Source organism: Larus michahellis, chromosome 1 (genome assembly GCF_964199755.1).
Source record: "Larus michahellis chromosome 1, bLarMic1.1, whole genome shotgun sequence".
NCBI lineage: Eukaryota > Metazoa > Chordata > Aves > Charadriiformes > Laridae > Larus > Larus michahellis.
In genome coordinates this window covers 95,029,203-95,099,972 of record NC_133896.1, presented here as the reverse complement: position 1 = coordinate 95,099,972, position 70,770 = coordinate 95,029,203, and the positions used below count along the sequence as shown (strand labels likewise).

General features: G+C 46.5%; 3 protein-coding genes across 5 annotated transcripts in view; 2 read left to right on the top strand and 1 right to left on the bottom strand.

Annotated features, from left to right (window-relative positions):
• The window catches only part of IGSF11 (immunoglobulin superfamily member 11), a 108,216-nt gene extending 102,402 nt beyond the window's left edge, over positions 1–5,814 (bottom strand). Inside the window, exon 1 of one of the 3 annotated variants that reach the window (XM_074594294.1) lies at positions 5,348–5,814. In XM_074594294.1, coding sequence (XP_074450395.1) covers positions 5,348–5,420 — 73 coding nt within the window. In that variant the 5' untranslated portion in view covers positions 5,421–5,814. The remainder of the gene's footprint in view (positions 1–5,347) is intronic. The other 2 variants (XM_074594304.1, XM_074594283.1) reach the window with 2 other exon arrangements.
• Positions 5,815–40,543: 34,729 nt separating this feature from the next.
• TEX55 (testis expressed 55) lies at positions 40,544–45,843 on the top strand. The gene is made up of 7 exons (XM_074572552.1): positions 40,544–40,684; positions 41,006–41,074; positions 42,041–42,081; positions 42,490–42,634; positions 43,303–43,791; positions 44,066–44,128; positions 44,826–45,843. The coding sequence occupies exons 1-7, from the start codon at positions 40,544–40,546 to the stop codon at positions 44,937–44,939; spliced, it is 1,062 nt and encodes a 353-aa protein (XP_074428653.1). The 3' UTR covers positions 44,940–45,843.
• A 15,571-nt stretch (positions 45,844–61,414) lies between these two features.
• On the top strand, positions 61,415–67,998 carry UPK1B (uroplakin 1B). The gene is made up of 7 exons (XM_074572816.1): positions 61,415–61,496; positions 62,043–62,243; positions 63,778–63,852; positions 64,594–64,716; positions 65,016–65,195; positions 65,947–66,030; positions 66,664–67,998. The coding sequence occupies exons 1-7, from the start codon at positions 61,428–61,430 to the stop codon at positions 66,712–66,714; spliced, it is 783 nt and encodes a 260-aa protein (XP_074428917.1). The 5' UTR covers positions 61,415–61,427; the 3' UTR covers positions 66,715–67,998.
• The last annotated feature ends 2,772 nt before the right edge of the window (positions 67,999–70,770 follow it).

The following is a 70,770-nucleotide window of genomic DNA, read 5'->3' as shown; positions in this document are numbered from 1 at the left end:
TTTATCCCTAACCAAGCAATCCAATCAACCTAATACTGAAATTACACTTGAAGTTAACTTCATGCAAATATGCAAATGCACAAGTACTGCTGTGGTGCCAGGGAGAGCTGTGGCTCTGCACATGCATGAGCGATAAGAGGCTGAGCTCGATCTGCTTGGTCCTGTTCCGACTTCTCCAGTGACTGCTCCAGAAGGGTAAACAAAGATTAACAAGGAGGCTGTATTTCTTAAATAGGAACTCCTCTTGTTTCATACACCATTTTCTGCTTCTTTTGGTGCGAACAGTGTTCTACAGCATGATAAATAAGGAAAGGACATGGGCAATGCCACGTGTGTGTACATGGCACTTGCATACCTGTGTCAAGGTGGCAAAAATAATGGACAGAGACTGTGCACAGATACCACCAACGGCTGCAAGTTAGTTTTTGTCACTGCTGTTTTTAAATGCCCTGTAGAAATAAAAAATAGCAAACACTAAGGCCTTTACCATGGATACTTCCACTAAACCAAACCTTATAAAACGTGGGATGTTTTGTAAAATCGTAACTGTGTTTCAAAAGAAACACAGGGGAAAACTGTGAGAAATACAGAAACATCCAACTTAAGCCTCTTTGGGATGACGAGTTTCGACTTTCAACATCAAAATATTTTTTTGTTTAGAGTATTTTTTTTGTATTATAATAATACAATTCCACAAAGAAACACAATATTGGCTGTCCTAAGATGGAATTCCTCTCAAAAATTTCCGTTCAAAACCATCAAAGCATTTAACTTCTACTTCCATCCCAGACTTCCATCCCAGGATGAAGGCCAATTCCTCAATTCTGATGAAACAGAGCATTTGTCCTTAGCCCAGATCAAGCAATGAAAAAAAAAAAAAAAAAAAGCAGAGGCCAGAACAGACACGAGTGACCTCCAAAACCAAAGAGATTAAAACATACAAGAAAAAAACAAACCAAAACACAACAGTTCACTGTGCATAATTAATAATGGTGTGCGTTCTCCTTTCTCCTTGATGCATAAGACATGAAACATTTATGAGAGAAAAGTGGGGTGGTGTACGACTAGGAGCCCCATAATTGTGAGTTCTCTGAAGGAGAGGCTGGGCAGATGTCCTGCCTGACAGCAAGAAAATCATTTCATCTCTGTACACTTCAGTTTTCCGTGCTATGAATCAAACTGACTGCCCTCACAAAGTAAGTTTGGAGAATCTCAATTAGTTAATGTTCGTAAATGACTGTGCAAACACAAGCTAGTATTAACCAGGGAACTGTCTTTGCTACACTACTGTCTGTTAAACAACCAGGAGGTAAATTTCTCTCTGAACATTTACAAAAGGGAAGGCAGCATTAATGCTCCACAAGGAGAAAACTACAAAGAACAGATTTTCAGTGCATGCACTTCTTCTTGAAATAAACTGTGTTAAAAGCACTTTACTTAAAAAGCACAATGATAGTAGCATCCTGCTAAATATAGATGACTCACCACAATTTAGTAGTGAACATCCTTAAAGAGTACCATTACAATAGTGCTTAACCTGACGCATAAATTTAAGCATTCTCCTGTGGTTACAGTTTGGACCAAGACACTCAAGACAACTACCAGCGCCCGCTGACCTTCAGTGGGTCACGAAACCTGTCTGAGCCTCACTTTCTCCATCTGTACTACCAGTATAATAATAAAAACACATCTCCCCAATGAAGGCAGGACAGTATAATAATAAAAACACATCTCCCCAATGAAGGCAGGAAAAATGATTTTTAGGTTTCTTAATTGTTGTTTTTACCATACTTTGTAGATCCATATTACGATTGAGCAGCTAAATATAGTGGTTCTCGAGGCTCTTTGAGATCTCTCAGAGAAGGGCATCTTACAAAAGAAAATCGGGTTTTAGGCAATACTGAAGAAACAGAGGTAAAGAATCAGTTTCCAAAATAAGGGAAGGATGCCCACTTCAGAGACGCAAGAAGTAGTTAATGCATCTGTGCCTACCGCTGGGGACCAAGGTCAGGTCGTGAGCAAAATGATTTATCTACACGTCACAAAACCACACAGCTTGACACAAATGGCAATCTGTTCCAAAAAAAAAAAAAAAAAAAAATATGCATAAGCATGGAAAAGCGACGGACTGCCACAGTCCTCTCTTGCTGGGGCTGAAGACCTGGTGCAGGGCTGGGGAGGAAATGTGGGCAAGCACAAGGGTGCTGCAAGGCCAAAACTTAAACGCTCAGTTTCAGCTGTGCTAACCTCACACTGGCAGGAGGGTGACTCCAGGTGAGGACTGGAAAGACCAACCTGTGTGAAACGTTGCGGACCAGCAGCTGTTGCACTGATGGCAGGCATGCACCGTACCACCCCCCACCACCCTCCTCCTTGCCCTGATCTTGCAAGATCCAGCTTCAACGGACCCTAACACGCTGACATCTCACCTGTTGCAATACTGTGTCACAGGATCCAAACACCATGCAGTTGAAGGAAAAAAAAAAAAAAAAAAAAGTTGGTTCTGCAGTTTAGCTGTACTCGATGTGTGATTTCTAACACATTTGACAACTTGCAGTGTGCTATTTGTGGCTATGCAGCAGGATTGATTTGCAATCACAAATTCGGTTTCAAAGCTCTAAACAGAATTCCCCGCTATCTTTCCTTAAACTTCTCTGGGGAGCCTGAAAAAAAATATTACGCCCACAAAAGTTATTATGCTCATAATGCTTTAGAGGGAAAAACATAGATGCTGCCCCTGCCCCAGGTGCATTAAACATGGGTATTAGAGGCCCAAAGAAAGCAGTCATCTGGCTTCAGTTAAAAAGAATCATTGCCGTTCTACAAATCCAAAACAATGTAAGAAAATGGGACTATAATACTTGATTGACATTTCACTACAAAGTCTGACTATTCTACCATAAGCATAAAGTGTGAGAATGACAAAATGACCTCCAGGGACCTTTTTCCCCACCGCTTTTCATTTGTTTGGCATTAAGTATTTCTTCCATAGATACACTCTTACAGCTTCGGACCCCTTAACTTTTAAACCTTTCACCTCTCATTTAGGTATCACTTTGCATATGACACCGTTGTTTTTATCCTCTATCCTCTAAACCAATGTAAAGCCTCTGAAAGGGAAAGAAAAAAATAATAAAAAAAAAAAAAATCACTCTTCCTAACCAGACTTGGCAACCTAGAGCAGAAACACACTTAATGATCTTCTGCAAATGTTGTTTAGAAGAAACTCTCTCAATTTTATTTCAGCTTTCCTGGGTGTCTGTCTGTTCCTTGTTGCTTATCAGGGTTTTCTTTTCAAACTCAAGAACCACCAAAAACATGGCCATACTGTGTAACCCAGAAGTAACTGTGTACTACAGCTGTTTTCATCTACCACTGTCTTCTAAAGACTTCTCCTAAGACAAAAATTAAAAAAAAAAAAAAAAACAAACTTAAGACACAGGTGGTTCATTAAGGTAATCTTTAAGCCTTAAAATGAAGTGCAAGAAAAAGTATTACACTATTGCAGAAAAACATTTCATGGAAAGGTGTGTTTTTGTTCCTAGTTGCCCCCATTGTCATTGTCCCCACATGCTCTCAACCAAAAAAAAAAGAAAACTAAACAGAGTCAATCTTTTTGCCTAAAGAGATAATTAAACGTCCCTTTAATTTTAACTTCAAATCTGGTTACTACTACATGTTTTCACAGGGATGTTACTTAACAGAAACACTTAATCACTTATACGCCTCTAACTGCTGTAGGCACAGTAACTTTGTAGACAGTTACACCTTTGCAATGTCTGCAGACAAAAAATTGTGGCATTGAGAACCTGAAAGTCACTGAACTCACTTTTCAAACAGGAAAAAGTTCAAAAAGTAAACAAATAGCATGAAGTGTGAAACAGCTGAGATTATTTCTTTCAATTAAGTGCTAATAAACTTTTTTTTTTCCCCGTAATTCATTTCTTTGAAGTCAGCAGGTGCAATTTCCATTTAATGCACGTGACTCAGACTCCCAAATGTTTTCTGAGGATGAGGCTCAGAGTGCTTTTGGGGCTGAGGCATTTGTGAAAAGTTCACCTTGACCATCACAAGACTTGTTTCTCAGCGGGCCCTGGGCAGAGAGGAATGGCCTGCTGCGTCTCGCCAGGCAGCGAAAGCCAGGCACTGCCACCCAAGCAGCAGACTCCATCCACATCCAGACTGTGAGGAAGTTTCATCCAGACCTTGCTGAGATGTCTCTTGTGGGAGAACCTGTCATTTCTTGCTGCCCCCCCCCCCACTCTCTCAGGGATCACTTGCAGCAGGTTTCCCAGTTTTCCAGCCGTGAAGGTGGCCAGCAGCAGTGCCCAGCTGGCTCAGTGGAGCTGTGCATTGCTCACTGCTGAGCAGACCTCTGCAAAAGTACTTAGTGGACCTCTGCATAAATGAGCAGGCCTTAAGAAAACTACCTTGGGGACCTCGGTAAAACATAACTGAGCAGGCCTGCTTTTAAGTTCGGCATTACTTGAAAGAAGGCACATTGCCACCTGATCAACAGATGAGTCTGAACATTTTGCACTTTGTAGTTTCTACTGTCGCCCTTACCGCAGCACCTCCCAGTGCTCTCCAGCAATGCACTAAGTGATGCCAGTAGCATCTGTCACATGCAATTCATTCCCTCTCCACACAGAGGACCAGGGTACACACCTTGTTTCGGAAGGGCTTCTGGGAGCAGGAGATGGTGGAGTGGTTTTGGGTCTTTCCACACACCCAAGGGTAGGGACTTATTTTAGAGCAGAAAGAGCCTGCCGTAAGCTTGGGAGGAGGAGGCAGAGGGAGGACCCCCGGGGGACACAGAGGGCTCCGGGCAGCCTGTCACCATCACTGCAGAAAGTTCCCTGCTGCCTCAGGGCCTGAGTTTTCCACCCAGGTGAGCTTATCAAGGGGTTAGGCCCAGACAACCCAACATGATGCGAAGCCCAGTTTTAAAGCAAGTTTTACAGCCCCGTAAGGAACAGCAGAAAAAAAAAAAAAAGAAGAAAAAGAAAAAACATATATAATAATAGGAAGAAGGATGGTGCAGGGAAGCAGCAAAAGGAGCCGAGCAGAGCAGCGCTCCTTCCCCACGCCTGCCTGCAAACAGCACTCACCAGCCGCCGCATTTCCGAGCATCACCGGTGGGACCGCAACCAGAGCAAAAAAAAAAAAAAAAAAGGGAAAAAAAAAAAAGGAACTTCCCCACCCGGCTCGGGGGACGGGGCATCGCCCTGGGGTCGGCGCCGGGGATGGGGCGGGCGGGTTCCCGCCCGCCCCATCCCCGGCGCCGACCCCAGGGCGATGCCCCGTCCGTGGGTACCGTTCCCCGCTCCACCCGTGCAGCACTCACCTCGCAGGGCCAGGAGCGCGGCCAGGGCTACCGGCACCCACCTCCCGCCGCCGCCGGGGCGCCGCCGAGTCATGCCGGGCCGGGCGAGGGGCGCAGAGCGGGCCGCCGAGCCCCCGCCTTTCCCCCGCAGGTGCCGCCGCCGCCGCTGGTGGTGGTGGTGCCGCCGCCGCCGTCCCGGGACCGCCCGCTCCCGGCGAGGCTCCGCCGTGCCCCAAGTCCCGGTAGCCCGGGGAGGGCGGCAGGCGCGGCGGCCGGCCCGAGAGCGCAGCCTGGCGGCCCCCAGCCGCCCCCGCAACCCGCCGGGCTGCGGCTGTCACCCCCAGCACGTCCCGTCCCAGTACACGGTGGCACATCCCACCCGCCTGCCTTCTCTGCGCGGGGCACACACAAATTGGGGGTTGCCCCCCCGCCCCGCGCCGCCGCCAACCCGGTGCCGCTGCATCCGTAGGGATGCTCCACGGGCCAGGGTGAGGTGCGGCGGTCCGGCACAGGCTGGAGATTGCACCGCCGCAGCTTCTCCCTGTCACTGGGGGCTTCTTCTCCCCAGGACCTGCCTATGGCTGCGTGGAAGAAGAGGGTGGCAGCACCCGGCAAACGGTTTGGGACGGGCGGCATGGGGCTGGGCACCGCTGCAGCACACAATATAAACATTCCCGGATCGTTGTTTAAAGGTATGAGCTGCCCTAACTACACCATTCAAGACAGTGGGAGACATGAACGTTCAGAACCCCTAAAAAAAAATTCAGACCAAGATATCCCTGAAGGGAGTAAGGCAGTTCTTGGATTTGGGGCCCCGCAATGCTACATAACACAAGAAACACCAAGAAGTTGTGTCATTTAGGGTCACGGGCTTAAGTCATTGCCATCCTTAAGGCTACACAGAAAAATCAATCAATCGAAATCCAGCACGCTAGACATCAAGTGTGCATGTAGAGGGTGGGAAGGGAGGAAAGGAGCTCTTTACAAATTTAGGGCGGTCATCCAGGGAAAGGATCAAAGCAGAGGGCTTGCACAGGACGACTCCTTCCACATCCCCAGCTCCCTGTCCAAGTCTGACCACGTTAGTTTTGCTTTGTGAAAATAAGTGGTTTCATTAGGAAAACCCTAAGAATTCTGCAAAACGTAGGATCACTTTGTTCCCCTACTCAAAGTTTCCTCCCCACCAAAGCACAGCCGTGCAACCTGTGCATCCTGCAGACAGCCTATCCATCTTACGACACTTTTCCCTACCTCCTTCCCAGCCCTGGGAGCATCCCCATGCCCAGTCTACCCTATTGCTCAAGGCCTATCAGGTTTCTGCCTCCTTAGCTGCCTCAAAAGCTGCATTGACCGTTTATGTGGCTGCATTCCCACTGAGAAGGGGGTTCTGCACCTGGGAGTGAGGAAGACATGGAAAAGCATCTGGGGCAGCAGAACAGAAATGTCTAAGCAACAGGAAAAAGGTAAGTTGGAGTATCTGGAAACAGCAAGTGGGAAACGCCACCATCTAACAAACTTAAGTTAAGCTCTTCCTTGCCCAGCATCAAGCTTTGTCACCCTTCTACCAGAGGACTAGGTATAAATGTCACCCCAGCGGTCCAGGTTTACTGATTTTCTTGGTTCTGGAAAAAACCCTGCTGATTCTATTTATGAGAAGCAATGGCTGACCTGCCCTTATCAGGCAGCAAAATTCCTGCTGACCCCTGTGTGGGCTGAGATGTCATTCAGTGAGCGGTGGTACAATGGAGTAAAAAAGGAACTACACAGGGATTCAGGGGACGTAGCCCCAGTCTCTTTCCAGGTCTGTCAAGTGCCCACTGCATGTCCTCAGGCATCAAACCTGACAATGTGGACAGTCTTATAGGTCTCTCTGCTCTTGTAAAACACCCCCCACTGCAGCCCTGCCACAGGCAGTCGGGCTACGAAATAGTTTTGCTCCATTAAGGAGCCAGCTCTTGGCAAAGGCTCAAGCAGCTGAAGCAGAACTCTTCAGAAGAGCACTGAAGGGAGAGTCACAGCCCAGCTGTTTCCCACATTCTCCAGCAATATGGGGACTGAATTTTTCTCAGGCTCCCTCAGCGTCTCTTTCCTTCAGCTGACCTGCTGTGTTTTTCATCTAGAAAAAGGGTAGAGGAACGTGATCTCCTTATTGATCAGCAGCAGCTCCAGGAGACCCCCTACCCTCATGGGGATGTGCAGCAACCACCTGGAGGAACGCAATGGGTATGTCCATGCTCCTAACTACAATGAAAGCCAAACATAACCTCCTTCACCAAAGTCAAGGGCAGAGAGCACAGAGCATGTTGGGCACAGTGGCCTGCCACTGCCCTTACTCCTTCAGGTAACTTCCAGGGATGAAAAGATGCAAAGACAAATCAAATGAAAACAAGAAAAACTGCATATTCTCCCTAGGACTGACGCACTGCTTTACTGATCTGCCAAGACTCGGAAGCTTTCTTGACCTAATGGAAATAAGTGTGTTTTTTTAGTATAAGGACACGCTGCATTTGGCAAATGCCATCCCAGCTCGCCTTGGACTGTTCCTTGCATCCTGCTGTGCATCAGCTGGCAGGTAAGCAGCGAAGATCAGTTTGCCCTGTACAGTGGCTGAATTAATGTGCTTCCTGAAGAGCGCAGTGAGCACAATGTGAACCAAGAGCCTGGTGGTCAGAGAAAGCATTTCTGCCCAGAACGGACCCACATGACTCCCTTCTCACCCAAGCTGGTAGGAGCAGAGAGTATTTTAATCCCCTTTAGGATCTGGTCACCACAGCAGATATACTATGTCGTACCTGCATAACACAGTGACACAGCAAGTGACCTGAGCTGCTTCTTGCAGCAATTGCAAGAACAATCTGTGGCCCCGCTCCAGAAGGATGGAGCAGCCACAGGGAATAATAATCTTCAGATGCACCAGGCAGTCCTCTCACCCTGGCTCCCTCTCCACCTTACCACCACTTCCAAAAATAGCTTGCAGAAAGGACATGGACGAGGAGGTATTGTTCCTGGAACTCTGAATTTCTGTTTGAGTTGCCCTTGAGCCTTCCCCAACATATTAGGCTTATGCCAACCATTTATTCAGCGAGTGCAGCACACGCTGGCGGGTTGGGTGCTAGAGCTACAAGCAGACATATATTTGTTGCTCCAGCAGTCTATTTTCCCATCAGTGACCTCTTCCTTGGCATTGATGGAATAGCACATCGTGGACAGAGGAGATACATTTGCAATATCCCAAGCATCAGACGCTGGCAGGTGACCACTGCAGGGCTCAGTTGTGTTACATTGCTCACAAGAAGAGACATGGGATCCTCAAGCTGAATGGCCAAGGTATTTGCCAAGACTTTACATGCTAGGCTGGGCAAGGACAGAAAGAGAAAAATTAAACCACTCCCATCTGCTTTTTCTTTTGAAAGAATTATGATAAGTAATGCAGTTCTCGTGTCTCAGGGAAAAACATCTTTCTGAATCAAATTTGAAAAGAGGGTTTTTTTCCAGGACGATGTTCTCCGCACCCCACCCCCCCCCCCATTTCCCTTAACATGGCTCTAAAAAACCAGTGGGGGTGCAGTTGGGTTCAAGAGCTGCAATAGATGCCAACTCTTACATCACCTTTGCTGTCTCCCAGCTTGTTACTGGGTTATCTATTGTCAGATGGGAATGTATTGAAGGTGACATTGCTTACAAATTGATCAAAATCAGCTTCAGTGAAGTGTCCTTCCAAGATATAAAGAGATGGATAAAATTTACTCAGTTGATCATTAATAACTTCAGTCTGTGGAATTGGTTATCTCCTTCTGACAGAGGAAATAGAGTTTGCAGATTGAACTGTTTTAATCCTATCTGAGAAGAAATATGACAGACCTTCGGAGATACACCCAATTAACTGCCTCTGTACCTTTTCAATAAGAAAAAAAAATCAAAACAAAACCCTAGATTTATTTTGCTGAACACCTGTGTATACAAAACAGGTGTCACCAACCTGAAGAAGCAGCAGCGATACTCCTGTCAACTCGTCTATCCCAGGAGATTTTTTTCTCCTGGCCACAGGAATGGTTATGTGGGAATACTGTTCCAAGTACAAAGGTTCGTGATTTTGAAAGCACACGTACTGGAATTAGCAGGAGCCTCGGGTCTGGGAAAGGTAGGTATTTACTAGTTTACTCTCATCTGCCCTCTCTGCTCAGAGTCAGGTGCGGTCCAACGCAGGAACCATGTGTCCAACACATTGCCAACGTAGGCTTTCGGGCAAGCACTCCCATGTGCCGGTCGGGATAACCTCATCCCTGCCGCAGCAATGACCTGCGCTTGCATGTCAGCCAGGTAGCGAGACCTCAGGCACATCTGAGCAAAACCAGCCCTGAAAGAACAAACAGATTTCCACACTCCTTCAGTGCCAGATGGCAGGAGCGGATGAATCCACGGAAACCCGGGTGGATTAGGAGTACTTTCAAACTTCTCAGCACTGAAGTAGGCCACCACGCTGTTTCTTTCCCCAAGGCCACTTTGACCCACACCTCGAGCAGTCTTTCTCTGCCTGTCCCTGCTTCATGGGGAAGGAGCCATACAGCCAAGCTTCGCAAGCACCCGGCAGCTGGGTTCCCCTGGACCTTTTCTGCTTCCCCTAGACCTTTTCACCCTCGTGGGTGTGCTGGTTTGTCTGGTTTCTTCATCGCAGGCACGTAGCACCTGCCACACAACAACTTTGCTTAGAGTACTGCAAGGTGCTCTTTCCCTCTGTATCACGGGGAATAAATGCGTTTCTATGCCACCCACCCCTCTGGTTTCTATCTGTCCTGCAACATTTTAGTGTGCTTTGAGCTAATCCACAATCTTTTCAAGTCTCTCCACCTTTTCTACACCTTCTGATTTTTCCCTGGCTGCTCCCACAGTAAAACCAAGCCTCCGCAGCTACAAAATCCTCTCCTTTCCCCTCCTCCTGCCCAGAGACCCCCTGCATTTCAGTGTAAGTCTACAAAATCAAAGCTTTTTATTCAACATTTTGAAATCCTTCATCTCTTTCTCACTCCACTCCCCTGAACCCAGTTCACACAGACATGTTCGGAACAAATTGCTCCCCAAGGTCTCAACTAAATCTTTTCTTTGGACACGCTGTTCTTGCTGCGGTTAACAACTGTCCATTGTACCCTGTCGGACACACGCTGCCACCCCTCTTAGGGAATGGTGGATGCTGCATCCACATAAAAGCATTTCATAATACTGCCATTTACATAATAACTTTCTAAATTGTACATCGACAGATTTCCCCAAATCGTTACAGTAGGTGAATTAAATCTTCCACTAAACACCAGCAAATGGTGGTAATGACAAGTCTTCTAAGTAGCACACCCCATAAAGCTCAGAAAATGGAAATCAATCACTCTTCCATTTTTTTCCAGAACTGCTGAAAGAATTTATTACACACAGCTGTGACAGAAAATAAATAGATGACAAAATTGAGAAGAAATACACTAAAGTTAGGACTCATGTGGACATATTCCTGCAGTTGTGATACAAAATGGGTCTTCAGGAATCTTGTTTAGTGGCAGTGTTGCTGTGATGGTCTAAAGATATGTGAGGTGCAATAACTTCTACACAGAAGCAATAACTTTTACTAGACCAGCTGATGTAGATGAAAAATATCAACACACTCTCGGGCACATTGACCTGGAGAAGGGCTTCCATGCCTGAAAACTTATGTTTTTCCCTTATTACATCCGCTGGTCTAATAAGAGATATTGCAGATTTCTGCATTTCTTAACTGTTTGATGTTCATTGGCAACTAGTAACCATACATAACATTTTTCAGCCACTGGCCTGCTTTTTCCTCTGAGGACTGAAAACAAATAAAAAGAAAAACAATAAAGAGGCTAAAATACTTATGCCAGTAGACAGGCCACTTTGCTTAATCTTGGTGATGCTAATGGTGCCTGTATCAATAATTTACTGGATTAAAAGTTATTTTTGCAAGTTATCTAGAAAGGCCAGAGATATCCCAGGAAACGATGAAAACCCCAGGGATATACAGGACAGTCTGGAGAGTGCACGGCAGACGCTTCCACGTTCAGCAAACACCAACTTTACCAAATCCCATAGAGCTTTGCAGGTATCTCTGTAGCACCCTCACCGCTGCTCCCAGTTCAGGAGGGTTGCTTGGCTCAGGGACTACAATATCGTCTATGTTACTCTGCAGCTGAGCAAAGCATCTTAGTCAGACTAAGGCAGGAGAGAGCTCAGATCTTTGGTTTCCACAGTGCAAGGTATCCATAAATGAGATAGGGGGCCCATGCAGTGATGGAGGGGGCATTATGTATTGCTGATCTAAAGGTCAGTTTGGGCAAGGTTTCCCCACCTATAAAGCGTGATGCTACTTGTTACCACCACACCGAAGTGACTGAATTTTGGAGAGCACGCACCTCACCCCTGTCTACCAGTGCTTTCATGGGACAAGTGCTCAGCATCTTCTGGGTCTGACTTGATCCTCCAATGCAAGGAACCAACCACATCCCAAGGATGACTCCTCCAAAATCTAGGCAGTCATGTGGCAACAAATGAAATCTTCTCTTTAGAAACAACGTAAGAATAAAGTAATATAAGGATAAAACAATGTAAGACAATATAAGCTTGTACTTTGACACAACTCGGTGGTTAACATTTCTAGTTGCCCATGCTCCACTCCAGACTCAAACCTCTCCTTGTAGCAGCATTTGCTGTGCTACTGGGAAGCTGCCCTGAGCCCATGCCACCTGATCTTCCTTTCACCTGTTCTGGAAGGAGACTAAACCACCCTGTAAATCACTGCTGACAGGAATGCAACTTTCCAAGCTATTACTGGCAGTATTGCCTGTCATTGCTTAGTGTTAGCCATGGGCCACACGGTATTTGTCAGAGTACACGGTGCCTGAGGAGTTAATAGTAGCTTGGATGTGCACAAACGTAGCTCTGCTGAACATACTGCTTTGGCACAATATGCCATGGCTTCCTATGCAGGGCAAGGTGTGCATAATTCACATTAGCCTGGGCCAGAAAGAGTTTGCTTTACAGCAAAGAGAGCAGAATTGTCTTTTTTTAAGACACCTTACAACAGCCATTGGGTGAGTCCATCTGGGCCAGAATTTAAGCCAGAGGAAGAAGTCATCAGGTCTGATTTAAGGTTAGTAGGAAGGATTAAACTCTGCCCTCACCAGACTCCAGAGCCAGGAGGTCCTAAGAGCCTGAATCAGCAACTACTGTTGGGGAGGAGAGGAATAGCTCCACGTATAACACAGGGCAGATTTGCATCTCCCACCACAGTCACACAACAAAAGGTGACTCTTTAAAACATGTTCCCCAATGCTCTTTCAAATGCCCATTTAGGGATTATAATTCCAGGGTCCACATCAATCCAGTAACACGGGGCAGGGTACAGCCTCTCTCTCCATTTTGCACTAGGGCTTTTAAATAATTTAGCAAGTAGGATTTGTAAGCACCCTTTTGATGCTCACATAGATAGCCCAGACACTGCAGTCCCAAGCAAAGACAATGCTAAGTGCCAGAAGGTTTTGTTGCTGAATCTACTCCCAACCAATTTTTGCTTCCCTTTATGTATATAGAAAATGTCTTGCTTCTTCCCTCCATTGCACAAAACTGTCATTATAGCTGGCAATTACAGCGCCGACACTAAAAACTCAACAGGCTCATAGGAGGTAGAATCCTCTCAGTCCAAACCACGTTTTCTCCAGGTCAACCTAGGAATGCAGCTATAGTCCTGCTATTTGCCTTTAACCGTAAATGCAGAACTTCAGTCTCCAGACCAGAGTTGTTAGCCCCGCACCTTCCCTCACCCCGCCTTCGTTTAGTGGTGCTTAAAAAATGTATGCTTAAAAAGCAAAGTTGAGTTGTCTAAGTGCAAAGGAAAGCCTCTTAATTAGCACTCAAATCAAAAGAAGGGAGGAAAATGAAGGAAAAGCGTAAAGTGATTTAACATTTTCAACTGAATTTCCTGGACCTCTTCCCACTCCTTCCACCTCCTTTTTTTTTTTCCTGAATCTACCAAGATGACAGCCCCATTGGGCCAGCTGGACTGAAGAGCACTGTCTGCAAAGCACTACGTTGGGACTGCCAGTTCATTTCACCCTGATAGCACTGATTTATACCAGTGCCTGGTCAAGGATTAAAACCTCCATCAAATTTTAACAGCCCCTTGTCCCTTTAACAGTCCGATTTTGAGCAGGAACCCTTCTTAGACCCTGAATGTCTCTATGGTAACACAACAAGATCGTTTTGTTCTCCCTCACAGCATTGTGTGCATATTGAAAAGCACAGTTAAGATATTTTGAAGTGGAGAGTCCAGATCAGCCAACTCTGAAGCCTTGCAAGAAAAATGATTATGCAAATTAAACTCCTAAAGGTGAATGGCAATGAATGCTTTCAACAACAATACGGTTACAGTATGAGAAATGAGAGCAGCGGTCTCAGCGAGGTGCCTCACTCAGCAGTACAAAACCCACTACACCAGTTGCCTTACTTTTTGCTTATCTTAGCAAAATGGCCTGGGACATAACGGGTCGCGCTGGCAAAAGCATTTCTGGGTTTTGTAGCTGTTGCTTCAGAGCAGCCGAGACCGAGCATAGCCGCTGAATGCAGAAGTCAAGTCTCCAGGAATCTTAACAGGGTCCCTCTCATGTTAAGGGAAAGGGAAAAGATGCAGCAAGTAGAGCCCCGAGTTCAGGACGTGACTAGCAGAGGCAGTCATTTAAATGTCTGCTTGCCCCAACCCTTAGAGGAAAACTGCATCTCACCTAAGTCTAAACCTTAGGGGAGGTTTGGACTGGATATTAGGAAAATTTTTTTACACTGAAAGGGTTATTAAGCATTGGAACAGGCTGCCCAGGGAAGCGGTTGAGGCACCATCCCTGGAGGTATTTAAAAGACGGGTAGACGTAGTACTTAGAGATATAGTTTAGATAAGTGATGGTTTTTGTCAGAGTTAGGCTGATGGTTGTACTAGATGATGATCTGAAAGGTCCCTTCCAACCTAGACAATTCTATGATCCTATTTCCCTAGTGCCATCTGACTTGCATTTGGCAGCAATCAGTGCTCTCTCACTCACGGGTTTCTCCAGATAGAGCTTGGTCTCATGGAGTACTGCAAGTTGGGATGGCAGGAGAACATTTCATGCCAGAGGGCACAAAGCTGAGCCTGAGGAATTTATTACCTCTTCTGGTCCTTATTTCTTTTTTACTTTTTCATGGCTATCACTCACCTGCAGAGTGCCACTTTTGCACTTAAATTCTTGCTATAGACAATACAGAAACAGACCTTACATGCAAACCCAAGAATTTAGTCAGTGTAATTGAAATCTTAACAGTCTAATCCAAGAAATGTTAATTGCCTTGATGTAATTATTGGAGGAAAAAATAAAGAAAGAATATTAACTGGAAAAAAAAATCTGAGTGATACTACAGTTTAAATTGTTTCACACACTTCCTGGCAAACATCCCACCTTTCTCTTCACAGGGAGGAGCACGATGCTGATGTATTCTTCCTCCTCCATCTAAGGTCCATATGGAGTCGGGTTTATACATTTTCTAGCAGCATTTTACATCTTACTCCTCCTTCCTTGATCTGCAAGTCCACACAACATCCAGATTTACTACATATGGAGAACTTTTGGATTTTGTTCTTTTTTCTCCTTAATGCTGGTTCTGACCGGCTCTCACGTCCACATTTCTTTATCTGATCACTGGCAAGATGTTTATAGACTTGGTGCATACAGTGGTATCCTGCATCTCTATTGTCATCACCTCATGCCTGTTCTCCTCTGCACTGCAACCTCTGTTACCACACCATGCCTGCATTCCCCTATACTGTATCAGTATGAGGAGAAGGGAGTGTGACCTCCACTGAGGCTGTCCTTTCAAAACAGGTTGCTCCCAAAAAGATATGAGGTAGTAGCAGCTGGGTGTTGGTCAGCCAGAGGGAGCATGTTCTGCTGGGGGAACACGTAGTACTTTAAACCCATCTGGAGAACTACGGAGGATCAGACTTCTAGGAAACCAATTGGAGTTTTCAGTTTGGTAGCACAGATTCAACTCAATTTATCTAAATTAAGCCCTTAATAATAAATTCACTTTTTTCTTCATCTGCATGTTCTTCAAAGGGATATGCTGGACCAACCTATGGGGGGCTTCATTACCAGCGGGCCCTTGGGTGCAACTGCAATATGAATATGAAATAACTCTGAGAAGTCCTAGTTACCACCGCCAGTGTTATTCGCTCTGTCTAGACACATCAAAAACTGAGCATAGACCAGGTCCAAGTTTTCTGACTGAATTTTTACCACAAGTGTTTTTCTTCACATCTTTTCATGGAGAGATTCCAGTCTTAGTGCTTCTCAGATACAGAAAGGGTTCGAAAGATTTTTTTCTTAAAGCTTTGAACTAAAAATGTTGCTGTGAGGCAACTAAGTTGAGGAAAAAAAGTAATGGAAAAAAAACCCATTTTTTACTTCAAAAAAACCTAGCAAATTAACAATTTCAGCAAGGTCAACATTCAATTCAGACTAGGTTGCTTGAGGCTTTGACCAGTCAGTTCTTCACAACCTCCAAGGACATAGACTCCACAACCTCTCTGAGCTACCTATTCCAGTGATTAATTATCCTCAGTAACGAGCATGCCTACATCTCCTTGATGGCCTCCACCTATGCATTGGAAGACAGGTGCTTGCTCCCCTGACCCTGCTCTTCTCCAGGCTGAAGAAGCCCAGCTCCCTCTGCTTCTCCCTGATTTCATATGTGGTAGTGAATCAAAGCCTCTACATCACCACAACAGTACTTAACCTCAATCCAATTTAACCAGTAGAAAATCATAGCAAGCTCATACTGATACGGGGCATGCTAACCAACTCAGTTTTTCTCAGACTGGTATTACTTTGGTAACAATTTAAAATGTATATGGGACAGGTGAGGTCTAAGTGACCTCCCTGGACATGCTATGTTTGAAAGGTGATGTGGGTACTACAGAATTTGGGACTGGGTTCACACTTGTGTATAAGGTTACATTTGGACACCTCGCATGGACTCCCGATCCTACCTCCGGTGTCTCAGAGCAGCTTTTTCTGAAATTATCCTCCTCCACTCATTCAACTCTCAGTTTAACATGGCACAGATTTCTTCTGAGTATAGAAATATCAGCTCCAGTTACCAGGGATACTATGTTCTATAATGGTTTCCAGGAGGTGTCATCTCCAAGGATAAATCCTTCTCCCACTAGGGAAGAAATCAGCTGCCTTTCTATAGGAATGCAAAGGCAAGCAGCTACAAACCAGATTTTTCAGAAGAGTCTCACAAAATGGGTCTTGATGTTGTGAAAAGACAAGAGCACAGTACTTATCTTACCTCTACCACAAGGAGTCCAGAGCCACAGAGCAGATCTTGACCCTCCTCAGATAAAACAACACTGTTGATCATTTCCTCCTTAGCCCCCATTTCTCATTACTCACATGTTGCTAGTAAGAAAATCAAAGGACTGTGCAATGGTGCATTTGTGCTGTTGGATTGAAAATTTAAAGCCTTCCCTGTTGGATTAACTAAATGCAGTGAGTAACATGCAATCAAGGGCCAGAATATGCATTGGCCTGCAGCCCAATAAATGAATCCTTAAGGAGCTGTCGTCTCACTTCCACACAAATATAGCTCTCTGCTCATTACCGATCCAGTCTGAAACACTGGGGAAGACTACAGGAAAACAGACACCTGGCAGAGACACTAAGTTATTTCCCTGCATACTGATTTATACAGCAATACTTCCTAAATCACTAGCAAGGGGAGCACAAGCTGTGCAAGGAACAGTAGCCCCGAGGTGTGTCGCGGAGGCGCACAGCAGAGCTCCTACAACAGCCTTGCAAGTCCTACAGGTAGAGGCATAACAGCAAAGTCTTCAGCGCAGTGCCACTAACGAGGGGTTTTGACTGACAGCCACTTTGCACTGGGGGGAAGGACCCCCTGCCAAATGATTGCAAAGGGGCAGCAGTTCAGTTTGAGCCTGCTTTCCCTAGGCTGCTTGGCATTGAGAGATGGGCCCACAGCAAGGGTAGCTAATGCCCTTACAGGAACCAGGAGCTCCAGCCTAGCTAGCTGTCCTCATCACCTTGGTCACGCCTATAATGAGGCACGGCGACCTGCTTCTGCCTGGGACAGACCACTTCCTTTACAGGCAAATTCCCCTTCTTTTCTGTAGCCCTGTGTTATAGTTTCAGAAGGCAGGAACCGACACATCCCTCATGAGCAAAACTTCAACCTCTGGTGACCGTGGCACCCAAAACCCACATCATCTACAGCATTACCAGACATCCACGTCTCTGCAATGCTTCTCCCGCCCCCTTAAGTAGCCTTCCTCGGCTTATTTCTCCTTGGAATCAAACTTGGCCTCCGCAAGAGAACGGCTGCAAAGGCAGAAACTGGGACATTTATGGAAATAGTCAGGAATTCATTAAGCATGAAAGCTTCAATAGTCTAATATGTCACTAGTGAGCAGCACTGCCTTCCAAAATAGTCTCAATATTTTTCAGGTGCGCTCTCTCTCTCTCAGATTGTATTTTTATTTCTGTTTGTACAGCACCAAGCACGCTAAGGCTGACATTCAGGTATGGTATTCCTAGACTCTACAGCTGTAGAAATAAAGAATGTGATATGCCTAATTGGAGGTGTGATCCAGGCTATAAGTTATGCAGTCCTGTCAAAACTGAATTAATCATGTACCTTTCACCAGCTCAGCTATACTCTACCCATTAATCCATCTTCAGAAAGATGTATTCTAGTGCTACAAATAACTCATCAGTTTCAAAGGCATTTCTCCCCAAACTATCCCCACTCAGGGCAGACAAGATTCAGATTCAGCCTTAGGCAAGTGATGCTTTTCTAGGCATAAAAACCCTGTACAACAAAAACCCTCTCATCTTTAATGCCTGATGGTTGTGAAGGGATAGAAATGGGAGCTTCATGCTATTAGGGAAGGGCAATTCCCAGCTGCACAAAGGGGACATATGTCCTGAAAAGACTTGAAATTTTAATGCTATGACTTTTTGTACTTAGAAATGCATTTGAGTCATTTTTAAATGGTTGCACAGCTAATTCCCTTTGAGTTCTGCACAGTTGGATTCATTGAAATTGAGGCAACTTTGTTCACAGTAGTAGCATTGTTGTAGTCGTGAAGGCTTTAGGCTGTAGCTGAGACAAAGTTTGTAGGGAAAGAAATTAATTTTTATTAGATCAACTAAGAGATGGGAAAAAAATATCACACAATCTCTTAGGAACGCAAAGCCTTCAAGATTAAAAAAAAAAAAAAATCTTTGGATCTGAACACTAGGGAGCCAAGGAGGAGACAATTCTTCCAATAAACATTTTAAGCTCACTAAATTATTTGAGACAATTTTTTTTGCTTAAAAGTTATCGGGGCTCCTTCAGCATGAGCCACCTAAACAAGTTATGCTTCAGGACGCATGAGGAACAACTCCATCCCCACCTCATTCCAAAAAAGCTTCTCTAGGACACCCCTTGCTTTCATCCACACGTCACACTACAGCAAAGACCTTCCCTCTCCAGCTGACAGCAGAAACCTGCAGGTCACTTCTTAGCTGAGAGAACAAATGGTCATACCCAAAGAAAACCTCTTCTGCTGGAGTTTAGTTAATTTATTTGGTTTCTTTTGAGTTTTTTTCCTATCTGTTTCTAAAAAAAATAAAAAATAAAAAAATGCAACAAGTACTGACACAAAGGGAAGTATTATGTACTGACGAAGTTAGAAAAGAAGCTAAAGTAGCAGAATAACACAGATTCAGCTGGGCATAAGCCAGGATTGCCAGCCCTAAATTTTACAGCACTTGGAAAGTACATAACATAACACAGTTTAATGTTTCTCCAAAAGAGGGCAAGCTCAGCACTCCCTAACCCTTTGCAAGAAGCAAAAGGGATTGCTTCTTGGGGTCAGTACTGGCAGGAAGAACACTGCTTGTTGCAGAAATAATATGCCTTTAAGAGGAGAAAGCAGGAGGAGTTAACTCAGGAAGATCATGTATTAAGCATACCCATTGTCAACCTGAGACAGAAGTGTTTTGGTCTCTTCCAAATGTAAGATATTAGCATTCCCTGCTAACTTTGCATCCCTTGGGATCTATAGGCAATTACACCACAAAGAGGGGAGGAAAATCTTTCATTCAAGATCACTTTTGAGTTGAATTAAGCTCTAAGGGGCCCACTGGAAGCAGACAAAGGTAGTGGCAAAACGTCACCTCCCTCAGTGGTCTAGACACCACAAAACTTTTTCAGGCTGACTGGGAAAGCAGTGCTCCAACTTGGGGCTCAGACAGGTCTGTAACAGGCTGGTCACCAACGAGCGCCAAATACGTACAGTGAAACGAGGCAGAGCAGAGTCCTCACCAACTAACCCAGACAGAAAACACTTACCTGCCCTTTCCAGAAGCAGATGATTCAATGAAGCTTATCTGGGACGAAGCAACATCAAAACCTCATCAAAAGAGCCAAACTAAGGCTTTTTTTTTTTTTTTTTCTGCTATTTAAGCAGGCCCACTGATACCAGGGGATGACCCAACCCAACTTCACAGTTGGCCCTCTTTATATAATAACGACATCTGCAAGACTGCAAAGGAAGACTTTTGAGGCCCTGATGCTTGCCTCTATTAACAGCATTTCCTCATTTAGCTCTCACAAGTTTCCTAGCAACATTCTTGCATGCACATTAACACGTATATTAGATCTTGCATAGGCACCTGTAGAACAGTCAGGGCTGAAAACCTTTGCTTTCATGTTGACTCTGAGGGGAAATCAATTTGCTTCAAGAAGGAAGACCCTTCAAGGCAGCAAAGGCTACCAACACGCTCACGTATACGTTCGTAAAACCATGGAGCTCTTAGTGAAGGGAGAACTCACTGCATCCAATTTCATTATTGGCATTTTCCACGTAAGAAAACAGTGGTTTATCCTCTCCCTGCAGCTTTCAAAGAAGACAAATGTCAATACACAGAATAAAGTTCTGAATATCACATAAAGTAGTCCGAGTAGCCAGACAGGCAGACGCTGGACAAAGGGTCAAAAGGAGCAATAATTCACTTCTACACAACCTGTGTCAAACCCTCCGTGTCTCTAATATCTGCCTGTTCTGGCAGCTGGATCCTACCCTTATTTGTCACTGCCTGAGACAGCGGTCTTCCTGCCCAAACCAGCTAGCAGATGGGTTCACCTTCCCCAGTACTGTCTTAGTGAATCCATCATGGGGGAAGGACTTGTCCCAGTCTGCCGGCTGGGTTCAAACTTCACGCTTCATGCACCAACAGTGTCTGCACACCAGGGAGAGGAGGATTCACCAAGTGCCCAGAGCAAAATCTCAGTAACTATCAGGAATGAGAAACTCTTCTTTGTTAAATCTCACTTGCAGCAGTGACACGGGGATAAATAACACCCCGGGCTGGGGCAGGGCAGAAATTGTGCCAAGTTCCTCATACCATTAATGTGTACCAGCACCTCCCAGGAGTAGCAGATCAGCAGCATTTACCTACCACATTTGCTGTGCGAATAACACAGAGCTGCATACTGGCTTGGACTGAAATCACTTGGAGGCTCCTAGACAAACAGGGGGCTTTTGGGACACCCCTCAAGGTGATCGAGACAGTCTTGAGGGCTTGGAGGTCACAAGACTCCCAGTCCTCCTCACCCTGTGCTCCATTTCCCTTCTCTGCAGGAGTAATTTGAACCGCAATTTTTCATTTGGCTGCAAAGTGACTCGGAGCATGCTTTGAAGCCCAAACGTACCCCGCATCTTGTCCTACCTAAGCTTCATGCAGTAGAGACCTGCAAGGTGCAAGAAAATTGTCTTGAGCTGAAATGCATGCTTTAGGGAGAGTGCTTTTCTTTTGAGGCAAAGACAGCCTTGTCTTGCCTGTTGCCTAAAAAAGGGGGTCACGAGAAACATCCCGATTTTCTGCTGCCTTTCAAATGGGGTTTCCATCCCCGGGAAAGGCTCGTGCTGGTGTGCAGAGCTCCTCCAGGCCTGGGGGGAAGCCGGTGCTTCGCAGAGCCGTGCCCAGCAGCGGGGAACTGGAGCGAAGGCACTGCCATGAAGCTTGCGTCTCTGATTAATGCTCTCAGGCTGCCTGTTGACAAAAGCAGCAAGAGGATTTGTAATGCCTAAGCTTATCATCATCACGCTTTGAGAAAATCCCTCTCCAAGAAACAGTGTAAATAAGTAAAGTTTTACAAGTTAGCAGACTCTCCTAATTGAGTAACCCTTGTAAATTAATAACATTGAAGTAAATGTGCAAAGACTCTGCTGACTTTCTGGAAGACGTCTAATAAGGTTCAGGTTTACTAAAGTGCCCAGAGGAGCTGGTCCCCAAACCTTATCGTAATTTGTTGAGACACTAATGATAGCTAACTTCCAGAGGTTTATGCAGGAGCATGGGTATAAAGACAGGAGAACCATCAGTAGGTCTTCCTTCCCAACCCAGCCAGGTGCTAGTCCTTCCATTCCTACTACCTTGCAGTCAACTGACTAGTGAATGGAGAGGGGTGGGGTGTCTCTCCTTCCTTCAAGAAGGTCCTGTGATACAACCGTGAAAAACTATCCTTGGAGCATCTTTCAGAGCGTATGTAGAAAGTCTCAGGGGTGTCTCTGCGTGTTGCTGCTCCTGCCTGAGGGCTCCACAACCTCCCACCCTGAGCAAACACATTTAATAGTTTAGCACCAATAGGCGAAACGTGAGAAAATGCTTGGTTTATATTGCCATTTTTGTTGCACCTTTTGCTTTGCCTTCGCCCATTCCAGCCATTACCAGCATGGTCTCCCTGAGGAGAAGCTGCGGTTGGGTGAATAATGCAGAGTGAATATACTTTTTTTTTCTTTGGATGAACTCCGTATTTCTTTGCTCATGGACACTGACAGCAGTTCCTGCTACAGCATTCACTGTTTGAATCTATTAGGCCACCCGCACTGTATTTATTTTGACTTTAATGGCTGTGAATATTCACATGCCTTCAGTCACGTTGCTCAGAGCTTGCCCACCCAGAAAATTGTGCTGGTGTTACGTGCATTTAGTTGAAGGCCCCCCTCTTCGCTCGCACTCTATAGGATTGAAAACAGCTTATGATGATCCAAGTTAAGTCTGTAAGGAAATTATGAATTAAAAAGCGGATGTAAGCCACTTTTATACTGACATGAGAGAGCTCAGGGAGGAGTCTGTGCTGCTTTAACTAACCCCGGGCAGGGCTGTGAGTGAGAAAGGCCTCAGGCAATGGAGAGGAGCCTTTGCCTCAGGTTCAGCCATGCCAGTGGAAGAGCAGATGTACCCCAGCTTGCTTTTGCTGCCCTTGCAAAGATGGAGGGGCCTACACCGCACTGCTGAGAGACCAGTTCACAGGAGCCTTCCCAAATCCAAGCCATGGAAAAAACAAACAGATTAGTTGAAGCCATCGAAACGATTGACGTGAGCTAAGCTTGAGGATTTTGCACAACTCGGATGAGGGAATGAAACTTGCACAGCTTCCCCAGCAGATTGGTCAGGGCTGGCAACTACCAACCAGGCAGCAGCAACTGCAAGCTGGGGCAGCCACCTTTTCCATCACTACAGCTATCTCTGCTCACCTGTGGAGGCTTGGGGTAAAGGCAACTGGCATCACCCTCAGACCAAAACCTGTTCAGATGTCAACGCAACAACCCACACCATTTGCGGCAGTGACCTGCTGTGCCCAGCTCAACAGCAGTGAAGGGAAGGAGGAGGGCTTCCATCAGCTGCTGCACCCAGCTGTTGAGACAAGTAGCCTAGACCAAGGGGTGCAAAGTATGGGACAACGACCCCACTACCTGCTTCACCTAAGCCAAAACATTGAGCCAGGCTGGCGTCTGCTGTGTTCAAGCAGATAGAGGACTTGTAGGACATGGACTTGTAGACATGAAGGACACAAGAAGAGGAATGCTTCCAATGGCAGCTCCTCCCAAAAGGCCTGACCTAGCCTCAGTCCTTCAGCCCTGAAGCAGTCAATATTGCTGCTGACATGGATGACAAGGCCTGACATAGCTCTGAGTGCACAGAAGGGGTCCAGAGCTCCCAGAATTTCTGCATCTCAGCTGCTTGGATGGAAAACACTCCAATACATAAGATGGAGCAAAATTTGAGAGCATCAAGGGGCTCTCTGTGTGCTTGTGTCAAAATGCCTTAAACTGTCAGCTCTAGCGCAGCTCCTTTCTAAGTCATGGGCAGTTTTGGTCACTGAAACACACCTGATTTGTGAAAAAAAAAAAAACAAAACAGAAACCAAAAACAAACAACCCAGTAAAGCAGCCATGCTGTGTGGCAGCCCTGATGTGTGCAGCTCTCAGGCGGAGCAGCAGAAGACAGCCCCGGCTCAGGCAGTGGCCTGATGCGAACAGAGGTGCATTCCCACCTCATGCAGTGTGATCAGCACCACACAAACACACCCCCCCCTTCACGGGCAGCTATGAGGCTGCTCCCCATGGTCACAGCTCCTGAGGCTCTCCCAGCAAGGAAATGGACATTAGGATCAAGGGAGCAGTGATGCTTACCAGGTACAGGTCTCCTTCTACAGATTCATTGGAAACTCATCACCCAGAGGACGGGCAGACCTGCTGTGACCACAGACAGCGAGTGTTTTGTGCAGCCCGGTGACATTCAACCTAGCAGAGCTGCACCTCTGGTAAAGAGTAGAGTGAAGAGGGAAATGAATGGATGTGGGATCAGTGACTGGTATCTGAGACACACTTCACATAGTCCCCATATCCCATTCCCTTCGCCCTCTTACACCTTGGATGTGTGCAGTAAGGTTCAGACCAAGCCCAAAGTGAGAGAGGAGGGCTTGTCCTCACGAATTAGGTCTTCTACAGCACAACAGAGAATGCCTTTTTGCCCTGACCAAAACAGAGGGAGAATAAACAATGCTGTGATCTTTTGAGGAACATAGAACAGGATGGGGATGAGGGACACAATGCATAAGACCACGGGACTGCTCTCACAGGGGTGAGCTGAGCCTTTGGCTGACACAGGATGCACTGATTGCTGCAGATTAGAGGGGCCATCACCAGCCAGCAATAGCTCGGTTTTCATCTGCACACACAGGTATAGTGGGCAAGAGACCATGACTGTCTTGCTGCCTCCTATAACCTCCTGCCCTGGGTAACCCTGTGCCTAGACCAACCCGCTGAGCAGCCCCTGGGCCTGGAGCTCACTGGTGCAGAGAAAGAGGCCTGACAGGGCAGAGTAGCTACTGCCATCACAGCTGCCAAAGCCAGCACCTCTGCTGCAGGCAGGCCTTTGTCCCCTGTGGAGCGGCACAGCCCTCACAAAACCATCCTTTTTTTGCATCCTTTCTATGTTCCCCTCTGAGTGCCTGGTGTCTTCTCTGCTTCTTGGTGCAATGCAGCTCATGGTCCACTCCCTTGAGGTGTCACAGAGAAGCACGCCTGCACTGAGCCCAGGGCAGACAGCAGGAGCAAGACCTCCAATGCCTGCAACAGGACGTGCAGTCTGTGGGTTCAAAAGGAGAGGAATATATTCCTTCTGCACTACTAGAAGACAAACTTACTTCTGAGCTTGGCAAGCCAGAGATACCATGCCATGGCACGGTCTTGTTCTTAATATTTAAATATGAGTAACATCCCTTTGGCAAGTAGGTGCCTGTCTGTGGTAGAACAAAGAAACTTTTTTGCCAATGCATCAAGCAGAGCGAAATTTTATGTGCTTGCATCCCCAAGACGCACTGCACAAAATACGTTCCTGAACTTTGGGCAATATTTAAGTGTCAAAGCTAGTTCTCCGTAAGTGCAATCTATTCCAGGCTTGTGGCATCTGCAGACTTACAAGTTACATGTCCCACAGGAGAGCACAGTGGAGGAGATGTTCTTATAGAGGCAAATATGTATTACAATGCATACACGTTGTGCAGCTGCACTGTGTATTATTACACCACCTTCTCATTTCTTTAAATCAGATCATTGCAGAAAGGAAAGAGCTCAAATGCGATGGTCTAATGGAACATCAAAATACGAAGGTTGTTTGCTTTAAGAAAAAAAGCATGAAAGCTGTTGATAAATCCAGCAAAATTGATCGGTGTATGAAATCATTCAAGTCAATAGATATAAAGGTGAAGGAAGTGGTGAGAAACAGCAGCTGAAGGTGCTCATAGATAGAATAAAAGAAGATAAAGAAGGAACTCAGCAGTGCTTCTCTCCTCCCCAAGGGGCTCAACTAAGCCCTACACTTCAGCGATCCTGGACCCTCAGCCAAGTTGAATCCCAGGGCTGTCCTGGCTCTCACGAAAGCCCAGCCGGACCAGTTGCTGATGGCTAGATCTCCTGCTGGGCTTGTTTGGAGAACAGTTCCTCACTGTCCCCTCAGTGGATCTCGGTGCAAGGGGACTGTACCAAGAGTGGGTGACACAGGTCAGCCTCCTCTGCTCACAGCCATCCAGTTCCCCACCACCCTTGTCAGGAAAGCAAATCAAACTTCTCCAGGAAAGTGAGGCACCGCACAGTCCTGACTTCCCTGGTTCTCATGCTACCCGCTGGTCTAATTTCTCTTGACATTTCTCCCGTAACAGCAACTGCATCGTGTCAGGATTAATTAAGCCAAACAGTAGGCGAGTCTCAAAGGAGAGCACACATCTGCTGTGATCTGCCCCCACCTAAAAGCCAAGGAGCCCTTCCTGTCATGGGGAGGGGAAAAAGGAGAAGGAAGCAGGAATGGTGGGGAATCTTTCAGCAGAAGGAGCACAGTGAGCAGCCTTGAGCTGGCAGGGTTCAGACGAACACCAGCACAGCTACGACACTCCAGCCTGACAGCAAGCGCCTTGCGCCTTGTTATTTAGCCCTTCAGATAGACTCCAGTAGTTTTTGGAAGGTGTGTATTAGAGGTCTAAGCAGGCAAATAAGGCCACTTCTCCCCACATCTGACCATGGAACAGTGTTTGTTGGAAGATTCGCAGTGAGAGGGTAAGAGATCGATGCATGTCTGTCCTCTGGAGACAGGGTTGACCCTCCTTTCACAGCCCAAACGGTGGCCCAGCGCTGAGTGGTGACAACACAAGATGTTAAGCGCATAGCAACTGCTTTCTGTGAAGCCACCTTTCCCCTTCCTGACTGTGGCCAGGGGAGGGTTTTGCACAAGAACATGTGCAGCAGTAACAGATGCTCATACCTCCTGATAGTTGCAATCGCCAACTGGTGGCACAATATCCAGCCATTTCCCCAGGGTCCCCATCCCAGCTAGAAGGTGAGACGTAGATCAGCCCCCTCAGCTTAGCAGATCTTGGTGGCCCTCAGTGCAGAGGTGTCTGCAGAAACACGGGTTGAAACAGGAGAAAGGGCATTCAGTGATCTCACAGTATTTGGTCACTAACACAAGAAGATGACCATTAGAAATTCCTGGGATGTCCTCACTTCCCTTTCTCTTTTTAGTTGCCTCTCTCAGTTCCAGCCCTGCTGCCAAACCTTTCATCCTTCCACCAGTCGTACGAGGAGCCATGGACAGTCTCCTCTGTGCTTCCAGTTCAGCATTAATTCACACAAGTTGAGCCCTGTCGGTTTCACCAAGGCGGCATGTGGCTCAGTAATAAGAGAAGTTCCCACAATTGTTGTAATGTTTCAAGGCAGGAAAGGTATATTTTAGTAATAAAACGAAGCTGTCTCGGTAACTGGCAATACATGTAGGATAGATATGTCATAACATCCTTTACAGACATAATTACCTAAATACTAGTGTTGGTTGATTATCAAAAAGCCTTCTGCTTGACTCACTCTGCATGATGTCGTTGTATATGTCAGTATCTGGATAACCACAGAAATGCTGGGCTGAATGTCTTCTAATTTTAGCAAAGATTTACATTTGCCCAAAAGACTTCACCAAAAGTACATTTATTATCATGCTCTTAAAATTAATCCTCGCATCAGAGATCAGAGAGAGAGATCACTGCATAATCAAGGAGGCCAGCTACAGACAGAACGACAAAAAATTCACTGCAGAACCTGTAACTTATTAGTCAAAACTGTTTATTAATAACTTTGGAGAAAACCTACTGGGAGAAAAACAGGATTGAGACACAATTCACATACAGAATAAAAGAGCGTTACATAAGCATCGAACGACTGAGCCCACTTTACTAGGTAGTAATACTAGAACAACAATCTCTAAGCTGTGATGTACAGATGTTACAATACAGGGCGTTAAAGAGTTTGACCTTATTTGCCATGCTTTGCATTCTTCATGCGCTAAGACAAAATCTCAGATGAGATACCCAGCCATATATCTGCTCCCTATCAAAATAAGCGTAGCTATTTGGCAGAAGGTACACCAACCAAACCAAGCTGGGTATGGAAGAGAATGGAGGATGCTCACAGGTCTGTATTTTTTTCTACACTTGACATCCTTGCAAACACCCATAGCTGTGGATTCTCTCTCTGGCCAATCCTGATGTATATTGGTCTATGTATTATGCATAGAGGTATTATAATGGTGTATACAGCCAATTCCACTAAATCTCTGTGCTCAGACATCTCTAGATATACCTGAATCACAAAATTCAAGCCTGACTCCAAACCCAAGTCCTTCCTTGCCCCACCACTGATGAAGAGCTCCATCTCTGTCAGGGTCCATAATGAAGAGGCACTATGTCTCCAGAGGCACGGCATACAATTCTCAAGGTCACAGTATGTCCTTAGGCATACTCCATCTGCATCCACATCCCACAGCTTATTGCACTTTAAGCCTGTCCACATGGTAAGTGGTTTTCTAATACCAGCCATAATTTTGCACCCAGTTGGCATGTGGAAGGCTATATTAAGCCCAGACGATTAATGCTGTCTTTGCTGAGAAGCAAGAAAATAGTCTCTGTGCTATTATACTCTGTCAGCTTTCCCAAACACTTCAGGCAACTAATTCTGAGGACTTTTTGACTGAATTGACATAAAATGCATCCTTCCCCTCTTGTTGCTTTTTAAATGCTTTAGGTTATTTTTATACTGCAGTCTCAGAGGTCGTTGGCAAGAGCACGTTCTGCCTCCCACGAGGCACTCGAGGAAATTTATGAAGATAGTCAGGTCCCATTTGTTCTGGTCATCCTCAGTGGGTTTACATGTCAGTATAACGCGAATGAGCATCAAAGTGTTGTTTGTCATCAGAAGCCCCTGGGCCTGCCCATGAGGAGGTGTTTTGGAACAGATACAGTGGTTACTGCTTTCAATAGATACAGGAAGAAAATGTGGTCATTGGCAGATGTGAAACTGGAGAGAGACCACCTGGAAAGAATTAAGAAAACTCCAGGAAATCCATCAGAGCAAAACCAGGAGTAGTAGTCATTTATAAGATAGGCAAGGTGGGTGAAAGATTTGAGAGAAATACATATTTACATATTCTTGACTTCTGGGACTGAATGTTTTGTGAACACACCATTCAGAAGACGGTCCAGCTCAGGACTCAGTTTCCAGATACTTTTTACATCCTCACGGCGTGAAATGAAGTGGAAAGACTGGTTTTCAATATGAAGCTGATATTCCCAGGGAATTGGAGATTATGCTTTGACAACCACTTTTTAACGAAACTTGCTATTGTTATTGACTGACAAGGGACACACCAAGGTGACGTTTGAAGCTCAGGAGTGAGTTCAACTACGTGCACTTACAGCCAGTGTGAGATATAGGTGCCTGGACTGCAGGTACCTACACGTGAACTAGGGGCCAAACACCTGCTTACAGTCAAGAAAAATGAGTCAATGCAGGCTGCAGAGTCTGGAGAGCCATTCAGCCAACCAACGGTGTCTACTTCAGCGAGAGCAGCGTAGCTCTCCAAACTGCACCGCCTGCATTGACTGGATCTCTGCTGACTGCAAGGTCACAGCTTCCCATACACCCACATCCATTGCTTAATGGGGTGGCAGCCAAATCCTGCCGTCAGTAAGAAATTTTGGAAATCCACTCCCTGCGAGAGGCCCAGGTGAAACGCGCTTCATGCACTGCGTTGTCCAGCTGGCCTTGACTTACCGTTGTGTCCTGGTTTTTTTGTAGGTTGCTCTGGCCTATGTGGTATCTGCCTTCAAAATGTCAATTGCAAACACATCAAATACATAGGTTATTCTTTTGCAGACTCGGGCTGCTTTATAACATCATAATCAGTGAGACTTTAATTTCTCTGACTCATGTCATTCAGGTAACGGGGCTTCAGCAATTTTGAACAAAAATCAGTCTGAGGGCAATCAATCAGACCATTGATTTGTATGCACAAAATGAGATGTTGCTCAACTGCAACATTTTGACATCCACTAAAAAGGAGATACAGCAGTATGGAAGGGAGAACTGGATATTTAAACTCTCCGCTGTAGATAAATTGTCTCAGTAACTTTTCTCCTGTCCACAGAGTTGCCATCTCTTAACCAATAAGCACTTCCCGTATGGATGCTGTATTCTGCTGTCTGTCTTCCCATGAGCTTTGTGAATAGGCAGCTCCAGTGGTGCAAGCTCCTCATTCGGAACAGAGAGGGTGTTGATGAAAGCTGCTTTCAAGTCAGTTCAATCCCTCTTGGATCAAATGATGTTTGGGAGACAGAGGACCTTCTGTTGCAGCAGTTAGAACAAAGTTACTTGTTTTACTGTGGTTTACATCGTCAGCGCAGTCAACATCAAGAACACAGCCAATAAAAGGGCCTGTACTACCGCTGTTATGCACCACCATTTCGGCGGGAATCCTAGAATCTGGGTTAGTTCCTTGGTTCCTGACCTTCAAAAAGGCCAAAGAATAGGCCGTTTAAATCTGATATCTCTGCATCTGCTCCTAAGAATATTTTTCTTAAGGAGAGAACTAGCAGCATATTTTCTACAGCATCCAAGTGGCTAAATTTTCCAGTCTTGGACAATATAATTTCTGATAAGGCTAGGTTGCCCATGCAGAAAACAAGCAAAGTGTAGCAAAGATACTATTCTCTTGCCATCTGAGATGTTCTAACATCAGAAGTAATCATGTTTTCATTCCTGACAAATTCTGAACTGGCAAAGAAGTCCAGGGCCCCATTCTCCACTCTTGCTGAATTGCAAGGCCATCTTCTCACCTCAGGAGCTGCTGTACCAGTGGAAGCTCCCAGGGGATCAGGAATTTTATGTCTGAAGACTGTTGCCGTTACCATTCTCAGAAAAAAACACAATAGAAACTTCAATATGACAGATTGCATCTTATTTTTTCAGGCAGAAGTTCACACCCAGTTTCATGATTTATACAAATGCAGAGTGGCCATTTGCCTTGTAAAACAGATGAACATCGTGGAGATCTTTTCTTGCATGTTGTTGGAAAGCTGAAAGGCAGTCTATTACAAAATCAATACTAAGGCTTCGGCAAAGAGGGAGGAAATAATCTGTACTCCATAACCTGGCTGGACAGAACAACATACTGACAAGGTGGATAATGACAATGAAACACCGGAACAGTTGCTCATTTTGGGGGGTGCAGAGCCTCTACCAATTGGATGCTCTGAGCACAGGTTACGTAGCTGGCAGGAAGAACAACAGTGTAACTGCTCCTGCCTTTTGGAGGGGGATTGATTGATTAGGATAACTTCTCAAAGTCTGTTAAGGCCTACAGTTCAGTAAAAACTACAGGATCTGGTCAGGATCAAAGCCCCACAAGCGAGCACTGATAACCCAGACCAGACACAGTGGTGGGTGCATTAGTATGACACCCGCAGCCCGCGTTGCACTGACTCCTGCATTCCAAAACATCTGCTGGAGACAGCAGGAGTTCGGATGTGCGGGAAAGCAGGACTGGTCCTCAATATTCAAGCAGCGAGAAGCTCCTAGGATTTGGGCTGAAAAGAGCTCTCCGCCTCATGCAAAAACATTGCAAAACTCTTCACTTGAGTTACTTGATGCAAAATATCACTGCTCATTGGTGCTGGAGCTGCTAAATTAAGTGTGTTACTTTCTATAAATCCTTCCTGTTGTCAGTGGGTTGCCTCTTACTTATGGCCATTGTCCCTTTTGTTGCTACCAAGGAAAGAAACGTAGCAGAGAGCTTTTGTTTAATGAGCCATCACATTTAAACATCATTTGTCTCAGTTGTTTTCCTTTTCTCATCTACCTTTGCTCATTAAACTCCACCCTGCTTGGCTGTTAACAGCATAATCATGGGGAGCAATAGCATCACGAGATTCCTTGTACCAGCGTGATGCTCCTCCCCTGCTGCTTTCCCCCTGTTCACCAGCTCTGATGGGTCTCTGCTTGCCTAGCATTAAAGCCAGGGTAGCAGCAGCTTCAGAGCCAGCTTACTCCAAAAGCCCAACAGCTGTAACTGTGCTCCCCCATATGGAGCAGGGTTTCGGATGGATTTTCTTGGTGCTGTCTGTGACGTTCACCTTTTCCTTTTGCACGTCTGTCGCAGGCAATGGCCAGCCCCCTGCCTCCGCAGAGGGTGTGGGGCGAGGGAAGGAGAGGTCAGTCTGTTCTGTACAGATGGCACAGCAGCTGTGGCAACACATAATGGGGACAGGGGACAAAAACAGAAGTGGTGAGGTAGGGGAGTGGTGTTTGCGCCCCTCTGCAGAGATGCTGCAGGGGATTCACCAGCGATTCACACAGGGTTCTCCTGTGTTTCCTTCCCTGGCCAGGAACTGCAGCAATCCTAAACCAAGCAACCAGCGGAAGCAGCAGCCTCACTAACAGGGCAAGGTTTTGGGATAAGGGAGCCGCTCACTCCCACCACTCTAAGGCTGCAGATCCCAACCAGAGCTACAGAGAGCAAAGGCAGTTGTGATCTCCACAGTTCTCACCTTCATGTGTGTGCTTGGATCTGAGCCAAAAATTTACCCTTGCATCCCCAAACCTCTTGCTGAGTCAGTTTTGGAGGGGAAGGGTACACCCATTAACTCTGAACCATGACTCATTTTTAGCATGAAGAACTATAATGAAAACTCACGAGTCAGTGTCTGTTATCTATCTCCGTGTCTTAGGCTGCCCACCTCTTCGCAGCTGTCCAGCAAGGGGACATTCAGATCCTGATGGATGGCACTTTTCACCTGTGAGGGCAGTGTCCAGACCAGGAAGCAGCAGCAGTACCCAGCAGTACCTGTTGCTTCCCATGCTGCCTGAGTGAAGGAACACATGTGATGAGTTTAGTCTGCAGTTCACAGCAGCTGAGTAAGTCACGGCCACAGCGATGGGAGATGCCAATTGTGGAGCTGTTACTCCTCGGGCTCACGGGCAAAAAACTGAGTGGTAGCCATGAGTGGACCAGTGACCCTACAGTGCTAACAGAAGACCTTGTTAACTCTGTTAGAAAGGCAGGTCCTCAAAGGAAGCGGCCATGTCCTCCTATCTGCACCACCATTAGCTGGCTCTGTGTATTTCTCGCCTATACCAGTCAGACTGAGTATTTGTGAGGGATCTCATCAGAGGACAAATCACAGACCCTAAGCTCAATAAAACAGGGAAGACCGGCTATGAGGAAGACATTTCTGAGAACATATTGTAGCCCCAAATCCCTGTAGAGATGGTCAAACTTGAGGCATGTTCCTAGACCGCTAGGAATACCCGGCAGGCACTGTGACCTCCCACCTGTGGAGAGGTTAACATCAACCTCAAATAAAGTCCATCTGACATTTCTCCAGTCATTCAACCTTCCTGTGAGCTGAAGGCAGCCAGGTCAGAAGAAAGGAACATGTTTGGTGTGTGAATATACCTTCTCTTTGCCAACCCACTCTATGGCAACCCTGCCTTGACTCATAGATAACCCTGAGCATCTTTTTGGGGGCTTAATTGGCCATCAAAACTACAAGGCTCACAAGCAAAAGTGTCATTCTGGCAGAATGAGGAGCCAAGAAGCAGTACTCTTCTCATGGGTGGCAAGTGTGCTTCTTTGTCAGCACCTATACTGTCCCCTACACATCTCTGAGACGATCTTTGCCAAGGCAGACAGGCTGTAGCTACTTTCTGCAGACAGCTCAGCCTCAGAAAGTCAGTGCTGCACATCTACTTCTCCAAGGCTTAACCCAGCAAGCTCTATGAGTGAGGTTCAACCTCTTCCGTAGTGCAACCCTACTCCAGTCTTACTGAGGGGTAGAAGACTTGCAGCTCCCCAATACTCATTAGATGTTCCTGATCTTCATCTTCTCTTTCTCCACCCACCTAGGTTGGAAAACCCTCTTCCAGCCTTGTTAATTATGCTGTGTACCTTTCTTTCACAGGGAAAAAAAGCACTTTCATAATATCATGTCCAACACTGGCACAGCAGAGCTGATTCCTCTTTTATGAAGGACTTGATCCAGAGCCAGGGAAGTCTCTCTTGCTCCTCTTTGATTCTTGTTGTCCACATCCAACATTCTTTTAAAGCTAGACTCTTTATTCAGCAATACCCTCTAGATTTTGTCAGTATAGGGAAATTTTACAAGTGTAAAACTAGGTTATGAGACTGAAAACTAAGTAGTTTTACTGGTGAATATGTGGATAGAAATTCCTTTCCCCCTTTGTTTTAATGGTGTTTTGGAAGAGGCTTAAATTAAACCAAAAAGTCATTTATTCTAAAAGAATGCCTTCAGGGGACATAAACCAATAGCGCCTTAATTATGCTTGTATGCTCATTTTGATTGCTTTAATGTTTCTAATTACAGTGGTAACACTTCTCCCGTTTGACAAGCCAGGAAGACAATTTGGCTCAACCAAGGAAGTTGGAGCACGGGTTATGTGAGATTTACATCACCTTCCAAAATGGCTTGCTCCTGCCAGCTTGGAAAGAAAGGATGCTCTCATTGGCATTCTGTTATTTCAGCCTGTTTTTCCTTTGGAGCACTGATGGCATAGCATTTTCGATGACAACGCAGTGGCAATGAAAATGCTGCTATTGCCACTTTTGGCAAGAAACTTTGCGGGCATATGCAGAACCATAGAAAATAAAGTGAAAGAAATGACAAAGAACCATCTCTGCATTTCTTCTGGGAGAAGACAAGACCATTTTAGTGTGTTGACCCAAACTTCTCTACAGGCAGAAGGCCCCCAGAGATTTATTCCTGTGCTTTATTACTGTACCATTAATGAAGACTTCTTAATGTCTAACCAGATCGTCCTTCTGTTTAAGCCAATTACATATTGCCCTATCCCCCAGGAGACATAACACTGATCATTACTTCAAAGCATGTTAAGGCCGATACAAATTTAACAGTAAACACTGGACTGTGAGTGAGGTATCTAAAGACTGATACTTATGTACATCTGGATGGAAGCCACAGCCTGGATAATTTTTAAGGGGTCTCCATAGACGGTTTATACTGTCTACTGTGCTAAAAAACTTCACTGTGGAAAATTTTAATCCAATTTGCTTAGATGGAAGAGAAGGATGGGAGCTTTTTTCCTAATGCCTGCAAAGATGTGTTTCGCACATCCAGAAGAATGTTAATTCAGATCCCTTAATAACACAGTCTGAACTATAATTTAATTGGTAAGCAATAGATGGTATTTATATCTTAGTAAATGTAATCCTAAGTATCTGACTGCATTTTGATGCTAGAAAGCTCTGAGTTCAGTGCTACCTAGCGTACTCTAGAGATACCCTGAGTAGCAGAATGACCTCTATTGGTGGTCTTTTCCAGCAGATCCTATGAAATGGTACCTCCAGTCTCCAAAGAAAAGGTCAGTGGGAAAACATTACTCCCCAAGCTAATAGCACACCAAGCTAAAATCTGCTCCTAATTCAAGAGCTGGGTTGGGGCTAACGAACTAGAGCGTTCCACTTCATACCATTCGTGGTGAAGCAGAAGAGATCTTCCAAACAGTGTCCCACTTCCAAAAGTCAGTCTCTGAAAAGCCAGCGTCTCCTCCAGCTGACAATCCTATTTCTCCCTCTCTGTCTTCTATGCCACAGATACCGCTCCCATGTATTTAAAGTTGTGTATTACATATGTCCCCACACACATTCCTCCCCATTACGTTAACTCTACAGGGAATACTTTGTTGTTCTGTCTTAACTTGTTAACCACCACACCTTTCAGGAACACATCTTCGGTGAAGGGCAGAATATGGCTGTACTTGCCTGCTATGCCGTCCCAGCCTCCATCAACTTGTGTGAAAAAGCTTGAATCAGAGCTAGCACCTTCATATTTAAAAAGACCTCAGTGGATTGTCTTTCAGGAATTGGATGTGGGAAGAGTTTCTAGTCTCTCAGCTCCAAGAGAGCAGTGCCTGAGATTTAGGCATGTGCTCATGGCCGGAGGAGAGTTTTGTCACCATGTTATTCACTGCTGAGCCGAGACAGTCCATTTAAAACAGCCACAAGAGCAAGAGAAGGGAAAAAAAATACCAAGGTTAACGGAGTAATGCTTCGGATAAGTGTATCAGTCTCTTTGTAATCAGTTCAACCCCATTTTTAGTCTTAGACCCTGACCCTGTATGGGCTCAAGTCCAAACACAGAAACCTCTTTATTTCCTTCCAGAAAGACTAAACCCATGTCTTTAAAGGTCAGTGGGCAAACTCCTCTGGAGACAGTGGAGTCTGAACCTTTCCTGGTTCATTCACTAATGGACCCTTTGATCACATCCCAAGAAACTTGCCAGTGTCCATCCTGACCCTTCCACCTACCATCTTGGAAGATCCCCCCTTCCTAGGAAAGTACATCAGGTCTGACTTCTGAAGGCACAAGACCACTCCTGGTTCTGCAGAGAAAAGTAGTTATTCCCAATCAGGCAGAACACACACTTGTCCAAGCCCTGCAGATTAGGACATTCATGAAAGTTAAGGTAAATTAACCAAAGATGTGAAATGAATGCACATGAATTAAAGCATACCAAGACCCACATGGACATTTGGGAATAAAGTGACCTTGCTTTGCTTTTGTTTAATTGTCACCATAGTGAGCTGAGGCCATTTTCCTTCTGTATCACAGCACCCATGCGAAGGTTTAATGCACTTCGACTTCTGCGCATTAACTCACACCTCACACTAATTTGTCTTAACTCCCCATGTAAACAAGCCCTCAGAGGACTGGTTTTTTTCCTCTCTCATGTGACAGTTCACTTTATCACAAAGTGAAATGTGTTGGAGAAAACTATTTGCAGCGAATTTTCCCTCAGTTGTGCCTGCAGTGACATCTTTGTTGTGAATTGCTACAGAACTTCTCCCTCTGCCTAAGCTTCTCTGTTTTTTTCCTCTTTAAAACAGCTATATCGGAACAGCTTATAATTAGCAAAGCAGCATCCCTCTACCAGGCAGATAGGGAATCGTTGGCCTGGTCTACAGGGGAGGTATGGAGGTGATCCAGGGAGATAAACTGCTGGGCTCTGGGTGACATAGGATATCTGCAGCTGAGCATAGAAATTATCTAAACCCAGGCCTCTTTTGCCACTGGAAATCTCTTTTCTCCTTCCCTCAGTGGATTTTTCCTCATTAGAAACAGTCAGCGAGCTTCTTCAAACCTCAGGATCATGCCAGTTGCGTGGGAAAGAAAAAGAGAAAAATTACTGCTATCTGCATGACTCCCATGCAGGGACAAATCTTTCCTTCTCCCTCTCCCTCTTTTCCTCCATCCCCCCTTTTTACTTAAGAGCAGTAGGAGACCTTCACATTAAGACACTGAACCCATCACAGTTGGAACAGACAAAGCCAGAGCGAGGAGGGAGGTGATGGAGGCTGAGACAATGTATTTTTAGTCATTTCGATGAATTATGGAGACGTGAAGTTGATAATTTATTGAAGAAGGGAAACGGGGGACTCTATGTAAATGTTTTCAGATGAATAATTAATGTGGCTTTCTAGCATCAGGGGGTCTTTAATTAAAGCCTCTGTTAAACAAGGCAAGGCAGACGAGCCCAGCTCCTTGCAGCAGCTAATTGCACCTTTCCCATGTACAGCTACGATTCAGAGACGAAGCATCATTTGCATCAATAAAGAAGGACAGAGCCTACCTAGGGTGAGTGGCAGGAGGCTGTGGAGAACAGCTCAGTGACCCCAGGGCTGAGGTGGTTTGCGTCCCATTTTAAATTAGCTTGGTGTACAGGCCAAATGACGGGGTGTGGGGAAGCAAGGATGGAGGGGGCGCTCCGGCCACAAGGCTTTGAGGAATACGGAAAGCCACTCACAATTGCCTGTGGACTACAACCTCTTCAAGAGGGACCTACTGACAGGGTTATCCAGGGCCTTGCTGTCACTGCGCGATACATTTGCCTTCCAAAAGCCTGTCCCGTACCATGCCTGCCTCTCTCTCCCATGGCGAAAGATGGGTTCACAGCAGAGGGGACCACAGCAATAAGGCAGCGTTTGCAGGGTGGATGAAGATGCAAACCTGTGCCTTCCCACCACCTAGCTGCTATCCTCATCCCCAGCATCCTCCACAGGCACCACTCTCTCAGGTGAACGTGACGCCTGGGCTCTTCCTTCAGGGTTCTCACAGCTGATGTGGAGAGGATGCGATGTAGGTTCACTGTGGACTTCAGACAGAACCAAGCATCCCCTGCCTCTCGTGCCATGTGATGGTGAGATCAAACTGAAGACTTCTCCCTCACAAGGATTGGGCCTCCCAGGTCTATGGTTATTTCCCAAGGGAATGTATAAAACCATAACAGTTTCAGGAATTAGAATGGGACAATTAAGGAATGACAGAAGCCAACACAGGTAATATCTCTGTGAAGCTTCCAGTATAATCCCAAATTTGGCTTATTTAGACTCCCAGGGAACAGCAGGTAAGTTTCCAAGAAGGGGAAAAAGCCTTGTTTTTCTGGAAAATGTTGTCTAAATTAGACACAGTTTAATTAGTTTTTACACCTTGGCAAAGAAGTATCTCACATTTTCCATTCATCTGTACCGCCAGTAACATTCGTGGTAACACTATAAAATGAGGGAACAAGAAAGAGGCAGCTGAAACTTTATTTTTAATAGCAAGGGTTAAAGCTAAAGTAGGCTTAAAAAGTTCCCAAAGCAAATATTTCCGAACACAGAAGCTAATAACATGTTTCTTTCCTGCTTTGCCAAAGATGGAGCTGAAGGATACCTCAAGGGGTTACCTAGTCCATGCCAGTCATCTGTGAAAGACATTTGCTTAACCTGCCACAGGTATTCCCCACTTTCTGAAGCCATACATAAGGTGCTCCCTTTTGGCACTGAGCACAAAGACAACCTGAAGGCCACCCCCTCAAGAAAGGTCTCTCTGATTTCCGCCAGCACCTTGTTTTTCAGGAAAGCACTGAATCTTCGGGATTGCGAGCACGTGTTTTCTGTTTGCCCACACCAATGCTCTCGACAGGTCTGACATGTGCCTGCGCGCTCAGCGAAGGTTTACTGCTGCGTTTTGTGGAGGCAAGCGCTGCAAGGTCTTGGAGGATACACTCGGAGCCCCTGCGAGCAGCTACGAGGCTCTGCTGCTCTCTGCTGGGAAACGCGGGCAGAGCCCTAGCAAGAGGCCACGCTGGGAAAAGAGCTGGATTTGCCAGCATGCTCTGGTTTGGTCTCTGCACACGAACACTCAGAGCCGCCTGCACCAAAGCAGAGACCTGGGCGCAGTCTCCTCCTCAATGTCGCAGCGGGAAGTGAGCCCACATCAAAGGCTGCTGATGTAGGAGCACTCTGGGTGCAATTCAGGAGCCCCAGCCCCTCGCCTCTCAGCCCGCTCTACTTCATGCAGGAGCTGGCTTTCTCCACATCACTCTGTTGCACTTATGCCCGCTCTCCTCCCGGCCTCTAATGCAGTTACTTTCTTGAAAACCCTCTGGGTAGAGGGCAGAGCAATCACCCCACCATACGTCAGAGCAGTCATCCCCACCAACACTTGGATCGACCACATGACCCTCCCAGAGTCACAGGTCGTCACGTGGATGAGCAGCGATATCTCTCCAAATACCCCCTTCCTCTTCCTCCTGTTTTTTTGATCATTGCTCCATGCCGCAAAGCTGTTCTTTGCTCTCCAGACCTCCCAAAGGTCTTAACTACATCTGGCTGCAACTGTGCGAATCCACAGGTCAGAGAGTCTCGGAGCCACAGCATGCAGGGAAGCACGAAGCCACGTCCTTGGGTATCACTGTAGCAGGTGAGCTCGCCACCTCAGCCTGGGAGAAAGCCCAAGCCCTGACAGCAGCTCCGGCACGAAGGAGGGAGATGAATTCCCCAGCCTGGTGCTGACTGGGGCCCTCTGCCCCTTTAAGCGATGATGTTTAATTTTCTGATGTGTTTCATCTCAGGCATCTCATTCTGATTTTCAAGTACCGGATGAGGTGACAGGAGTTTAAGACAGGTATTTTCAGGATTTGGCTATTATATATAAATATTTACAGCTCAATAAAATAAGAAGAAATATTCAAAGTGAACAGACCGTGGAAAGTGAATTGTTCCAAGTCTTCACTGAAGACTTGCAAGAAACCAATCAAAGAGGCTCAGAAGTGGTTTGAGCGTAATTTATTAACCCAAAAGGGGCCGCATTGTTAACCAACATTATTTATAGTGAACAGCTCAACCATGTCTACTGAACAACTGTGATACTGCAGGGACAAATGCAATGAGTTACTACACAGAGAGGACAAAACCAGCAGCAGATCTTTGTTACAGCTGTTAGAAAAAGTGTCCCCAGGAGACAGACACTGAATGTCTAATGGCTATCTTATTTCTCTGACAATTTATTTAAGTTTTAACTTAACAGCAGGAATGATAGCCACAGTTACATAGTGACTCCCAATAAAGGAGCGTATTGCTGATCTACAGCTGGTGTTTTCTTATTTATTTCAAAGTCTTTAAGTTCCAGACTTAGCATATGGTGCCATATAAATAATGATATAATAATACGTTTTTGCTTTCCATGTGCCTGGATAGAAAAAAAGCCGTGTGATTTATGTTACATGAGCATTGTGTTTAAGGCATTATTTTGCCCAGAATTTTTAATGCATTTAAAATGCATCTTCTGCTTTTTGTAATCTGTTCTTTTGAAAGAATAAACAGAGCAGTGATGTTTATTTAATGGAGTCATTCATCTTACTTCCTTCTACAAAATCCTAGCTTTCCAGCCTCAGCAGCCAGATCCCTGCAGTAGGCAGTGGGGTTGGAAATGGAGAGATCTGCTGTTTACCAATGAGGCACAGATGAAAGGAAGACATGGGGCTTGAGATTTACCCACAGCAGGATGCTATTTGAAGCCAGCAGGCAGCTGAGAACTGCTTAGACTTGTCCAGTAAAGGATGGAGAGGAGAAACCCATGGGAGAAGTTCTGCGCGGAGTCATGCTGTGCAGAAAACAGCACTGGGATGGCTCAGCGCACGACTTCTCGCACACACACAACCGAACGCAGACACATACTTCAGTTAAAACTGTAACTGCAGTCACTAGAGCCAACACCGCGCCCCTGAAGTATGACAGGGATGTAACAGTTTACAGCTTTCCTTTCAGACCCTCGATAAACTAGCTCTGTGAGCATTACAGCTGTGCAGAAATACCTAACTGCAAGGCAGGGAAGATCTACTAACTCACACCTCAACTGTTCCTGGACATTGCTGTCTTAGTTTCCAGACTGACTGGCAGCAAGACCTCATCGAGCAAAAACTTCTTCACAGCTACAAGGGTTGCAAATGTGAGTTTAAACACGCACCAATCACTGCAGAACAAACAGTATTTCTAAGGAGTGTACAAAAGAAACCAGTGGATATTCTACCTACAAACTTAAGCCTGCTCCATTGGTCCACAGCTCCTAGAGGAAATATCAAAGACTGACAATCCTGAGCACCAGGCAGTATACTCTATCCTGTCCCATCATGTGAGGACAGGATAACCAGCGGAGGCTGAGAAGTCAGATCCTGAAATCTCCTGAGAGTTCACCCAACCGACTGCCTAAGACCCTTCAACAATTTTACAGATTTTACCCAGCATCCTTCAAGATCTTTCCAAGTGAACACAGACCAAATAAACCCCCACGCTCAAAAAGCCAGCAGTCGCATGCTGTCCAGAACCATCGCAGTCCCATGGGAAAGCAGGAGAGGCAAGATGGGCTTAGAGGAGTTCAGTAATGACCTGGCGTCCCATGAGTGCAAACAGCTGTGCTCCAGTGCAAGATGATCTGAGCGGTCAGCGTGGCTGAGGATATGGACAACACTGTCATGAACCTAGGACTGGAGCAGTGGGGAAGCTGTTTCTCTTAAAAGGCCAACAGTGTAACCTGAAAAACACACACAAACTGCGCTGCTCTGAATGGAAATGACATCTGTTAGTTTAGCACGGGCTTTGAAGTTCCTATATCTCCCTCCCTCTCACCCCCCATCAACCCCCATGGAAGTTTCAGACACTCATGTTTCAATCCCAGCTCTTGTCACACTGGAGCATGAACCAGAGTATTTCAGAAGCTTGTTACTGTGGTAACCCAGCACAGCTTTTATCTTTATTCCCTTCATCTCCTCTTTAGGGAAAACTGGCAATCTGTTTATTTGCTTTTTCTGACGAAGTTCATCACGCAGCACACCAACTGTCAGGATCTGTGTAAAACTGAGGAGAGGAGAAAGTATCCCTCACATGAATGCACATGTAAATATTTTTCTCAGCACTTTACTACCCTTCCTCTTGTTTCCCTGCTTCTCTTTACAAGTTATTTGACATGTCCTTTGCCATCTGACCCTCCAGACATGGTTTGTCTCTGCCCTCCTCCTCCAGGCCTCCTCCCTACCATAGTACTTAAGAGCAGGTCCAAAAAGAGCAAATGGCTATCCTGGTCTTCTTTCGTCCTTTATAGGAGCATGCTAAGGCCGAAAGGCCACTGGAATTCACGGTGAAGTGACACAGCTCCCTGCAAAAGGAAAGGCAGGTGGCAGGTTGGGCTATGGCCAACCCCCACACCCCTCCTCTGCCCTTGCTTCCACCAGGCCACAGGCAGCCGGAGGCCCCCGCAGAGGCTGACTGATAACACGCACCTAGAGACCTCTCTGGCTGCTGCAGGGGGAAGAATAATGCAGGCAAGGGGGCAGCCACCAGGACCAGGATGAGGACCAGGCCCAGGACAGGCCCAGGACCAGGACCAGGACCAACCCCAAGACCAACCCCAGGACCAGAACCGGGGCCACGCACAGAACCGGGGCCAGGGCCGAGCGCCGCCTCAGCCCCTCGCGCGGCCCTTCCGCCCTCACCCATGATGGCGGCGCGGCACTCGCTGCCCAGCTGACCCCGGCGGCACCGCCTACCGAGGCCGGGGGGCGGTGGTTTCCCCGGCAACCGCTCCGGCGTCTTCCGCCTCCTCTGCCGCCTACGGGCAGCGACGAGCGGCAGAAGAGGCCCGGCGCCGGCGGAAGGCGAAGCGCAACCCTGCCCTGCCATGGAGAGTCGGGGGCTGGTGAGGGCGGGCGGTGGCGGCCCCGGGCCCGGAGACCTCATCCCCCCGGCACACCCAGCCCCGGGGCTCGCCCCTACGCCCTCTCTGTCTGCGTCCAGCGCTGCCCCCAGGCCCCTTGTCGCGGCCTCCTATGCCCCCAAGCCCCCAGACACCCGCGGCCTACTGCCATCCCCCCCTCCCCCTGAAGCGTCCTGTCCCCCCTCGTCCCCAGGCGTAACACCCTCCTTCCCAATTACAGGGGAGGGCGCTGGTCGTTCTCCCCCTCCGGCCTCCCCCCGGAACCCTGCTTCAGGTGACACAGCTGCAACCAGGAACCCCCAAACCAGCGAGTGGCCAACATGGCTCCTGCCCCCTCTGCCTCAGGGAGCGTACAACATACACTTAGAGTCCCCCTAAAATAAACCAGCCAATGGGCGAGGATCAGGCACCGGTTCACCCACTGCGTAGATCAGACCAGGTCTGAAGGCTTGGGCCTGAGCTTAAATGGAGTTCCTGGACTCATGGGCAGAGGGTGTGGGTGAGACCGGTCACAGAAATTAAAGCCTATTAGTGCTTGCTCCAAGAGGGGCTGCAACATTTTTAGAGAAGGATGCAGTAATGTGATGTGTGTGGTCTGTGAGGCTACATGTTTAAAACATATTTTGCTCTTTATTTGTTAAATATTTTAGCAAGAGCCCAATAATAATTCAGAATATGAAGCAGATGAACCTGGCATACCACCAGCTGCTGAACCGTCTGAGGACCAGACACATATAGTTGAATCCCCACCGTCACTGGATGACTTACCTGGGGTTAAAACACCAGCATCTGCAGACCAGCCATCTGTAGTGGAATTGCCAGTGTCTGCAGACCAGTTGGTTGTTGAGAAACCACCAGGTTCTGATGACCAGTTACCTGTCGTTGAATTTCTCACATCCGGGGAAAACTCTGATGAGATCGGATCACCTGTGGGTGAAGAGCCAGGTTTCAAAGTCAAGATGTCCGTGTCTGACTCTGCACAGGCTGGCAGTAAAACGCCTGGGGCTCAGTCATCAGCAGCTGTAATCAAGCCAACAGAGACTACGTGTGAAATATCGGAGCAGCCAATGGTGTACGAAGACCCCTTTGAAGTCTCCATTAGGTACATGGAGAAACACAATATTCTGCAGATATTTCAGGTGAAATTTCTCTTTACCTTCTCCCTCCAGAGGCTTGCTTGCAAAGCTTGGCCTAAAGTTAGCTTGGACTAAATTATCCCTTCCCCAGATCCCTCCTTGTCCTGTGCTTTCTTAAGCATAAACTTAAGAAAAGCAGTAGAAATGGACCTTTGATCATCTTTGGAGATTGAAAGAGATGCTTGCTTTTTAAAATGCAGCTAGTGTTGGAGCAGAAAGTGCAGCCACCGATCTGTCCAAGGATCAATACTTCTTTCCTTCTGTCTGTCTGTCTCAGGACATCACAGAAAAACTGGTGTACCACAAGCCTGATGACCCCTTGCAGTTCATATTGCTGCAGGTATGGTGTCTTGCTGGGGCTCTGCGGGGACTGTCTGTTAGCGCCACAGCAGAAAGCTAGCTTTGCTGAGCGCTCCGGAAATATGGTCAACCCATGACTATTTTTCTCACTGTGTGTCTGCTCACTTGGGAGGAGGAGAAGCATGGGGCAGGAGCAGAGTGCCCAGGGTGCACGGAACCACATGTGCTCTGAGAGGAGGAGGGAGGAGTGGGAGTGGGTGTGTGGAAGAGATGGATGTGGGGGGAGAATGGGGTAGATGTGCCCTGAAGGACTGTTATCTGAGAGGTGAGAGAAGCTTGGGGACAGAGATAGGGCCACTGTGTGTCCCTGTGGCCCTTCTCCAGCTCCCTCTGTCCCACACTGGGATCCTATTCAGGAGAGCTGTCTCTGTTGATCCTGTGGGATATTAAAACGCAGGAAATTCAAAGTCAGTGGAGTGAGGCGATAGTTTGGGAGTGAGTTAGAAGTGTGGGGAGCTCCTTGGGAAAAGGAGGAGGTTAGAGGAAAGAGAGCAAACAGAGAAAGAGAATCTTTGCTGCCCTCTGGTCAGTCAGGGGAAGAACCACCTTCGTGATTTGCTGCTGGGTTCATGCTATACTGAAAGCAGATCCTGCAGAGGAATGGCAAGGTCAGTTCTGAGCACCAGTGCTAAGGAAACAGGCTCCCAAATGACCCTTTTCCTTTTCCTTTTGCCCAGGTGCAGTCTATGATAAATGCCAGGCAGACAGAAATGGAGGGAATATTGGAGGAGAACGAAGATGCAGAGGCTTTTCTGGAAGAGATCCTGTACCCTCCTTTTGACCCCTACTGACCTTGCTATTGTGGTATTGCATGGGGCCTTCACAGCACCATGCTTTTGTAGTCGTTGACAGTAACTTGGAACATGTCTGCTTGTATCTCTGTTTCCTGATTTTTCTATTCTGTATGCTTGTGCTTCCCCTTGGGTTTAAATCCTGTGACCAAATATTGGGTTTGATGCACAAACTCAAATCTTAAAGTGTGCGTGGACCTGCATCCATGTATGGCGCACCTTGAAGAGGCAGGTCTGTTGAACTCCCACATTTAGGCCACCCCTAAGACTTTGCTTTTCCATGCAGAGAAACCTCACAGCCCAGACAATGCAAGCACAAAACCAAGTAGAATTATAAAGCAGTCCTGGACAACCCGCAGTCCTCTGTTTTTTCAGGCTCCGTTGGTGGCTTACTTTCTCCAGCTATGCAGCCGCGCCTATCCCCATCTAATACTTTGAGAAGCTGGGTTTGTGGCTTTCCCACTGTCCCCAGAGCTCCTCTGATGCAAGCTGTCTCTTTGCCTCTTCCACACACTGGGTGCGGCTGCCTCACCCTTAACCATCCCTGCTAGGTTCTGATCATGCTGCTTTTTGGGGTTGCCCTGATTGTATTATTGCAAGTACAGTGTATATTTTGATAAGTAGAACAGTAAAGCAACAGTTGCACCCACCCTCTGTGGCTTCAGAAGACATTGTCGCTCAGGAATGTGGGAGGTGAATAAAACTAAACAAACCAAAACCAAGCACCAGTATCCCAGGAAATTCAGTCAAGGTACACTTTGCAAACATGCCATTCGAACTGCTTTTGATTCTCAAAACACTTACAATCCTCGTTTTCATACTACCCAAGTGTTTGTTTCCACCCTGTAAAGAAACTTTGTATTTCTTTTTCTTGTCTCTTGCCTGAAGATTATTGAAAATGTGCAACAGAGCATGCTGTTATTTTGGCTTCATTTAAGTGTATGTGCAGGAGATGCCAGAAAGTTTTTTGTCACAACAGACTTTTCTCTTTTTTAGGCAAGTGCTCTAATTTCATGATGGATGGTAGTGTATTCCCAAATGACTGTCTCTATGGCTATGAAGAGAGCACCATAGAAACTTATCTTCCATCTATCTATTTTCAGCTAAAAGTCTGATGATTAGGTTGTGTGATACTCCACAGCAGAGCTTGGGCCCCAAAAATTTGGGAATAACAGAGGCAAGTATTTGGCATACAAATTCTGGGTCTGAGAAGAGTTGCCTTTCTATGTACAGTTCCCAAAAAAGATCAGTTAACTCATGTCTTTCCAGGTTAAAGGCAGGTAAGCACCCCTGTCATTCATAGGGCAGGAAGATTTTCAAGGTTATTGTGAGCCTAAATATGGCTCAAGATTCAGATAAAACCTTCATGGGTTTTGTAAGAGTTTTGATGTAGACTTAGGCATCTAGGTCCCATTGAAGCAGTGAGATGCTTTTGAAAGCCCAGCTTATGGAAGAATTGGGCACTTAATGAAACAGAAAGACTGACTGGCTTTCAGCTTGATGTATTTTTGATCAAGAATTTATAAGCAGCCCTGTGCATAGGTGCCCTGTGAATGCAAGAGAAGTGCTAATGCAGCTCTGTGAAATAGGAAATGCATGGAAGATGAAGATAGTGGCTGAAGCCTTTTCCTCTCTATCGTCACTTGTCAGCATGTTTTCCCAAGAGATGGAGGAGTTGGCATTTTGTTGTAGAACGGGATTAGGGTGCTTTTGAGTACAGCCTTAGCTGCGAATTTCCTGCTTCTGTCATTTGTGTATTGTATTTTGTTGTTCTCTTTTACTCACAAAAAACTTTTGACTTGTAATATGTTCTTGGATTACAGGTGTATGCCCTCAGCTTCATGTCAGCATTAAGGGAGTTATGCAAGGAAAGATCCTTCATTTCTCTTTCAGATAAGTTGAAGTGAGCTGGAAAGTAGTCTTCTTACAGGTGACAGTAGTGTTGCAAGGAAGGCCCTACCCAGTGTTCCTCAGCAATCTCAGGGCCTTTGGTGGCCTGGCCATCTTATCTCATGCTAACAAAGTTGCAGTGTGGTAGCAAAAAGTCCTCCCCAGTGGATGTAAAAAAGAGCAGCTGTCTTCTCTGTTTCTCAGGAATGAGGTTCCTCACCTTTGAGGAGCAGTAGTTGTATAGAAATGAATGAGGCTGTACACAGGACAACCATGTGGGTCTGGAGTTGGCATGTGTAGATGGCAAGAGGAGGGCAGTGGAGGGCAGTAGGCCAAGGAAAACCCTTCAGCTTTCACAGACTTAGGGGGGAGTTGGTGAGCTCTGAGCAAGGGCTTTGACCGGAAATCTCGGGGAACTCATAATGAACTGAGTAGAAATTTCACTTCTCCTCAAGCCTCTCAGATAGAATCATAGAATCACCTGGGCTGGAAGGGACCTTTCAGATCATCGAGTCCAACCATCAACCTAACGCTGACAAAACCCATCACTAAACCATATCACTAAGCACTACATCTACCTGTCTTTTAAATACCTCCAGGGATGACGTTTCCACCATTTCTCTGGGCAGCCTGTTCCAATGCTTGATAACCCTTTCAGTGTAAAAACTTTTCCTAATATCTAATCTAAATCTTCCCCGGCACAACTTGAGGCCATTTCCTCTTGTCCTATTGCCTGTTACTTGGGAGAAGACACCAACTCCCACCTCTCTACAACCTCCTTTCAGATGATTGGGCTGTATTTTGAACTGCATTTCTTCAAGGAAAAAAGTCCAGGAACTTAGTTTTATTAAAATGAAAAAGCATCATCCAGAAGGTATGCAGATTATTGTGTTTAAGATAGTGCCACACAACTATCATTTTTTATTCGCTTCAGAGTTATGCTGAAAAATACACCTTGGCTCTAGAAAAATTTTACCTCACATTAAGGCACTAATGCACCACTGCGGTTTGTGTGTATGAAAGCCTTTCTATGGTGAAGAAAAGGAGAAAAGTTAGATTTAAAATGGAGAAATTTATTGTAGTCTTAATTCCGGAGTGACTGTCCCTGTCCCATATTTCTTTCCCAAACCATTGGATCCGTGTTTCTTCATCACAAGTGGACATTTATCAACATGACATTAAACTGTCATTAAATGTCTTGCCTTGGATGCTCTGAAGGAATTAACAGTTCATTGTGTGTAACCGAAACTATTCCATATAAGTCCTTATAGCACGCTAGTCACAGTATATTTGAATGCCCTCCAGTAGTGTGCTAAGCAACGTGACTAACATCTGTTGTTTGTTCTTTCTCCTCTCCACGAGGGAGATGTCTGTGCACTGAAGTGCATTCTTTCTAAAAGGGTATTTTGTTTCTTTACCCACACCTGTGTATTGCTCTGTGCTTCTAGTGAATAGGGATAGGTCATGGAGTGGAAGGTAGGGAGGTTGGCAGTAGTTTGTCATTCCCAAGGGTGTTTCCTCTGTAGTTTGAGCTGGGCACTGAGAAAGCGCAGAGTTTTCACAGATGAGATTTTTTTGTTGATCCATGGACTGGCACAGGAGCATGACATCCAGTTCAGCTGCCAAATAGCATGACCTTATGGTGCACAGACCATTTCTGTTGTGAACCTTGTACTCCCCCAGAAGCAGGATGCACAAGGGCCAACCAGAAGCAAAGTGCACTCACCATTAAATAGGTGTCTTGAATCAAAACATCAGTTCCTTTTTCTGCCATCTCGGTATGGAACTTAAAATGACTCAGATGCCCCAAGCAATACTAAAGTTGCCTGTGTACTGCTTCTAACCAATGAAAAAAAAAAAAGTTGTAACTGCTGGTTAAAGATCCTTTGAAAAGTTCACACAGACTCTGCTCTGCTTCTTAGTTAGGCACAGGGCACAAGCAGAATAGCTCTTCAAATGGCCAGCTACTTATAGCATGAGACATTTCATTGTGACTCACTGGATATGAATCATTGCTACATAACACCAATTTTAAACTAGTTTAATGCCATTGATTTCAAAGTTTCACAATCATGTGAAACTCGAGGTAGGCAGCAACTTGCATTCAGGGCTTGCATGTCTGAAATGGAAGAAATTAACCCCTGCGTAAAGTCTGACAAAGAGCTTAGCTCGAGAGAGAGCTCAAGCTAAAGAGTGGAGAATGTGGGAGTGCTTAGAAAGGGTATTGCTTAGAAAAGGGTAATTGATCAAACCCTGTCTGACATACCTTCAGGTTGTATTCAAGGGAAACCTTCTCTTGACCATTCTTTCAGTCAGATGAAATGCAGAAGAAAAAGAAGAAACCTTAAGGTCAGGCATCAATATCCATGGCTGCATTCCTTTTTTGGGACTGCCTTCATGGACAACATTGGTGTAGCAGCAGTATCAAAAGTTCGTGGCCATGCCTCAACATACACAACTGAAAAAGAGAACTTTGAGTTGTTGAGGTGGCATGGGTTGGTTGAACAGTCACTTGCCATCTTCTCCTGGGGAAAGGTGGTGGCCTGAAATGTCACTGCAGAACAGCTGAAATTAGGCAAAGCAATCCCAAGAGATTTCTATACACATAATTCAAGACTGGAGACTGACTGCAGACACTGCAGTAGTTGGTCTGTAACAGAAATGCCTAGTTTGAATGAATGGAGTGGCTCTTCCTTTCTCCCTCAAGGCTATCATTACAAATCCCCATGCAACTCCTCTCACAGGTGGGAAGAGCTCACCCTCCCAGGCAATGTAGCTAAGGGAGTGCAACACCCAGTTTACACTGGACGTGAAAACTTCACTACAAACTTACAAGCCTTTAAGGCAAATGTCTTATTTGGAATCACCTGGTCCAACACTTAAAAAGTCTTCTTATAAACTAGGAGGCAGGATCCATATTAGGGTTAGTGAGTTTGTAAGAACAGGAGGTGACCTCTGTCCTTCCTCCTTCCCATCCCTCATCTTATCTTCTAGTATAAAACAGGAAACGGAGGTGAATAAAGACATGTGGAATAGCACAATTGTTTGTTAATGGGAAAAATGCATGTCATACCAGCCCTGGAAGAAAAACAGTTTCCACCTCAAGGAGCTTTTGGTATTTGGACAGACTAGTAGACATTAGGGGAAAGGCTATATTAAATGCAGGGAAGTGGTCAGAGAGATAAATTTACAGTGACTCCAAGTGGCATAAACACCACGAACACCACAGGAGTCCTTTTGAAGAGTAAAGCTATGCCTGCTCTGTCCCACTATTGTTTAAGCACCCCCTTGGCTCTAGCAGAATATCCTGCCTCTTTGGAAGGAGATTCAGGGAAGGGCAGTGATGCCAGCCTGCTGAAACCCCACAGTACGGAAAGCAAGTACTGCCCGTTGGAGAACCCAGCTTTTGGCCCTGTTGTTTGAATCCTTGGTAGCATAGCAGGGCTATCTTGAGGGACTCCTTGACCATGGTATGATGCCATGACTCTTGTGTGTTTGACATGGCAGATGGGAGTGCATATGGGAGAAGCTCAGCCTGTTGTTGGGAGCAACAGCTCCCTACTTTTTGCACTGTTAGATGTCTAAATGTTTCCAAATGAAGTGCAAAGCTCTTTAAAAAGGTACGAGCTGGGCAGGGTACACCACAACTATAGACAGAATTACTTTTCGTAGTTACCTTTCATAGACCTCTTAGAATTTGTTCATAAACTTTCCTGGCTTTTCAGAAATTATGTGTTGAAAAACGGAGCTTGAGGAGGAGGTTAAAAAGCATCTTGAAGAAGGGTGAAACTTAACCTTTCCTGTGTGTGCCCATGAGAGGGCAGCACAGACCGGCTGAGCCTTCGCTAAAGGCTATTAAGAGGCAGGGAGACCAACTCGAGAGTTGTGTCCCTCCGTGGAGTAGCTACAAGTAGAGAAGAAAAGGCCCACGTAAAAGAGCTGGATAGCCCAAAGCACAGCTCCATCCATCGCCCACCTGAAACTAAAACACAGTTACAGCTGGCTACAGGATTGACTGGGTGAAACCCCAGGCGCATGACAGGGTCTGAGTCTCACAGATTTCTCAGGGAAGTTTCCAATTAATTACTGAAACCTTAACAGAGAGTTTCAGAGGAAGAATATTGGACAGTGCCAACAGTTCTGTCAAAGCAATGAGTCGGCGTAAGACATCAACCGCACCCTTGCCAAGGCAGAGGCTGTCACCCCAGGAGCACTATAAATTCGCCCAAGGCATACGTGCTATTTATTTCCATCCCAGTGCTTCTAAGCACCAAACCAGCCAACACCCCTTGGCTGTTCCCCCTCCTTCCTGCTGCCGAGACTCTTGCAATCCAGCTTTAACTTGACTGTGCTCCCTCTTTCTCTTGCGTGCTCCAGCCCTCTGGCAAGGTGGAGATGCTGAGATAAATCAGACAAATGCTTGCAGCACTTGGCTTACAGCAAGTGTTGGAAACTGGATAGTGACAGGCAACCGTATGTAGATGGCAGTGCTCCACTGCCAGTCCGTTACAGCCTCCCAGATCAGAAGCAGCTAATGCAGAGGAGGCAAGCAGGACGGATTTGGGAGGAATGAGGTATCCCCAAAGAGCTGGAACAATTAAAGTGAACAAATTTCTTTGGCCCCTTGCAAACAAGCAGTGAAGCAAACAAGACCTCTTCTTTCTACCATGTTGTGGCTCATGACTGACACATGGGATTTTGGAGGAGAGGTTTTTAACCATCAGCAAGAGCGATGCAGTCACTAGGTCCAGACAGAACAGCTTGTTCCCAGTCTGTTAGATAAAACTCAGCTGAACCACCAGCACCAGAGGACCGTCACAGTGCCAAGGCCGTTCGGGAGCTGGGACCTCATGCTAATAGATAGATCGACACTGAGATATGCAGTCTTTCAAAGGCCAGAAAGCCCTCAAACTCACAACAAAGAGCACAACCAAGAGCAATATAGAGACAATTTCTAGCAGAAATTCCTTGGACGTTGTCAGCCTTTTAAAGAAGCTATCTAAAACACAAGCAGAAATTTTCTGTTTTCTCAAAAGTCTTTTCTCCTGCTATGTATTTTTCAAGATCCCAAGCACGGTGAGATTTCTAGCCTCCCATGAGCCTTCCCTGTCGTCACGTTCCTGTTCAGAGTGAGCTGGCCTGCCCACGTCAGAAGATGAGATTCAAGAGCAAGCCACATCCCATTTGCTGACCCTTTTACTCCATCAAGGGTGTTGGCTGGGGAACGCCACTCTTGCAGGGCTTGGCTCCCCTTCCCTGCCAGAAGAAATTGCTGCTGGTGGGAGGGGAGCCAGGGCAGGGCTTGACCTCAGGGCTCCCCCAGGCTCCTCCGTGCTTGTTTTATCTTATGGTCTCTGTGTGTACAAAAATGTGACCTGTAGGTTGCTGGAAGACCTAGGTGAGATCAGCAGCTCCAAGATGCAGATATTTTGGCCTGGATTTTCCTTTGCAGAAATTAGCCTCAGGCCTGTGATGAGGCTCTCCTACGAGTTTCCTTCATAGTGAGCAGAGTAAAAGAGGCATCCTTAGGGGGAGATTTAGACCACAAATCTCTCTGAATGTGTGCAAGAAGGCACCCTGAGGGTTGTCTTTATTAACAGTAGTGGCAGCCAATAGAGATTAGCCCTTACAAACATCCACAATTTCTCTAAGCTTTTGGGTTAAGACCACTGAGGAAGGGAGCCACAGCAGCTGGCCTAATTGTTAGCAGTGGGGTACCGAGATTTAATTTGTTACTGCCTTTACCCACATGTGCAAATTTCACTATGAGCACTAGCCCAAAACTCCCTGGGGAAGCAGTTCCCTGCCTGAACCCAGTTCTTTACCAGACAGAGCAGTTTCCTACAAGTTGTTTGTCCTTTCTGCTTGCTTGCTTGTCAGGAGAAGAAACGATTTCTTCTAATAGACTAAAAGTACAGGTTTTCATGCAATCACATGATTCCAGTAGCTTGAGCTCTATGCAAAAAGCCAAAATTACAAATCTTAACGCCACCAAAATACAGCCTTGGTTATAAGCTCATGAATAAAACTACCCTACAAAATTAGAAAAATAAGGTGTATCCCTCTCCTTCCCCAAAATATTAAGAAACCCCAATCCTTGAGAGTGTGCTTTATAGCACTCCTCTTAGGAATGAAGCGTGCAATGCCATATTCATGGGTGGATTATGCATTGCCAAATGCAAAATACCAGGATTACCAGCATCACAAAGATGCCTGTATTTGGGTTTTCTGTAACACTCTTCACCAAGGTATCTGAGGTTTTAGAAAGAAGTTACTTACTGCATTCCACATTATACTAAATATATACATACAGTTCTGCTTTTCAGTCTATATGTTTGCCGGCTTAGCTGGAGTGGCTACCCAGTGGTTTATCCTAACCCACTATAATTAGCCCGTAGTTGTTGCTAACGGTATGCCATTTGTCTCCCCACACTCAGCACTGTTTGGTAAACAATTTCAGGGACAGAGTTGCTCTCCCCTGATCTCCCTAGGTGGTGTTCACTTATTTATTCTCCGCACCCCGCAGTTATCCCTCTCTCTTGAGGTTGAGAGGTACAGAAGTGGCAAAAAAAAAGAAAAAAGGGCAAAAACCTTGCAGAAAGGGGGAGGCAGCTGTAGCAAAAGCCACGGGATGGCTGGGGAGGCAGGAGGGAAGGCTGGCGTGAGGCCAGGCCAGCTGCAAACCCAAGGGGCGCAGCGGACATCTGTCCCCCCACGGCCTGCATCCTCACCCCCCGTGCGGATGCACGGAGACGGGAGAGGAGGCGGCCATGAGGAATTCCCTTCTCCTCCGGGGAGAAGCTGGCTCCCGGCCACCACACGTGGAGGCCTTGGGCAGCAGGCGCGAGCCTCAAACCCAAATCTGGCCAAGGGAAGGAAGGTCGAACTGCGGACCGGGATGCAGCTGTTTGCAGCCCTCCCGGGAATGCAGGAGCAAAGCCAGGTGGCAGGAATTGGGGCTGGGGCCACTGGTGGCGGTGCCCACAGGGGGAGGTCGCTGACCCAGACAGTGAGGGGAACCCTGCTGGGAAAGGTGGCAGCCCCTCTGCCCATGGGCAACGTCTTTGCAGCACGCTGCGTCAGAGATGCTCGGCCTCACCTCCGGCAGGGACGATCACCAAAAAAGTCCCCATCCCTAGGACAAACAGACGATGTGTGTCAAGCTGAACCTCTGCAAGGGGACAGGGGCACGGCCGACACTGCAGCCACACTGCTAGGGATGTGGTGTGGGATTTCCTGAGCCCTCTCCCTTAACTGCGAGATCTGATCTTCCTGTTCAACATCACAAATGCAGTTAGGAGCCTCCTGTTCATGGGTGGGAGTGGTTCCTTCACAATGCTGGCATGAGGTGGTCACAGAAATGAGTCCTGGGACCCTGCTCCTTTGGCCATAACTTCTTCGTCCTCCCAGTGTGCTCCCTCCCTCACTCCCTCCCTAACTCCTCCCTCTCACACTCTCTGTCTTAATTCACTATTTCCATGCTATGAAGAAAGGAAATTCAAATGACGCAGGAATGTGAAAGAGTATTCTCAGAAGTTAGGAGCAGAGACAGCCAATTGGAATTACCTACAGCATCTAACCACTCCTTTTCAGCATCTTTGTTCTCTCTTTGAGCATCCTCAGCATCCATCCCATGCCAATTTTGAAAAGCTACAGCAGACTTAGTGACAGGCATGTTCTCACATCCTCCTGTCACCCATAGAGCACAGTGCCGTAGTCAAGTGATAGATCGCTGGAGAAATTTAATTTTCCACTTCCATCTGAAAATGGGCCAGGCTGTGGCCTCAGCATCTGACCATGCCTCCAGATGAAACCCCAAATTGCAGCGTTTCTTCACTCCCAAGTCAACACTTTGCCTTCAACCCACACGCAGTAGAGATGCTCATATGTGTACCTATGTCTGGATACATGTGAGGAAAGCACATGCATGTGTGGATTTGTACATGTACATATACATGCATGCGTACCTATGGCTCTGTGGCGGGGTGTGTGCACTCGTGAGTCTATAGCTTTCACAATTGCAAGAGCTTGCACAAATGTCTCTGGCTATATAGAGGTGTTGGTACATTCTCATCTAAAGCATGCCAGCGCAGACGCAGACCTACAGGGGAGGTTAAGCATCTGCAGGCACCCCACTGGAAGTACCCACGGTGGCGCCTGGACTCCCCACCGCATGTTTTGTCATCCCCACTACATTCCCGTGCTCAGGCAAGGTCTCCGACCCTCTGCTCTGCACGCAAATTCATGCCAACTCATAGTCTGCCCTTAAAAACACACATCAAAAAAAAAGTGTAAACAAAACCCCCGTCCCAACTGTCTCCTTCACAATACCAAGGAAATGCAACAACTTCCCCACTTTTCATGTTATCCACAGTGTCTTACAGAGTAGCCAACACTTACACTTCTGTTTCCAAAAAAAATGCCAAGCTAAATAAAATGAAAATGGATCCAACCCAAACCACCGGATTTTCACCGTGCAACATAATTAAATGAAAACATTAAAATTCATTTACTCTCTTCTTTTAGTCAGTACATTCTTCTTATACTCAAACAGCAGCCCAGCAATCCCAATATTTATACTTATATCCTTCCAACTTGCCCATCCTCTTTAAAGTTCAAGTACCTCACATGAGTGAGTCATTCGTCCACTCTTTCGAGAGTGTAATAATAGAAATTCTTCAAAGCTTTGTGTTTTCGGCACAACGGCATTCCGATACGATCTAAGAATCACAGAGACACCCTCCAGTCCCATGGAGGACCGGGGAACAGGTTTGGCTAGAAAAAAAAGTTGTCCTCATGTGATGGGCACCCTACCAATCACACAGCACTTTTCTCGAGCAACCTGGGCTTTTTAAAGCCCAGCGGAGTTGGGAGAAAGGGGCTCTTTCGGCTTTGCAGGTGGGTCAGGATTTGCGCCGGGAAGCACCACGAGAAGGGAGAGGTGAGTGCCTTGCTTCGGTCATCGTCTTACCCTTAATGAGGCACGTGAGCAATAAGTGTCTGTTAGGAGAAAAGGAAGCTTTTATGTTTAATGGTTTTTATTTCAGTCCCTGGGCTGTGTTTAGTATGGGGGAGTCTGGTACCTGGATAAGGTTAACTGCAGAAGATTATTAAGTATTTCATTTTTCTTACCTCAGGCTGTATCTTCTCTATGGCTGTTCTAATTTGTTTCATATTTTTTCTCCTAAAGACTGGGGAGGAGGGAATGGGAAAATTAAATCTGTTGCAAATATATCTGAGTGTAAAAAAAAAAAGAAAAATTGTTGCAGAGAAAGATGAATCCTGTAATTCCCCCTCACTTGTGAAAATAGGAAAGGCAAAATAAAAAAATCCTCTTGTTTTGGCTGTGCTGAACTAATGAGGGAGAGAGGAAAAACCTACCTCCCAGCTCTATTTCTGAGGTAATTATGCCTGATGATGATTTACCAGCCACTCCACTCTTCACAGAGGCTTCATTTCATAGCAATCTCTCTCAAAAGGAAACTTAATTAGTCTCTGACCCCTGCTCGATGCTGAGATTTGTTTTTGCTTTATTTTTTCTCCCCTGGTAGCACAAAATAACTGGCTGGGTTTTCCTTTTCTGAGTGTGGTTGAGTCCTGGCGCACAAGCTGTTCTCTGTCAGAGGCGGCTGCATTTCAGGGCAGGTGGAGCGATGGAGAAAGTCCAGCAGGGCAGGAGGAGTGTGTGGTTTTGTGTGCACTGGAGGTGTTTGCTTTAAAATAAGTAAAAGAATAATGAATTGACACTTGTAAAGCATTTGGGTTCTTACAGCAGAGTCACAGAATCATAGAATCGTAGAATGGTTTAAGTTGGCAGGGACCTTGAAGATCATCTAGTTCCAACCCCCCTGCCATGGGCAGGGGCACCTTGCACCGGACCAGGTTGCTCAAAGCCCCATCCAGCCTGGCCTTGAACACTTCCAAGGATGGGGCATCCACAGCTTCCCTGAGCAACCAGGTCCAGTGCCTCACCACCCTCAGGGTGAAAAATTTCTTCCTGATATCCAGTCCAAGCAATTCATCAATAGCATATTTAATCGCATCCTCTTAAAAGCCCTATAACTCTGAAGATCTCCCAGGCACTTAGAAACTACTTTCTTTTTAAGACCCTTAGGGGCTCAATTTTCCACTAAATCCAAATGAAAAACAACTACAAAAAAAAGTACGTTTATTGCTGTCTGGCCCCTCAACTCTTGATGCATCAGAGCCTCAGCAGGTCAGGCTGTGGGCAGGTCTGTGGCTCATGGGGGCTTCCCGCGGCACCGGCTCTGGCACGGCACCTCCGGCAGCAGTTCCACCCCGCTGGCTTCCCTCCATCAGCGCCCCGGCCCCAGCCCAGGCATCTCTCTCCTGCCTGTAGAGACATGCTCTCTAGCTGGGGCTGAGGGAGCGCGAGGGGCGGGAAGTGCCTGGGATTCTGCGCTGGAGGGGGTAGCGGCAAGGACCAGGTTTCTGCTGTTGAACGTCTGGGTTTGTTTAGTTGCGCTCGAGCGGCGTGGCACCCTTCGGCCAAGGCATGTGGAGCCCATGAGTAATAAAACAAATGCATCTCTTGTCTCTGCCTCCTTACACCAGGGGATGAGGAGGCAATGCCCTGCACAGGGACACTGAAGCAAAGTGGGTAGCAAGGGGTGAGGTGAAGCCCCTGTTAAACCCTGCCGCCACCCTGAGAGACCTCCAGGAGTAGGGTGTAGAAACAAATGATGCTCGCAGGGGTGTTTTGGACATCCCTTGGTCACAGTGCTGTGACTCCACCATGACAACTGGCACAAAATGCGAGGCAATCAAAATGCGACCTGCTTCTGCGTGGGGCAATGCCAAACCAATTCTCACCCCATTGGCTTTTTTGTCTAGAGGTGGAGCAGGGGGCATTCATCTGTAATGCTACTGAAATCCTGTCCCAATCTATAGAAAGAGTGTGCGGAGGCTTCAGAAGATCAACCAGCCCAATGTGTGTGAGGGATGCACAAAAGAGACTGAATCCTGCTTAAATCCAGGACCTGCTGCGAGCAGAACTTACTTGGAAAGCCTGCATGGGGTTGCCACCTAAAATCCAAGGGCAGAAGTCAGCTTTTGCAGAAAGGAGCTTCCTTTTCGGCTCTCTCAGTTGTGGTGCAAGTCTTGCAGAGACACTGTGAGTGGAGGAAGGGAAGAGAGGTCAAGAAAGCTCCAAGGGCATGGAAATAACTGATATGTCTGCAACTTGTGGAGGAACAGGGGAAGGCAGGCCTAACATTGCTCTTGGGCTCTGCCAGGTTCACCTGAACCCCCATGGGTGTCAGGAGCATTTCATGAGAGTGAGGGTAGAGGGGAGAAGTTGCAGTCTGGCTTGTGACCAGAGTGTAAGGAAGAGGAATAAGGATGTGCTTCAGGAGGGATGTAGGTTTTTGCGGTACAATGGGAGCAACAGACACCTTTCCAAAGCTGCTTGGAGCATGGACCAAAGTCTGTGGTAGTGGTAACTGAATACGTAGGACCTAGACAAGTCACGGATAAACTGCAAGGTGCCTGGGATGTGCTGAGGAACACCAGGTCCATGCAAGCTCAAGGCTGAAATCCCAGGACCTGGCCACCTTCTTGTGTGGAGATTTTGGATAATGGTTGCAGCTGAAGCTCTGATTTCCTCAGGAGTTTCCCTGAAGCCCCAGAGAACTGTGTTTGGGTCGTAAAAATAACCTTAACCAGCCCACGAAGAAGGCTTCTCTACCTCCAAACTGATTTATGTCCGCAGGCAGGAGCTGCTGGCGCCTGTCTCTCTGGGGGACTGGGAGGAGGACTGCCAACCGGTGTCACACCCCATGGGTGAGTCACACCTGCAGGCAGCTCGCCTCCGGCAAGCCAGCCAAAGTTTGCCTCATGCCTCTGTAGTCATGAACCTGCGCCAAGTGCTGTGCAAGCTGCTCTTGCTTAACCTGGCTTACCCCTGAGGCGTGAGGAGCAGGCAGCAGGTGGAAGGCCCTGGATCTCACGTGGCTTCTCCTCTGGAGCATGCTGGATCGTTGAATCTCCAGCTGCTCAGCTGTTGTCATGGCCTTGGAGTACCTCCCCAGTCTCTCATCTGTGACGCTGATACTGGACCTTCTACAATGGAGAAGGGGACAGACAAGGGGTTGCCACTTGTGGCACAGGGGAATGACACCAAGAAATGGACTCCTTCAGTGACAAGCACTTGGAGGCAGAGGGAGAATTCATACTAATATGGCAACATCATTACAGTGTTTATTTTTAGGTCTACAGTAAAGGCTGTTCCTTCCCTTTTCCTCATCTCTCCCAGTCTCTCTGCTTCCCCCCACCCTGCAATCCCATTGGACTTAGGTAAGGTACTGGAGAGCCTTAGGTTGCCTAGAAGCTTGCCACGCCCCAGCTGATATCTGTGTGGTGGTGACCGTGTCCAGCTTTCCTCCCAGCTACAGTAGCCTAGGAGATGGGCTTGCCCCAGGAGAAGAGGCTTGCTTTCTCTGGATGGCATGCCTGCAGTAATACCTGCCCAAGGAGAGGCACGAGTGAGCCAGGGTCCTGCCTGCCAGGGAGGAGGAGGAGAAAGCCAGCTTGTGGGAAGGCAAGCGCATGGGCCGGGTGGCAGCCCACCTACAAGGTGTGAGTGCTGTCATTACACTGCAAGGGCACCTGTAGGAGAGAAAGGGAGGGCAAAAGATGTTCCTGCAATGTTAAGGTAAGGGCTGTGACTTTGTTAATCTCACTTGGTGTGAACTGTTGAGCTAGCCACATGGAACGCTCAATCCTGCTATCCAAATGGCAGCTGGAGCAGACCTGCTTTTCCATCTAGTAGTCAGAGTTCACATGCCTGCATTCGAGCAGGGAAGGTTTCCTTGCTTTTTGGACTGCCCCCTGACTTGTAATGTCTCTTAGACAGCAATAACTAAAAACTTTTCAAAAATCTCTGGAGTTTGCAGTACAAAGATCCATGAGCCAGGCAGTGGTCTCTCCAGCTTTCAGATGAGTAGAGGACCAGTGTCCGCCTCAGGTTTGGCAGACTCTGCAGTGTTGTACTGCAGACCACATGTGGCCAAACATTGCCCAAACCCAGATTTCACCTGCAAGGCAGTTTGATGTGGCCCCCTGGACATGCTGACTGGTCAACAAATTTGGCAAGGGACAGAGCTTCAGGCTGACCTCCTGAGCCTGATATTTTCAAATACAGAGCCGTACAGCTTCAGGTGTATTGGGCTGGCCTCCAAACACCTGGCTGGGAATAAAAATGTCTTCTCGCTTTGGAAATAATGGCCATCCTCACTCACACTATCATGGGGAAATACTTATGTGCTCTGCTGCTGGTATAATGGTGAGAGCACTGGAGATGTCTCCATGCCTAACCCTCAAACCACTGCAGAAAGGGTGTTAGGAAATTCTGGTTTACCCACTGTCACTGTTGGAAGTCCTGCCTGGTAGGCAGCTAAAAGGGCAGCTGCTGAGGAGGCTGAAGGTGGCATTGTTAGAGAGGTCCCATGATGCTGTGTTCCTCAAGAAACTCCTCTTCATTGACAGCTGTCTGTTCTTATTTTCCAACAGCTTCTTTGAAGAATCCCGGAGTCAGTAACCCCAGCAAGAGAAGGCACTAGTGCAGGTACTCTGGCAGAAGAGGGCTGTTCAAGGTGCTTTTCCTGTTGTCTATTCAAGTTGGGCCCTCTTCAGCCTTTCTTTCACAGCTTATGTTTTCTTAACCACCCAGCAAACGCAGCTGTCTCAGGGTTGGTTTTTTTTCCCCTCCCCCTCTCCATGCACACCTGCGCTCTGTCCCTTTGAAAGAAGGACTTGGTTGGGGCTGGTATCTGGGCTTATTTCTCAAAAAAGTCTCACACCTCTGACTAGTGCCTTTATGCTACTCTCTCTGGAAGAGGATGAATTCGATGCGGGTCGCCTGGCCCCAGCCTGCAGGATATAGCGCTCTCAGGAATTTGGTGGGAATGCTACTTGGCCCGGCTCCCGTGCGCCAGCTGCAGCCTGAGCTGCTCCCTCCCTCCCTCGCACCTGACCGGGAATGGGGGGCCCAGCTCCAGTTCCCGGCATAGGTGGGAGATGGGGCTACCCTTAGCAAGGTGCTGCCAAGCCGCGCACCGTAGGTATGTGTGTGGGATACAGCTGAAGTGCCATGGTTACCAGTTCAGTCCCATGGTAGTGCTGGCCAAAATGAAACAACCAGCAGGGTGGATAGCATACCCTGGGGTAATCCTGGCTCCTTTGGAAGAGGAGTGAGGCGAGGGCCCTGAACTTGTCCCCTGTCCGTCTGGGTATAGATGGTGTTTCTAGCCAGGTAGAAGTGCAACACCGTGAGTGAGGTTTTCATGGGTTGAGATGATGAAAACCCTACCCAAAAGGGAGCAGAAGACACTGGCTGCCCCCAGAGTGGTCCCAATCTTCTTTAGCTCAAGTATTAGGGAGAGTTTGAGTTACCAGGTTCACATGGGGAAGTTTCTCCTTTGAAACTACTATGAAGCAAGGGGTGAGAGCTGTACAGACATGCTGGCAGGTTCTGTCTATCCGTCTCCTCAGGGATAATTTCTATTTCTGAGTGAAGCCTGTTGTACTGGTCTAACTGAAGACTCTTTGGTTTTTCCCAGGTTGCATGAAGAATTAAAGATGGCAAAAAGTGATGATGGCATACGCATCTTACAGGGTCTATTAGTCTTTGGGAATGTAGTCATTGGGGTAAGTGAACTGGGACCAATGTGGGTGGAGGCTTCCTTTCAGTATGACATTTCTTAAAGCAGCAGTTCCCAGCCATGAAATCTCCCTTCACATGTGAATTCCACACATAAATCGACCAGTAAAGTGTGAGAGAAGAAGAAAAGGAGAGCTGTTTTAGATGATCAGTTGGGTGGGGAGGGGACAGCAGGGGACAGCAGGGGCTGATCCACAAGACCAACATGAGTTCTAAGGGAAGAGCCCTTGCTGTTGACCAACGTCTTTGCAGCCACCTCCCTCCATATCGTGAGGGGAAAGGTTCTGTTAATTCTTTCTTAACATCCTCAAGCCCTAGGCCTGACCTCTCAGGTCTAGGCAGGGTGAGTTTTGCCTGCAATTCTTCTGTGAAGGCACAACTCAAGGGATTGTAGAGTTGGGCAGAGGAGCAGTTGAGTAGCTCCTGTTTGGCAGGAAGTTAAATGAAAGGAAAGCAGTCTCCATCTTTTTCTGTCTCTGCTATTTCTTTGGGGAAGCTTGATCTAATGGATTTCCCGAACTTGCACTTCTCAGATGTGCGGCATTGCCCTGACAGCAGAGTGCATCTTCTTTGTGTCTGATCCCCATGGTCTCTACCCTCTATTGGAAGCCACAGAAAATGATGACATCTATGCTGCTGCCTGGATTGGCATCTTTGTTGGCTTTGCACTCTTTGCTCTGTCTATCCTCGGTATTGTTGCAGTCATTAAGTCCAACAGGACCTTGCTGCTGGTGGTAAGTGTAGCAAAGTTTGCCTACCTATTGCTGCCAATCTGAAAAAGTGTCGCTCTAGTTTCCCTGCTCACCTTGGTAATCCGCCACTAAGCAAAGGCAGCTTTTGTTAGTCATAAGGAGACAAAGGTTCTTCTTGATGATGGCTGTGGTGTCCCACAAGGTGACTCCTGCGAGGACACGTGCAGGAGAAGCTCCCGGACCAGGTTGAGGGAATTAATAGTGAGAGCCACAATGGAGGTTTAAGCTGACAGGCTTGACCCTGACTTTGCCCTGAAGCAATGCAGAAGCACTTGTGCAATCAGATGTAGCTGGGATGTGGTTTAGATCCTTGTTTCTCCCCACCCCTTACTGCCTTTCAGCTGTCATGCACCATTCAGTTTAGGAGCTGATAAGTAATGACTTCTGTACAAGGCATTAGTACGTATTAGTATACCAAATATGGGTGCAACTGAGAACATTAGACATCAGCAGGCAGGCAGAAATTACAGGGGTGGGGACAGAGAGCTTTGGATAAGCCAAGGACAATGTTAACATGTGAACAAATCTCTGTACCATTTCTTACTTAGTCCTTTAGGTTGTCAGTGGCGAAATTAAATCAGTGCTTGCATTAACAAACAGTAGAGCCGAAACTCTGGAATTGGAACTCTCTTGGATTAATGTGGGATGGCAGGGTGTCTATTTTAAACAAGAAACACATACAGATCTTAACTCTTGTGCCAGGGAATTTGCCAGCAAACAGCTGAGGGAAGAAAATTCCCTTAACTCTGAATTTTGGTGTCTTGGCTGAAACCCAAGACTGTGGTATAAGAGATAAGAGACGGTACAAGGAGCAGAAGCTGGAGTAAGAAAGAAACAAATGTCTTGAATCTGAGAAGAACATTAAAAAGTGTGGGAGAAGAGATAGAGACACAAGAACTCCAAAGCGAATATGGGAAAGGCTAAAGGGATTGTGCTGAGAAGGGAAGAGAAATAGTGAAATAGACTATGAGACGTGATGCTCAGGATCTGTTTTCATGAAGGATCTTTGCTGACAAAACAGGAATGCTGAGGAGATTTGATGATGCAAAATCAGGAGGACCTGAAAAACACCCTAAATTGCACCTTCTGTTTCTCCAAAGCTCTACCACTAGGAGTGAAAAGCTTCTTGCTGAAAAGCTTATAGCTGGCAAGTGGAAGTGGAAGGACGCATGGCATAGGCATCAGTTGCAAATGAAATGCAACAAAGAAAAGGGCAAATGTTATTCTACGACATATCAGGCAAAGTATTTTCCATAGAGGCAGGGTGGTATTAACGCCATGAGGTTCTGAAGAAAACTCATCTGTGAGATGGAGAACAATTCCAGTCATACAGCTTCAAGAAAGCAGATTGCAAACTGCAACAGGCACAGGGAAGGGCTGCGTGAATGTTCGGAGGCATGGAGAGGACTGGGGAGACTAGGATGGCCTGCCCTCCTTTGCCTTGAGCAGGGTTTCAGGCTTAATCTTGAAAAAAATGGTTTCTCCAAAAGCTAACTCTGCTGCCTGTCTCCCACAGTATATTATTCTGATGCTGATCACTTATGCATTTGAAATGGCTTCTTGCATCACGGCAGCGACTCAGCGAGACTTTGTGAGTATTTTTTCCTCATGTATTCTTGCAACCGTGCTGGGAAACATTGCAGTTCTAGGGCACGCAGTGGTCCTGTTCAGTGTAGTAAATGGCCTGTGTGGTGGTACAGGGTAAACTCAAAGGACCACCGCTGAGTTAGAACAAGACCCCACAAGGAAAGTCTCCAGTGTCACTATTCTAATCAAGGAAATAACTTCGTTCTTTTTAACATAGTTTTGTTATTTTTAACATTTTAAAATGTTCACAACCTTGTAGTTAAGGAAATAAGAGCGTGGGTTAGCTGAATCATCAATACAGTGTTTAGTCTTTCAGCTACAGACTGATTAATCTATCATACAGGCAGAAGACAAATCTTCAGCATTGCCCCAGGCAGTGTTACTGTGAGGGAAAGATTACTTGGGTTATGGGAGTTATTAGGAGGGAGAGAAATGGCTTGTGGTGCTTTAATTCCAAGCAACATATCAAATGTAACCCATAGTTTCTGTATCTCCTGTGATCTGACATCTGGAAGAGCCTGCTTAAGAGTCTTGCTCAAGATCTACATCTTTGTTGCTTCTGCTCCTCAAATCTTGCTCTTTTTTCTCCTGTGTGTAAAACTAGGGGAGAAGCAGCGTTCCTGTTCTCCATCAGGACACTGAAATAAGCAAACAAACCCACCCCAAATAACCCTATATTTGCTTTACACGGCCACTTATTTACATAGTTCCTGCATTTGTCTCTGGTTGTTTTTTTTTTCTTTAGCTCACTCCAAATCTCTTCCTGAAGCAAATGCTGGAGAGGTATAACAAGTCAGAGGCAGACAATAACAATGACAAATGGATGACTGAAGGGGTCACAAAGACATGGGATAAACTCATGCTTCAGGTAATAATAACACTGGAACCCCTCACTAATTACCAAGTGCTCTGTAGCCCTGGAATTTCAAGTCCTCCTTGGGGCCGCTCAGTAATAAAGAGGACGGCATCTGCCTTGGACCTTAGAGAAAGTCCTGCCACACTCCCTGTTTTGCTTGTTCATCAGATAGCAGACTGTCAAAAGCAGGCACTTCAAAAACCTCTCCCATAAATCTGTGGTTAATGCCTAACCAGCCAAGTGCAGGGTCTGGCCGTGTGCAGGGCTGTGACCTGGGCCCATAAAAACCGTTCTCTTCTCTTGCCTTGCAGAACCAGTGCTGTGGGGTGCACGGCGCCTCCGACTGGCAGGACTACACGTCTGCCTTCCGCAGGACACACAGTGACGCTGACTACCCTTGGCCACGCAATTGCTGTATCATGAATGCCCAAGGGTCTCCCATCAACCTTGACGGCTGCAAGCTTGGAGTCCCTGGCTACTATAACAGCAACGTAAGATCCTCTCTGCTTTTTCCACTTAGCATATGTTGGTCAAAAGCACCTTGCTGGAAGGGAAGGAAACAGTGAATAGCCTTCCTCCTCCACTGTGAGCTACAGGTGCTCAAATGCTTTCTGGAGGAGAAGCAATTCCTGTAAGGTCCTGGCCATGTTGCTGAAGAGAGGACAGGTTGTATTGTGATGGAGCGAGAACTATTAAGAACACTCTCCCAATGCCACCAATAAGAAGGGACATCTCCAACACGTAGATGGACAGTAGCTAAATCAAACTTACTTCAAAGATGTGTGCATACAATATGAATGAGCAAGTCAGAAGTTCTCCTCCTCAAGGTAGAACTTTTCAGTAGACCAGCTTGTCCTATTCAAACAGATTGCTGGGTCTTGAACAAGCAACTTCTGCACTAGCAAGCACTTCTAGAAGGTATTCCAATTTGCCTGCAGCTTCTTGATTCTGGATGTCAACTCTGTGTTGGCTGTGTCTGGTTATATAAGTATACTTGGCAAGTGGGTGACACATGAAGTTGTCCTTGAAATGTCTAAGATGGGTCTACTTTGTATTTGGAACTAGAAATAGGTAGGCTATCTGCAAGCTGTCAATAAGCTTTTCTTCTTGAGACCCTGTGAGCTACCCAAATTGCAATAGGCAAGGAGCATGCTACCTCAGTCTCTCTCAGAGTTGGATAAGCTTGTCGCCCTGAGGTACAAGCTCAAAGCTGGTTTTGATTCATTCACAATTGTCTTACAGGGTTGTTATGATGCTATTTCTGGGCCAATGAACACACATGCCTGGGGTGTTGCCTGGTTTGGTTTTGCCATCCTCTGCTGGACTGTGAGTACTTAATATCTGCTTTTATTTCCTCTTCTCTTTTCTTGCTATTCCACACCCATTTGGGTGGAGGTGGATGACAGGACTGACGCATTTAAAATGTCTCTAGATCATAGTTATTCATTCATCACCAATCTGCCTGTAGCTTGTTCCACTAACAGGGCTATATTTACAAGTTCCCCCCAATTCTGACTTCCGCAGGTGAGGAGCTAGATGGCCTTCCAGCCTGCTGTGGCCTGCTGACATCTCAGCAATACAACACAGCAAACACAGCTCATAGATAACCTGTTTGTGAAGAGTATTGAATCATTGAAACAGTAATCATGACAGATAATTCAGTTTCTAGTTGGAAGACTTTTTGTGAGTGCTTTAGGTATTTAGAGTTCAGCAGCTTCGTGATAGATAATCCCCAGAGAGCTGAGTGATCCAGTCAAATAGTTATGGCTGCACATATCTTCTTTCTTCACTGTGAAGCTTCTGTGCAGATAAAAAGCTTTAAGCTTCCTCTGCCTGAATGGACTTTGCTTGTCAAGAATTTCTGTCGCCCTCTTCTAGCAGTAGGATTAAATGGGGCTGGGGCAGAGGTGGGGAGCAGGAAACGGGGAGCAAAGAATCTTAGTAGTCTTGTCTTTTCAGTTCTTCGTCCTCCTTGGTACCATGTTCTACTGGAGCAGAGTTGAATACTGAAGGCCTGGTGTCCTCAGCGCTGTCCTGAAGCACCATGTGAAACTGCATTCGTTCATCCCCTGCTCCGTTCTCCTCGTGCCATGGAGGATTTGAAGTTTTCCCACTACCTCTCCCATATACACTTTTGCCCCTCCAGAAACTTGACACACAGAGCTGATGACTCCAGGAAAGAATCTTCTTGTCCCTTCTTTGCCCCTTCTTCTGCAGCCTTAATGCCTCCTGGCTGAGGCACAATCGTTCTTTCCCTGTGCAAGAAATCTTTGGAGCATAAGATACAAAGTGATCTGATCTGTTCTGTGATGACATCAGAAAGGAAAATGTCCATATACTCTTGCTCCAAAACAATCTCTCTCTAAAACTAAGTTGAATGTAAATCATAATGCGCAAGGCACCGGCAAGGGCTGTGTGTGCAAAACTGTAACCTCCTGTGACCAATAAAGACGGATGCTGCAAGGGAGAAGACTGCAGACCTCTCTAATATATTTTATCGTTCAACTTCTGTTCCTCATCTCTGTCACCCCGTGCCTTAGAATAAGGCAGACTCTCTGAGAGTTTAAGTGTGTCAGCAGTAAAGGCACGTCACAGATAAAAAGTCTGTTGCTAGTCAAGCCCAATAAAAGGCTAGCGCACTCCTCAGCAATATGCTGCCTGTATTCAAGCCTACCTCCTGTCACTGAGGAAACTACTGCATGCGCTCCTACCTTCAGAAGTGGCAGTCCAGAAAAAGCTCCTCTTGCTAACAAGCGACTCCTTCAAAAAGCTGTTATGTACTTCACACAAGATTTCACACAACTACGGGCTAGAATGTGGGCAGAATACAAGGGGTCCCGTGCTGTAGTTGGCTTTGCAAAAGTGGCTGTCTCACACCCCTAGACGACTATGCTTCTTGCTTCAGCTACGTCCAGGTGTATGGTCACGTCCCCTGTATGCTTCCCTTCCACGTCCCCCGATCAGGTAGGACAAACGCAAATAATGGTAATGAGTAAGTCTTGTGAAAAACGCAAGCAGGGAGCTAACTGAACCAAATCCAGTCCTTGCATCAGCAGTCACGGTTTTCACTCAGTTCAACAGAGGCTGTTTACTTTGGCCCAGACTGATCTGCTGTCTTTCCTAGTGAACACTTCAGCAGTTACATGTGGTGTGTGAAATATACTCCTGTATAGAGCGTTTTAAGGTGAAGCCTTTTCCTAAGGTGTATTGGATCAGGACCCAACGCTTGCCAGCTGCCTTGATTCTTGGTTTTTGTGTATTCACCAAAATACTAATTAAAAAGAAGTGGAAGTGATTTATTTTTTTTTCCTTGTTCAAGATCGTGTGTTTGGGAAGGGGAAATGATAAAGGTCCGCACTGGGGACATGTGGGGCAGTGCAAAGGCAGTTTTGAAAGTCCTGTAACCCTGTCCTGAAGATCAGCGTGCAAAGCACTGTGGTGCACGGTGCTACAGAAACTCTGTAGCTGAATAGTCCATCGCTAGGCTAGTGGGGGAGAGAAGGAGGCAGATATGAGGGTGAACAGCTTGAAGGAGAAACAGGTCCCTGCAACATAGAGGGTTTTTTCTGTACGAGTGTGCCTTCAGAAAGGAAAATGCCCATGGATCAGCCATTCCACTGGTTCAGTGGGATGGTGCCTGTCTTGGAGATCCTAAACTCTCAGCATTTTCCATTAGGAAATTAGTCTCGAGCACTTTTTTGTGAGACTTGAGTATATGAATAGACCATGGGGACTCTGTATGGAAGTGGTCTGGCTTTGGTTTTTCATCATTTGTGTGTGCACACGTATGTTGCTGAAAGCTACAATAATACCTAAATCTAAAGAAATCTAAAGAGAGTTGGTGTCTGCCTAAGTTAGGCAGCAAGAGCAAAGCCTCGGTCCTGTGCTACTCAGCATGAGCTGCAAACGCCTGCCAACTGCAAGAGCAGAGAGGAGAGAAATGGGGGAGGCGGGACAGTGCAAGCACACAGCCTCCGTCCTTGCTTGGCCAAACCCCTCCAATACCTCCTCAGTCACAGCAGCCTTCATGGATAGCTGCACACCTGCGTAAAAGTCTCTTGCTCAAGTTATTTCTGAAACTCAAGTAGCTCTGCGAATGGGTGAAATGACTGGCTATGGGACTTTCTAGAGACTAGCAAGGCCTTCTGCATCTGGTCTCCAGATGTCACTGGAGATACGGCCTGTAGAAAACTTTAGGACCACAGAAGCAGGTGATTTCAAATATTATTTTCCTCCTCTGGTCTTTTGCTTCAGACCCACAGGTGTCTTCTTTCCTGCTACATCTAAATGTGGTGTGATTATAGCACTGCACTCAATATAGAGAAAATACTGCAGGATTTTGCAGGAGAAGAGGAACTGAGACTATGACTATTGCAGTATTAACTGTTGCAACCAGTTGCAAATGATACCATTTACCTATTGCATAAGTGACATTATAAACCATTTCATAGAATCATAGAATCATTTGAGTTCTTCTAATTTGCCTTCTGCTTCCTGAGCCTTCCCCCTCACGTGGAACATTATCATCTATGTTTTGCAAAAATAAAAGCCATGATGAACAAATGATCTAGGCAATGGTGGATCTATGCAGAAGTGCCAAGCATGGCAAAATGCAAACCAGAAAAACCCAGCTTTATCTGCCTGAATTATGGAGGAAGAAGAAGACTGGACTGATGGCAGAATGATGTTGAGCAGGCTCGTGAAAAATCCTGCACAGCTTTTTCTGGTTTTTCAGCTTCTGGAGGTTGATTCCAATCTCTGCGAGTTCCCTACCTGGGATGCCAGGGGAGGGTGAGGAAGGGATGGAGTCCGTGACAGGAATGGTGGTGAACAGGTTCACATGTTGGCTGAGGCTCGTAAAGAAATCCCAGTCATTCTCAGCTGTTTGGATTGCTGCTTGAAGGTATGGATGTATGTGGTCTTCAGAGCAGGCAATATCCACAGATGCATGAAAACTGCTGGACTATGACAGGATGAAGAAAAAAATTCTCTAGGTGGAAGCTGTGTGGTTTGTTTTCAGATTTGCTCTGTGTATTTCTTCTCTGTAGGTGTGAATAATCACAGTTCTCTCCTGGCAAAAAATAAGGCATGTTTCAATTCTCCCACGGAGTTACCAACTGTATTTTTAGATTATTAATTTATCGTAATATTCCTACCTCTGAGAAATCAGAGTGCTGCTGAGAAACATACTCTGTTCATACTTGACAGAGCAGCGTGGCCTCCAAACCAACAAGAATACCAAACCCTCAGCTGCTCCTTTCCCTTACACACGCAGACATAGCCTGATGTCTTTCACGTTGTTGAGTGTTTGTGGCTGGCAGTACCGAAGGTCTCTGTTCCTTCAGGCAGTGGGGCAACGTGGGGCTGCCTTTGTGTATTTTGTGCCTTGCCCCCATTTTTCCAACAGGCTTTCCTACCCCTTCCTCCTTTCCCCTCACTTCTTCTTCTTCTGCATGAGATCTCTTTGCACAGGCTCTCTCAGTCTCTATTTCTCCTTACCTTGCTGGTTCATCTGCGACATGCAATGCCCACTATGTGCCGTGCTTGCACCTGGCTACCCACCTCGCTGCGAAAACCAGCATCCAGGCTGTCGGTGGCGTTTCCTGTCCTCTGACTCAGATGATTTATTCTTCATCCTGCTCGCTGCCCTGGCATCTTATTTTTTCACATTCCTTACGGCAGGGACTTGTGCCAAGCAAACGTTTATTGGGACAAAGTATCACCTAAAACTAGCTCATAAATGAAGCCTCCTTCTCCCACCCCTTGGCAGCCCTGCCCTCTTTGGCAACTGGGGAAAGCCTCTGCAACGTGTGGTATGCAGGGAACCTCCTGCAAGGACTCTCCCTGTAATCTCAGGCATCTGTCTTTGGGAGACCCGGCTGCGTGAGGAGTTGAGGATGACTGCTGAGGGTTTATCCTCAACAGCAAAAAAAAGGTGAGGGTTTTTCTGACTGTGTTAGCTGGCACGCGAGGTGAAATTCCAGCATAGGCAAGGTCATCTGCAGTTCTTGCATGTTCACTAGTTGAGATAAACTCTGCAAGAGAGCTAAGTGATGAGCAGTGACC

Bases quoted from the DNA above. Each gene is read 5' to 3' on its own strand.
- TEX55 (XM_074572552.1), top strand. From the start codon at position 40,544: ATGCTGTGCAGAAAACAGCACTGGGATGGCTCAGCGCACGACTTCTCG. The intron at 42,082-42,489 runs GTGACACAGCTC...CCGCCTACCGAG, and splicing joins CCACTGGAATTCACGGTGAA to GCCGGGGGGCGGTGGTTTCC. The intron at 43,792-44,065 runs GTGAAATTTCTC...TGTCTGTCTCAG, and splicing joins ATATTCTGCAGATATTTCAG to GACATCACAGAAAAACTGGT.
- UPK1B (XM_074572816.1), top strand. From the start codon at position 61,428: ATGGCAAAAAGTGATGATGGCATACGCATCTTACAGGGTCTATTAGTC. The intron at 63,853-64,593 runs GTGAGTATTTTT...TTTTTTCTTTAG, and splicing joins CAGCGACTCAGCGAGACTTT to CTCACTCCAAATCTCTTCCT. The intron at 65,196-65,946 runs GTAAGATCCTCT...ATTGTCTTACAG, and splicing joins CTGGCTACTATAACAGCAAC to GGTTGTTATGATGCTATTTC.